The following is a 58544-nucleotide window of genomic DNA, read 5'->3' on the forward strand; positions in this document are numbered from 1 at the left end:
TATGGAGAACCTTTGACGTGCAAATTCCGCACAAATGTAAAAATTTGAGACCGCTCCACACGGAAAGCCAACGTTTGTAATAAATATAAACATCGCTTTGAATCCTAATTTTTTATTTTTTTTTCTTAATAAAAGAAAAACATATCTGATCATTCAAAAAAAATTTTGAGATTATCTTCTTTATCCTTATAAGATAAAAAATTATTTAGGTTTAATATTTAAATATCATGTTTATTTTCGGTTATTTTTAATGTATAAATATTTGAAACCAAGGATTCATACAGTATACTCTAATTAATTTGATTGTTACTGTTGAGTTAAATTTATAAGTATTTTATTTATTTTTTCTTTAACAATAAAATGGTATTATTGTTATAGTTAAGTTAATTAACTCTAATGGAGTAGTTTAGATAACCTACGTTGGATTACTATTTTGGGGAAAAGTCTGCCTTACACAAAAGTGTTTATTAGATTAGTAATATAAATATTATTATAGGAAAATTAATCATTTAATCCTTGAGGTATGATGAAATTATTTAAGTAGTTCATTCATTTTGGATAAATATTCAGCATGTCACTAACGTTTGCATCCGTCATTGTAAGTAATACATCCGTCCAATTTCCTTCTTTTTTTTTTTTTTTGTTAAGTTATACGAAAATGTCGAAAATACCCGTGAGCAATATGAAAGCCAAAGGTCTCTCCCTCTCTGTCACTTTCGCCTGTATCGCCTCCACCATTGTCGCCTCCATATCAACATCCACACCCATGCCATCTTCTCCATTGCCACCTCTGCCTCTAACTCCACCTCCACCTCCACCTCCACTTCTATTCGTACCTCACCATAATCGTGAAATTGTGTATGCTATACGGTAGATTAGGTCACGATGATCATATGCACCCCGAATATGTATTCGTAATGGAAGATGTTGCAGTAGAACTCGTCAGAGTTTGCGCAAGCACAAGGTGGATCGCCCTCTAATGTTGCAATATCGCACATTAGGCTCAGGGCAGGGCAACGTAGCGAAACAACAAAGCGAAGTAGTTATCGGTGTGTGATGGCTATGAATGCATATTCCACAAGTGCACGGGTCGTACAAGTTATATAGTGAAAAAGGTTGTCAAATCCACAGAGATTGGAGAATTGATTACTAATCTTTATGTTTAACAATTATCAGGAATATCATAAATATTTTGGCAGGCAATAAATAAAACTGCAGTAAAATTAAATAACTACAAATTAAAGCAAGTAAATTAAGCTAACAATTCTCAAGGATTTAATTAATCAATATTCAAGATAATCTAGACATGAGATATTTATTAGTTTAACGCGTATTGCGAATGGTCGATTGAATGGTTTATGTCTGTTCTTGAAGGAGGACTAACCTATAATATCCAAGTTTCTCTGCCAAGATTAAATGGACGTGTTGGAATCAAAATGACACATACTTTCGTGGTACTACGTTGATTGAAACTGAATAAGCTGGTATTATTCCTTTGGCCCTCAAAGAAATCTACCCTATCCCTAGGTCCATTTTTCTAGGTTTAACACATGAGATTCGATTAACAAGTCAATCTTCCAATCATACTAATCGGTCTAAGATCATGCAAATATGGAGCCTGATATATCCACATGCATTAAGCTTACACGTATTGAATTAGAAAACTATAGGCAATTATACAAATAAATTAAACCATTCTTGGACACAAACTAATACATAGTTCCCATAACCAGATTTAGAATTTAATCATGCTTGAATACTAATACAATATTCAAAAAAACAAAATACTCCAATAAAAATAAAGAGACAAAGACATGAGATACAAATTATACTTGGATTTCCTTTTTGTTCTTCCTAGACTCCATGTCCTAGATGTTGTAAAACAGCTACTGCCTCTCCTTCTTATTAGTGCAATAAGCTCGATCCCCTTCCTTGACAAATGTCTAAAGCGTTCCCTTGCTTGTGTTAATGATTATCTTCAGCTCCAAATTCTATTCTATTCCTTACCTCAACAAATATGTATCAATGTGAGCTGTCAAAGAGCAATTGTAGGATAGAAATATTCTAGTTACCTAATCTGATTGTAAATTATAGCCTAAATTAATGTAATTTGTTTTCTTTCTATATTAGCTTCCTGCACAGGCTATATATATATAGCTTTCTGCTAATGTTTGTAGATATCAAATTGTGAATACAAATTCTCAAATTCTTCTCTTTATTTTACATGGTATCTGAGCCAATGGCCCTTGTTTCGATATCATCCTCCTCCATGCCTTCTATCACCTCTTCTTCCTCTTTTTCCATTAAGCTTACTCAAAAGAATTACCTCTCATGGAAAACACAATTTACACCCATTCTTAATTTTCAAAAGTTTAATGGTTTCATTGATGGATCTATTCCACCTCCTTCTCAAACTATACCTACTTCTTCTACAGATGCCACTCCTATACCCAATCCTGCATATGAAAAATGGTTTGACAAAGATCAACTTCTTCTCTCATGGCTTCTTGCCTCTCTTTCCGAAGAAGTTTATCCATTAGTTATTGGACTTAAATCTTCTTATGCTGTATGACAGGCCCTAGCTAATGCCTTTGGATCGGTTTCACAAAATCGTCAACTTTAGCTCCATATTTCTCTTCAAGAGCTTAAAAAGGCTGATCTTTCTGTCTCTGCTTATCTTCAAAAGGCGAAGTCCCTTGTTGATGAACTTCAGGCATCAGGACGTCCAATATCCACTGCTGAATTTAATGCCATAATATATAGAAATATTGGGTATGAATATCACTCTATAATTACTTCTCTTAATTTGAGACCTAAACCTGTGTCATTCTATGAACTTCATGGTCACCTTGTTGCCCATGAACTTCTTTTAAATAATTCTCATGAGCCTGTTGCCAATCTTACTCTCAGAACCCAAACACCTCTTCTCCCAACTCCTCATTCTCAACATCAATCTCGTCCAGCTTATCGAGCTAATTATAATCAGGGGAATAACAGAAATCGAAATCAGCAAAATACTTTTGCTTGTCAAATTTGTGGTTATCGTAATCACACAGCTATTACTTGTCGTCGTCGATATCAACGGAACCAAAATACTGGAAATTATAATTATGGAAATGTTAATGCCAGCAATACCACTCCAACAGCTAATGTTGCAGCTGTTCAATCTTCTGCATCTCCTGCACAAGTGACATGGTTCCCTGACACAACAGCCAACTATCATATTGTTCCTGATCCAAATCATTTGACTCAAATCAATGAATACACAGGCCCGGATCAGCTCTTTGTTGGTAATGGACAAGGTTTATCAATTTCCCATACTGGTAATAGTGTTCTTTCTTTTCCTGATATTTGATTTAGCATGAATAAAATTTGATGTGTTCCTGAGATTAAGAAAAATCTCCTTTCTGTTCAAAAACTTGCAACTGACAATTCTGTGTTTTTTGAATTTTGGCCACATTATTTTCTTATAAAGGACCAAACCAGCAAGAAAATTCTGATGAAAGGTCCAAGTGAAGATGGAGTCTACAAGTTTCGTCAACCTCAGTTCTCTAAGCCTTTTGTGTATCTTGCAAATGTTGCACCTTCTCTGGGTGAGTGGCATAGTCGGCTGGGACACCCAAACGTGCAGAAAATTTTTTCTTTAGCAAAGCAAAATAAAATTTCAAGCTCTAGTTCTGTTCTTAGTCCATGTGCTAGTTGTCGTCTTGGAAAATTGAGTCGTGTTCCTCTTGCTTCCAAGGAACACAAAAGTGTTTGTCCTTTTGAAATTGTTTTTTCAGATTTTTGGGGTCCTGCCCCTATTCAGTCTAGCTTAGGTCATCGTTATTTTGTTATTTTTGTTGATGATTTCATTAGATTTACATGGATTTATTTTATGAAAGCAAAAAGTGAAGTGTTTGATATTTTTAAGCAGTTTGAATAGTTAATTTTTCGACAATTTAAAAAGAAAATTCTTGCTTTTCATTCAGATTGGGGTGGAGAGTATCAACGTCTTCATCAGTATTTTAAAAATCATTGTATTCAACATCGAATTGCCTGCCCGTACACTCATGAACAAAATGGTACGACAGAATGAAAAATTCGACATCTTGTTGATACGAGTTTAACATTGCTTGCTCATGCCAGTCTACCTTTGAAATATTGGAATGATGCTTTAGAACAAAGTGCAATGTTAATCAATGTTTTACCCTCTGATGTTCTTAACAAAAATTCTCCATATATTTGGCCTTCCAACCATTTGGCCTTCCAACCATTTGGCTGCTCCGTTTTTCCACTATTAAGACCATATAATTCTCACAAATTTTCTTATCGCACTCATGAATGCATATATTTGGGTCAAAGTCCTTATCATTCTGCATATAGATGTTTAGATGCTAGTACAGGTCGGATTTATTTAGCAAAGCATGTCCGATTTCACTCTAATGTTTTTCCTTATGCTAGCCGTGCTACTCATTCTAATGAAAACAAGGCTGAACAAAATTGGTTAACTGTAACATGTCAAACTTCTCTAGACTTGGCTTTTTCATCAGAATTAGGTAACCTTCAAAACTCAAACTCTGTTTCTTTATCTTCTCCGCTTAATTTAAATACTTCTACCTCACCAAAATCTCTTACAACTATTTCTATGTCGTCTTTATCTTCTCTCACTGAATCTCCAAAATCTAATTCTCCTGGTTTACAACTTCTTGTATCTACACCAGAATCCATAGATCGATTCAAACTCATTCGCGCCCATCATATGGTCCTTCGGCCCCATCCTAAACCAAAAAAAATTTTCCTACATAGCCACTTCCATGCCTAATCAAGAACCCATTTGTTTTACTTATGCTAATAAATATCAGGTTTGGAAAGATGCTATGCAGGAAGAAGTCACTGCCTTACAACAAATCAGACATGGGTATTAGTGCCACGGCCTTCTAATGCCAACATCATTAAAAATAAATGGATTTATGGCATCAAGCATAAGTCTGATGGTTCAGTTGAGCGTTTCAAAGCACTATTAGTGGCCAAGGGATTTACTCAACAGTTCGGTATCGATTATTCAGAAACCTTCTCACCAGTGGTTAAATTTACAACTGTACGAACTGTATTATCTATTGCAGCATCATAAAATTGGGAAACATGTCAACTTGATATATCTAATGCTTTTCTTCATGGATGTTTGGATAAGGAGCTATTTATGGAACAACCAATTGGATTTATCGACAAGCAAAATCCAGATTATGTTTGCAAGCTTCAAAAGTCATTATATGGTCTCAAACAAGTTCCTCGAGCTTGGTTTGAACGGCTCACAGCATTTCTTGAGACTCTTAAATTTTAGCGTTCCCATTCAGATCATTCCCTCTTTATTTATTCTAATGGTACTAAGAAATTATTTGTTCTTGTTTATGTCGATGATATCTTTGTTACAGGAAATCAATCACAACTAATTTAATGGTTTGTGGATAAATTGCAACAAGAATTTCCTGTTCGTGATCTTGGCGATATACATTATTTTTTAGGGATTGAAATCCAACGCCATGTCAAAGGATTACTGCTTTCTCAACATAAATATATTGAGGACATTTTACAAGCTACAAATATGCAAGCATGCAAGGGGTGTCGTACACCAATGGCTCAAACTCCAAGTTTGAGTAAAACCATGGGCACACTTCTCTCTTCGGGTAATGAGTATAGACAAATTGTTGGAGCATTGCAATATGTTACCTTAACTCGTCCGGACATCGCTTTTAGTGTTAACAAACTTGCTCAATTCATGCATTGTGCAACAACAGAGCATTGGCAAGCTTGTAAACTTCTTTTACGTTATTTACGGTAGACATCTAGTCATGGTTTGTTACTACAACGTGACTCTTCCTCTGTTTTACATTGCTACTCTGATAGTGATTGGGCAGGGTGCCCAGATGATCATCGTTCTACAGGTGTTTATCTCATTTATTTGGGAACAAACTTAGTATCATAGTCCTCAAAAACACAACCTACTATAGCAAGATCAAGTATTGAAAGTGAGTACAAAGCTCTAGCAAACACAACGGCTGAAGTCATGTGGCTAACGACACTCCTACAAGAACTTGGGTTTCCCTTAAAATCACCAGCACAACTTTGGTGTGACAATGTAAGTGCTATTTATCTCAGCTCTAATCCGGTGTTCCATGCTCGCACAAAACATGTTGAAATCGATTACCACTTCATCAGAGATCAAGTGAAACGTGGTTTAATTCAAATTCATTTTCTAAAAAGCACTGATCAAGTTGCTGATGTGATGAAAAAACTGTGACATTCTACCGAGTCGAGTCTTTGCATAGTCGAGTCTCTGCATAGAGTCGAGTCGAGTTGAGTCGAGTTGAACCAAACCCGGTTGGGGTAGAATGGGATTATTAGTGGACTTACTTGATTGAGAGAAAAAGAGCAAAGTGTAAGGATTAGGATTTAATGGCATTAAAAGAACAAGCTTGGGTATTAAGTTATAGCCTTTTGACAATTGAGGTATCATTTAGTAAGTTTCCATCATTTATCTTGATTTTGTGATGACTTACCCGTAATCATCATTTTACTTTCCCATTGTTCATCTTTATCTTCATCTTCTTCATCTCCTTCATTTCCTTTACTTCTCCATCCAATTAGGCAACCTCAATTCTCTCCAAGTAAGTAGAATTACTTGCAACTTATTGTTATTCAGTCTCTACTTGAGTGATATTGTAGATAAGTTGTAAGAATTTTGATGTGTATAGGAGAAGGGAGTTCAAAGAGTGTAGAGAAGAGAAGCTAGAACAGAGCTCAAGCTTTTTGGAGTAAAGGTTTGATATCTCTTAATTTTTATTATTGTCTTTGCATGAGAATTTGTGTGGTGTGTTGCTATTGAGACAATATATTGCTTCATGTTGGAGAATGGTAGTGGTGAGAAAACAGGGGAGGTATTGAGTTTATGTTGAAAACAGGGGAGGACTTCATCTTGATTTTGACCCCATTTAATGAGGGAATTAGGAAGTGTCATAAAAGAGTTATTTGTTCCTCTATGTGTTAGCTTTGCATGGGTTTTTGAATCACCCAAATTGGATTTGTATATTGAGAGATATGACCAAAAGAGTGCAGACTGCGCATGCTGGAAACGCGTCGCGACCTGGCACTGCGTAGGCTGGAAGCACGTCGCGCGCTCGCGACTTTGCACTGCGCGCGCGCGACTTCCACTTCAAACTCTTTGACTCTCAATTGGCACATTATGCGCTCGCGACCTTGCAAGATGCGCTCGTGAAGTTGGCCCTTGGCCTGGAAGCGCTCGCGACTTGCATTGCGCGCTCGTGTAGTTGGCATGAAAACTCACTGTCTCTCATTTGGCACACTACGCGCTCGCGACTCTCAAGTACGCGATCGCGACTTGTGCCTGATAACACACTGTCTCTTATTTTCTGCATCTCGCGCTCGCGACTTCCACAGGCGCGCTCGCGACTTGGCTTTTCCTGCATTTTTGGACTTTCTTTTTCTATGTAATTGGGTTCTTTGCTCAACTTGTATGCATCCAATCATTTCAAAACAAAAGACAACATTAGAACATGTATCAAAACAACATCCAAGCATGCAAATGATGTGAAATCATATGAACATTATAATTTATGAAGTGATGAACTATTACTATGATGTTGTGTTATACATTTGACATACCAACATTATGCTCCATTGAGGTTAGGTAGAAACCATGTCGATAAGGCCATGTCGCAACATAGGATAGCAGATCTGCGCCTCATACAGTTTGTTACTCCGGCTACAGGCCGTTGAGTGGATATGATTATATGGGCCATAGCAGCCAAGTATACAGTATTCATCCAGTTTATACAGTTTTTCTTATCACCTCGGTTTCGCTATAACCTTATGGAGCCATACAGATATCTGGACATAACATTGCATAAATCATACAGATAAATGAAAGATATCATGATATGTGTGCTTATATGTGCCTTGTGTGCCTACATGATTCTTTATATACAAGTATGTGCTTTATTGTTTCTTTCCTTGTTGAGATATCCACTGAGCTTTATTTGCTCAGTGAGTTACCTGTTTAACTCGCAGGTTTTGAGACTGGTCCGTAGAGGGTCCGTTTACAACTGCTGCCGTTCATCTGTAGAAGACTCGGTCTTCAGGGTAGAAACTCATTTTGTTATTCTTTTTATGGCATGTACAGGGCACACAGTTGGGCCCAATCCATTTTGTAACTAGTATCATGTCTTGTAAAGATTATAGACAGTATTAATATAACAGCATCAGCATGCTAGTATGTTCACATACAGGATGATGTCAGCATGACAGGACATACAGTCAACCAGTTTGTAGCGTCTCGTCTCGGTTTATTCGGGTTTACGGGTGGACCGAGAAGGGATGTTACAAATTTTGGTATCAGAGCCCTAGGTTCAGTTTCCCTGGGCTTGCATTCATAAGTCAGTATAGTGTACATGCCATGTCTACCCTGATGAACTAAGCAGTTGTTGTTCTTTTAGGAGGATGTCACAAGAAGGTTAGAGCGAGTCACACGCCTCCAGGGCAGTGGAGGGTGAGGCTCCAGTAGCACCAGGTCAGGAGGTGCTGTTAAAGCAACTTGCAGATACTTTTCGACAGATTGCAGGGGTGATGCCGCAAAGCACCAGTTGTAATAGAAAGAGAAAGAAAGCCCCCATTGGAGAAGCTTCGAAAATATGGTGCGAAGGAATTCAGTGCCAGTAAGGATGATAGTCCAGAAATAGCTGAGTATTGGTTAGATGGGACATCGAGAGTTCTGGAACAATTGCAGTGTACACTAGAGGACAAGTTGATTTGTGCCACATCATTGCTAATAGATGAAGCATATACATGGTGGACTACTGTTCAGCAGCGAGTATCAACAGAACAGCGTACTTGGCAATTCTTCTTGGACGAATTCAAGAAGAAGTTCATCACAGAGGCATACCTAGATGCGAGAAGGAAGGACTTCTTATACCTTCGACAGAACAGAATGTCAGTGTCAGAATATGAACGAGAATTTACTAGGCTTAGCCGGTATGGTGAGCGGATAGTGGCTACAGAAGCCGAAAGGTGTAAAAAGTTTCAGGAAGGCCTGAATGATGAGATTCAGATGGGAGTGGTAGCTTCCAGATTCAGAGAGTTCTCAGCTTTGGTAGAGGCAGCTCAGGAGATAGAGCGAATTCAGGCCAGTCAGCGTACCAGACGCCAGCGGACTCAGCAGAGGAGAGACCAAACTCAGAGTGCACCCAGTAGCTATCAGTCAGAAAGTAAGAGATTCAGAGGTGCTAGTAGTTCAGCTGGTTCTAGACCTTCCTTTAGCCAAGGCGCAGCTAGGGGTGCTAATATGCCAGCAGTATCAGTTGTGGCTAGTTCCGCCGGTGGTAGCCGAGGTTCAGGCAGAGGAACTGGTAGAGGCACCAGTAGAGGTGCAGAGTCAGCCGGTTATCCTTTTCCACCTTGTGAGCATTGTGGCAGACGACATGGTGGAGAGTGTTGGTTGGTGACTGGTAAATGTTGGATATGCGGAGCATCAGACCATCAGAAGAAAGACTGTCCTAAGAGGGCAAGAGTTCCTACACAGTTCTTAATAGGCAGAGGTAGAGGTGAGAGCTCCGGAGGGCAAAGACAGCAATCAGAGACTGTTGACAGACCCGATACTAGAGGTCCAGCCAGGGTTTATGCTATGCGAACCAGGGAAGAGGAGGAAGCTCCAGATGTAATAGTTGGTGAGTTTTCTCTATGTGGTCATACAGTTTATGCTTTAATTGATCCTGGATCATCTCATTCATACATTAGTGTACCTAAACCTTGGGTTAAAGGGTTAGAAGTTGCATATGTGAGTCAGGGTATGGTAGTTACTAATCCACTAGGTGATGTAGTAAAAACCCATACAGTAATCGAAGGATGCCCAATTGTTATACATGGAAAAGAGTTTCCAGGAGATCTTATGGAGTTGCCATTTAGAGAATTTGATGTTATTCTGGGTATGGATTGGCTATCCAGACATCAGGCTATAGTTGATTGTGCAAAGAAAAGGGTGACATTATATACTACAGCAGGGGAAGAGATAATAGTAGTCGGGAAGCGGCGAGATTTTCTGGGTAATGTGATATCAGCCATGGCAGCAAAGAGATTAATTCAGAAGGGTTGTGAAGCATACTTGGTATGTGCATTACACGCAGAGCAAGAACAGTCAAAAGTGCAAGACATACCAACAGTGTGTGATTATCCAGATGTATTTCCAGAAGAGTTACCAGGGTTACCGCCAAGGAGGGAAGTGGAGTTTACCATAGATGTCTATCCTGGAGCAGCACCAGTATCAATTGCACCTTACAGAATGGCACCAGCCGAGCTAAAAGAGTTAAAGATTCAGCTATAGGGGTTATTGGATAAAGGCTTTATCAGACCCAGTGTATCACCTTGGGGAGCACCGGTATTATTTGTAAAGAAGAAAGATGGATCATTCAGATTGTGCATTGACTACAGACAACTGAACAAACTGACAATCAAGAATAAGTATCCATTGCCTTGAATCGATGATTTGTTTGATCAACTAAAGGGTGCAGGTATGTTTTCTAAAATCGACCTTAGGTCGGGATACCATCAGTTACGGATAAAGGAAGAAGATATCGCTAAGACTACATTCAGGACCCGATATGGTCACTATGAATTTTTAGTCATGCCATTCGGGCTCACAAATGCACCAGCGGTTTTCATGGATCTCATGAACCGCGTGTTTCATTCATATTTAGATCAGTTTGTGGTGGTGTTCATAGATGACATTTTGGTCTACTCCAGAGACAGGGTTGAACATGATAAACATTTGCGGATTGTACTTCAGACATTGAGGGATAAACAGCTGTATGCCAAGCTCAGTAAGTGTGAGTTTTGGCTGGAAGAAGTTTCGTTCTTAGGACATGTGGTATCATCTGAGGGTATCAGAGTGGATCCTAAAAAGATTGAAGCTATTGTTAATTGGAGACCACCCAGAAATGTTACAGAAGTTCACAGTTTTCTGGGTTTAGCCGATTATTACAGAAGGTTCGTAAAGGGATTCTCTATCATTTCATCACCTTTAACAAAATTATTAAAGAAAGCAGTTGTATTCCAATGGGATGATAGATGTCAGCAGAGTTTTGACACTTTGAAGAAAAAGTTGACTGAAGCACCAGTGTTGACCCAGCCAGTGTCAGGTAAAGACTTTGAGATTTACAGTGATGCCTCTCATATTGGGTTAGGATGTGTACTTATGCAAGACAGGAAGGTGGTAGCTTATGTCTCCAGACAGTTAAAGCCACATGAATTGAATTATCCAACCCATGATTTAGAACTGGCAGCTATTGTTCTAGCATTCAAAGTATGGCGGCATTATCTGTATGGTGAAAAGTGTCACATTTACACAGATCATCAAAGTTTAAAGTATTTACCAACACAGAAAGATTTGAATTCAAGACAACGGAAGTGGATGCAGATTCTAGCTAATTATGATTATGTCATTAATTACCATCCGGGCAAAGCTAATGTGGTAGCTGATGCCCTTAGCCGGAAATCATTGTTTGCTTTGAAAGCAATGAGAATTCGCATGGAGTTGCAACAGCAGGGAGTGATTCTAGCATAGATGCAAATACAGCCATCTTGGGTTCAGGAAGTTGCAGAAGCACAGAAGAAAGATGCACAAACATGTAACATCCCAGGCTCTACCGAGATATTGTCCGCTTTGGGCCCCAGGCCCGCACGGTTTTGTTCCTGGGCCAGGGAACCACCTCCTAGCCCAAAACGCGTCTCGGGAACTCAAGGCCTGCTACTCCTTATGTACAGTACTTCCACCTTGTGCTTAGCCGATGTGGGATTTCGCCTAAGGTGCAGTCCCTGACATACACCCCCCCTTAGGGACTCAGCGTCCTCGCTGAGGTTTGCCCCACCACCAGCCATAGGGACAAGGCTTGGCTCTGATACCAAGTTTGTAACATCCCAGGCTCTACCGAGATATTGTCCGCTTTGGGCCCCAGGCCCGCACGGTTTTGTTCCTGGGCCAGGGAACCACCTCCTAGCCCAAAACGCGTCTCGGGAACTCAAGGCCTGCTACTCCTTATGTACAGTACTTCCACCTTGTGCTTAGCCGATGTGGGATTTTGCCTAAGGTGCAGTCCCTGACAAAACAGCACTATGGGTGAAACAAGTACAGGAAGATCATGGTGGGAAATTCAGATTGGATAACAGTGGAGTCTTATTTTATGAAGACAGAGTTGTTGTACCACAGATAGGAGAGCTTAGACAAAAGATTCTGCATGAAGCTCATAACAGTCCATATACAATGCATCCAGGTAGTACCAAGATGTATCAAGATTTGAAGAAAGGCTATTGGTGGCCGGGCATGAAGAAAGATATCGGAAATGTTGTAACAAGATGTTTAACATGTCAACAAGTAAAAGCAGAACATCAACTGCCATCTAGGTTGCTTCATCCAATAACAGTGCCAACATGGAAGTGGGATCAGATCACGATGGATTTTGTTACTGGATTACCTCAGACGCAGCGGAAGCATGATGCAGTATGGGTGATTGTGGACAGATTAACTAAGTCCGCACACTTTCTACCAGTTAGGATGGACTATTCTCTAGACAAGTTAGCAGAAATTTATGTTAGAGAAATAGTTCGACTACATGGAGTTCCATCATCCATTATATCTGACCGTGATCCAAGGTTTACATCGAAGTTTTGGGGTAAACTGCAGGAAGCATTAGGAACGAAATTGCATTTCAGCACTGCATTTCATCCTCAAACAGATGGCCAATCAGAGAGAGTCATTCAGATCCTGGAAGACATGATGAGAGCATGTGTCATAGAATTTGAAGGCAGTTGGGACAGATATGTACCTCTCATGGAATTTGCCTACAACAACAGCTATCAATCGAGCATTAAAATGGCACCATATGAAGCATTGTATGGTAGACAATGCAGGACACCTGTGTGTTGGACAGAACTTAGTGAGAAGAAGATTTTGGGTCCAGATTTGGTTAGAGAAACGGAAGAGAAAGTGGAGATCATCAGAAAACGGCTGAAAGAAGCAAGTGATCGACAGAAGTCTTATGCTGATTTAAAGAGAAAGGATATTGAGTATTCGGTCGGTGATAAAGTATTTCTGAAAGTTTCACCATGGAAGAAGATCCAAAGGTTTGGACGAAAGGGTAAGCTTAGCCCTAGGTTCATTGGTCCATACGAGATTGTTGAACGTGTCGGACCATTAGCCTATCGCCTAGCATTACCTTCAACCTTAGATCGAATTCATAATGTTTTTCACGTCTCCATGTTAAGGAGATACAGATCAGACCCATCACATGTGTTATCAGCAGAAGAGATTGAAATTCAGCCGGATCTCACTTATGAAGAAGAACCAGTTTAAATCTTAGCCAGAGAAGTTAAAGAATTGCGGAACAAGAAAATAGCATTGGTAAAAGTTCTTTGGAGGAATCATAAGACAGAAGAAGCAACTTGGGAATCTGAAGAAACCATGCGACAACAGTATCCGCAGTTGTTCACAACAGGTAAACTTCGGGACGAAGTTTTTATTTAGGAGGGGAGAATTGTGACATCCTACCGAGTCGAGTCTTTGCATAGTCGAGTATTTGCATAAAGTCGAGTCGAGTTGAGTCGAGTTGAACCAAACCCGGTTGGGGTAGAATGGGATTATTAGTGGACTTACTTGATTGAGAGAAAAAGAGCAAAGTGTAAGGATTAGGATTTAATGGCATTAAAAGAACAAGCTTGGGTATTAAGTTATAGCCTTTTGACAATTGAGGTATCATTTAGTAAGTTTCCATCATTTATCTTGATTTTGTGATGACTTACCCGTAATCATCATTTTACTTTCCCATTGTTCATCTTTATCTTCATCTTCTTCATCTCCTTCATTTCCTTTACTTCTCCATCCAATTAGGCAACCTCAATTCTCTCCAAGTAAGTAGAATTACTTGCAACTTATTGTTATTCAGTCTCTACTTGAGTGATATTGTAGATAAGTTGTAAGAATTTTGATGTGTATAGGAGAAGGGAGTTCAAAGAGTGTAGAGAAGAGAAGCTAGAACAGAGCTCAAGCTTTTTGGAGTAAAGGTTTGATATCTCTTGATTTTTATTATTGTCTTTGCATGAGAATTTGTGTGGTGTGTTGCTATTGAGACAATATATTGCTTCATGTTGGAGAATGGTAGTGGTGAGAAAACAGGGGAGGTATTGAGTTTATGTTGAAAACAGGGGAGGACTTCATCTTGAATGAGGGAATTAGGAAGTGTCATAGAAGCGTTATTTGTTCCTCTATGTGTTAGCTTTGCATGGGTTTTTGAATCACCCAAATTGGATTTGTATATTGAGAGATATGACCAAAAGAGTGCAGACTGCGCAGGCTGGAAACGCGTCGCGACCTGGCACTGCGTAGGCTGGAAGCACGTCGCGCGCTCGCGACTTTGCACTGCGCGCGCGTGACTTCCACTTCAAACTCCTCAATTGGCACATTACGCGCTCGCGACCTTGCAAGATGCGCTCGTGAAGTTGGCCCTTGGCCTGGAAGCGCTCGCGACTTGCATTGCGCGCTCGCGTAGTTGGCATGAAAACTCACTGTCTCTCATTTGGCACACTGCGCGCTCGTGACTCTCAAGTACGCGATCGCGACTTATGCCTGATAACACACTGTCTCTTATTTTCTGCATCTCGCGCTCGCGACTTCCACAGGCGCGCTCGCGACTTGGCTTTTCCTGCATTTTTGGACTTTCTTTTTCTATGTAATTGGGTTCTTTGCTCAACTTGTATGCATCCAATCATTTCAAAACAAAAAGACAACATTAGAACATGTATCAAAACAACATCCAAGCATGCAAATGATGTGAAATCATATGAACATTATAATTTATGAAGTGATGAACTATTACTATGATGTTGTGTTATACATTTGACATACCAACATTATGCTCCATTGAGGTTAGGTAGAAACCATGTCGATAAGGCCATGTCGCGACATAGGATAGCAGATCTGCGCCTCATACAGTTTGTTACTCCGGCTACAGGCCGTTGAGTGGATATGATTATATGGGCCATAGCAGCCAAGTATACAGTATTCATCCAGTTTATACAGTTTTTCTTATCACCTCGGTTTCGCTATAACCTTATGGAGCCATACAGATATCTGGACATAACATTGCATAAATCATACAGATAAATGAAAGATATCATGATATGTGTGCTTATATGTGCCTTGTGTGCCTACATGATTCTTTATATACAAGTATGTGCTTTATTGTTTCTTTCCTTGTTGAGATATCCACTGAGCTTTATTTGCTCAGCGAGTTACCTGTTTAACTCGCAGGTTTTGAGACTGGTCCGTAGAGGGTCCGTTTACAACTGCTGCCGTTCATCTGTAGAAGACTCAGTCTTCAGGGTAGAAACTCATTTTGTTATTCTTTTTGTGGCATGTACAGGGCACACAGTTGGGTCCAATCCATTTTGTAACTAGTATCATGTCTTGTAAAGATTATAGACAGTATTAATATAACAGCATCAGCATGCTAGTATGTTCACATACAGGATGATGTTAGCATGACAGGACATATAGTCAACCAGTTTGTAGCGTCTCGTCTCGGTTTATTCGGGTTTACGGGTGGACCGAGAAGGAATGTTACAAAAACCTTTGGGTTATCCATTATTTGAAGCTCATTGCAACAAGCTGCGTCTTTGGTCTCCTACGACACAGCTTGAGGGGGGGGCTGTTAATGATTATCTTCAGCTCCAAATTCTATTCTATTCCTTAACTCAACAAATCTGTATCAACGTGAGCTGTCAAGGAGCAATTGTAGGATAGAAATATTCTAGTTACCTAATCTGATTGTAAATTATAGCCTAAATTAATGTAATTTGTTTTCTTTCTATATTAGCTTCCTGTACAGGCTATATATATATAGCTTTTTGCTAATGTTTGTAGATATCAAATTGTGAATACAAATTCTTAAATTCTTGTCTTTATTTTACAGCTTGGTCTCCTATTCTTACTCTCTCGGCTTTTGGAGGTGGACGGCTGTCAAGGGAGGAACGAATTGGTAAGGGTGTAACCTTTCTCTTCACTTGTTTATGTTTATATAGGGACCAAAGCATCACTTTAGGGCCGCTTTATTTTTCTACAGCCAAAGTCAATAAAATAATAAAATACTGTGATCAAACTTGAGGACAAAGCATGCTACAATGAACAAAATTGGTGCCACACAAAAACTGATTTCATGCTTCCAAATGACTTACTAAATGATCATTTTCAAAGTCATTTCAGGAGTATAAATTAGAGCTGACGTGGATAATTATTGAATCAAGCCTATTTCTTTTGCTTTTTCACCTAAAACAGTAAAAATCTATCAACTCATGGTAAAAATCAAAAAGGAAGAAATTATCTAGTAACGAGACTCATTTATTAATTATGGTAATCAAAATGTAACTAAAACAATGAAAACTGTATATAAAATTATATGCATTTTGATTGTTATCAGCGTGAACTCGGGATTCCGGTCGTCGTTGTTAGCGCCTATTGTGACGACGAGGACGAACAAACCAGTTCGGACAAAAACCCGACACTGGAATCGGTGTACAAGAATCTAATATTGGGATTCTCAAACCCATTTATTCATGGATTTCTCTCATTTTCAATCTCACTACGATGGTGTTGGATGCTTTTGAGAGTGCAAACGTGAGCGGTGACGTTTGATGAGATAATGATCGTTGCCATGGACGCTGACCACCATCTGTTATTTTAGTGACTTTTGGTCAGCGTGCTCCACATAGATAGTGATCGGCGGCCCAAATAGGAAAAATAAGAGAAGGGTTACACTTTGTCAATTTCATATATTTTCTCTCACTTCTCTCTTACTTTTTTCACTATTTAACGGAAAAAATGAACCAAATAGGAAAAATAAGAGAAGGGTTACTTTGTCAATTTCATATATTTTCTCTCACTTCTCTCTTACTTTTTTCACTATTTAATGGAAAAAATAAGGAAATTGGACGGAGGAACTACTTAGGATGATAGATACACACGTCAGGATGCGTTGAATATTTGTCCAAAATGGATGGACTACTTAAATAATTTCGTCATACCTCAGGGACTAAATAATTAATTTCTCTATTATTATTTTGGATATAATAAGTTTATGATTTTTTTTGGATGTTTATGTTGGCTTAGGTTTGGCCCAAACTAGATTTACTTTTGGCCCAAATGCAAACATAACAATTAACAAGCAAGCTAATCGGAAAATACTTTTCTTAAACAAAAAGCCACTGCGTGCGAGCTTAAAATCGAGGCAACACGACACAAAAACAGAGCAGAGAACAGAGGTATAGAGAGAGAGAGAGAGATGGATCCGAAGCTAACGGAGGTATCGCAGCTATTCGAGAGATTCAAAGCAGCTTCTGTTCGAGAGGATGTTGATACTGCTAGCATTCTGCTTTCTAACCTCAAGGTGATAGGGTTCTATTTAGTTCAATTTCTCTATTTCCTGTTTATAATAGTTGTCGTTTGTGCGTTTGGTTTGGGCTTCTTTTTATATTGTATTGTTGTGATTTATGGATTAATGATGTAGAGAGTAGGAAGTTATAGTTTGAAAGTTGTAGATTTGTTAGATGTTCTGGTGGAGCTAACAGTGATATGGAATTTGTCTTGGTTTGTTTCACCTTTTTGCAGGTCATGTTGACTGGGTTTGGAAGCTTGCCACCTTTGTTTGAAGATACACCTAATGCTATTCATGAATTGACATTCGCAAGTAATTCTTTACTTATATTATGTTCTTCTCTTGTCGAATTAGCTATTTTTAATGTACCTTTTACAGTTTATGCATGGGATATATTAGTATTTGCGGATATATTAGAACTTCTTCCCTGTGGAAGGAGAAGACAAAAGTTCCAAAAGGGAATAAGCAAAATCTGAGTCCAAAGGTGACTTCACGGTGTAATTTTGGGACAATGTTTGCTTTGCTCCTTTCACAATCAGTTGCGATATTGTATGTGTAAATTGCCGGGCATTTGTCCATGAAAGACTTTCTTCTTTAAAACCTTCTCTTGCTATGCTTACTTTGTGTTGTTCTGGTAACAAGATTGCCATGTTGCATTACTTATTTGCTGTTATTGTCTCTTTTGAAAAAATGATGTAATTGGGAAATGACTGTATGTATCTATATGTCTATTTTAGTTTATTTTATTTTTCAAATTGAGATTCAGAAAAGGATTTCTAGAAAAACTAAGGCAGAGGTAAAGTAGATCCCACAAAAACAACTTTACTTATTGAGTTAAAGGTTCGGTCCACCTCCATCTTAGGAGGACTCAATTAGTATATAATTTTGAGTTTAGGTAGTTTACTCAGCCCAAATTGAAGCATAAGGATCCAATTGAGTTTTTTTGTAAAACTCAGGGCCTAAATTAAGTTTTTGCTCCCTCATAATTAACATGAATCTTCCCCTAATTACGGATAAGAAACTTAACTTCTCCTTATTGCAGAGCACTAAGTTTAGTTTAATCTTTGGAAGTAATTACTAGCTAGGAGATTGCGAGCAATTGTCTATAAGTAAAATCTAATATCAAAAGTTAAATCTCAATAAAGGAAGAAAATAAATGCATATTACCAATTAATGATATTACACGCAATTAATTTAATTGAGTTAACTTAATTACCTGGCTAGGCTTTAGCCTCGTGACTAAAATTGAGGCCCTGAAAAATATCACCTTGCATCTGATCAAGGAATGGAGATCATATTTCAGGAGGCTTGTATTGTTGCTGTTTGCTAAATTACAGTTTATGAAATCTGGAGATGCACAGATCGAATTGAAGCTAATTTTAAATGAATAGTTCTTAGGAAGAGGAAGACCACTGAAAGATATTGAGTTTATGCAGATTTAATGTTCAATAGTTTCTAAAGTTTGTGCTAGAAAATATTTGGTTTGTAGTTTGCCAATGTGTGTACTCTTTTTTTAACTGTTTTTTGTCTTTGTTTCTTTGTCACCTGTCTTATTTTTGCATGTTGAAAACTTTCAGGGGACATATATGAGCATGCTGTTCTTCTAAGTGTGAAGATAGAGGATCAGGATGCCTTTGAAAGGGATTTCTTTCAGTTGAAGCCATACTATACAGATGCCAGGTAACATTTCCATGACTTCTGTTAGATTAAGTTATTCACTTAGTCTTACAACAAGGCTTAGAAATATTATCTAATCGCATGTGCTAAAAACACGTGTAGCACAAGCCATATATTTAGTACAGAACATATAGGCTAAAAAATAGATTGAAAAATATAGTGCAAGAAAGTTTTTTGAACTCTAAATGATGGTTTGAGAAACAGAAGCCAGAAGTGGGAATTAATATATTAGTTATGAACAGTATCGTAAAACATTATTGGTAAAGAATTTATTGTCTTCTAATTTGGGGTGAGCCATAATTTCGTGGTATAGCTTCTATATAAATGGATGCCTGATTTTGCTGGTTTTTGAAAGAAGTCTGCATCTGTATTTGTAATTCCTGAAAGAATAGAGGAATTTCCTTTCCTAATATCTGCTGTAATATCTGTAGCTTTGGGCTGCTTCAATGAGTCAAAGAAGCTGACCTTATGCTATTTAAGTTCACCTGGAAATGAAACTATGTACTAGGCGTGTTTTTTTTTTTTGTTAGCATGTTACTTAGCTAATAGATGAACTTAATCTAATACATGGAGAATGCTAAAAAGAAAGCATGAGATGTACATTGCTTATGCCCTTTGAATTTTACAAGCCAAGATATCATTGTTTATTTGTAGATGAGCTAAACTTAAAACCTCCTTTAATGAAATGTCAAGTTGTGGAATTTTAGGTGGTTTTGGACCAACAGCTGTGGCAAGTACATTTCAAATGTTAATTAACTAAAACTTACATTAATGGAGAAACCAAAGCCTTGTCCAAGAAGCTGAGAAGGATGACTAACATGGTGATGATTCAGCCAATTGTCATTCTCCAATTTTCTGGTAGACATAATTGACCCTGCACTACAAATAATTCAAATAGATTAATATGCATCTTATTTAGGGTCCACATCAAGTTATATACCTAAACCAGAAAATCTTTTAACCATCTGTTGTTTGGTTTTCCTTCTCAGGAGAAAATCAAAGTGTTATACTTTATTATTTAGATCTCAACTTTCATCCTCTACTAGCCTGCTCCTATATACTTAACAATTCCAGGTGCCAAGTAAAAAAAATTAATGAACCTGCTAGTTATTGCTTTCCTTGGTTAGAATCCCATAGTTGATGTGTACACTATATGTTGTTAATTTATTATCGGTAAGGTATTGATTTTCATGACTTCTCCTCCTTTCCTTTAATGGAGCAGTAGCCGTCTTCCTCCATCTCCCCAAGAGTACATGATTTTAGGTCTCAACCTCTTGAGACTCCTAGTGCAGAACAGAATTGCTGAATTCCATACAGAACTCGAACTGCTTTCACCTACTGCTTTGGAAAATCCTTGTATCAAGCATGCTGTGGAGTTGGAGCAATCCTTCATGGAGGGGGCTTACAACCGTGTGTTAAGTGCAAAGCAAACTGTGCCGTATAAGACCTATGATTATTTCATGGATCTTTTGGCAAAGACAGTAAGGTAATTTGCTTAGTTTCATTGTTTATTAGCTTAACTAACCATGGATGTTGAAGTTTGAGCAATTGGTCTGTTAGTAATATGTTTATGGGAGGATACAATTATAAAGACGTGATGTGATCTTATTTATACGTAAACATATTTCGAGTGTCAAAAAGCAACTTATCTCCCAACTTCATACTATCTTAGTTAATAATACAAAGAACCATTGGAAAGATAGATCGGTCATTCCATATCTATTGTTGGTTTTAACCAAGTGGGTCATACCATACTCAGTTAATATCCTTTCAGTGCAGCATGTGGTATTGGATTCTACTATGACTATCTATCTCATGCCGTGCCTTTGAGGTAGATATTTGTTTGCCACTGTGTCGTCCATCTGTGTTGCATGAATACTGCATTCTTCTTGCTAAAATGTGTTAAAACTTATATGTGAAGTTCAGTTGACTGTGTACAGTTTTCCCATTGAGAAATGAATATCTGAAATTTTGTATTATAAGGTTGAGATACTTAATCCAGGAAATGTATCTATTTGCAAAATGATATGGTCCTTTTTAGTTCATTAAATTTTTCCCTTGTCCCTGCTTGAGCTTTTACGCCGGAACATCATCCTTTTCTAGCTGGAGAACTGTATCAAGTTGGAAGATGAAGGGTTATAGTCATTGTGAACAACATTGTTGTAGAATGTGGAAACATTTCCTTTTAACTTCTTTGTAGTGCAAATTGTTGAAAGCCTCAATTCCTTCTGTAGGATTATAATAGCATGCGTGTACTTGTTATATCTTGGAATTCTCACTAGTTGATTCTGTTAAATTGCTTTCAGGGATGAAATATCTGGATGCAGTGAAAAGGCATACGACTATCTTTCATTAGATGATGCCCGCCAAATGTTACTCTTCTCTTCTGATGGTGAACTTTTGCAATACATCAAAGAGGTACCAGAAGCTAATATTTTTTGTGCATTCATTTCTTTTCTATATCAAGTTATTGAAATTTATATGATATGTTTCCTTTTTGAGTTGTCCAAAGTTACATGAACTAAGTATTTTGAAGTGCCTTTGGATCTTTATTCAGTTTTTGCACCAAGTCCTAGGTTAGCCTTTCTGATTTTGCAAGGTTTCCAGTAGTTTTGCTGGGGAAGCCTTAACCCAATGCTTAAAAGTATTCTGGGGAAACAAGTTTTAAGGCACACTTTGCCTCACGATCAATTTGATCATGGGCAATTTTTGGCTTCCTTTTTTCTTTATCTGGTTTTTACTTTCTCTAGGAACATAAATGTGACATATTCTATTGTCTAATGCAGGAGCATCCTGAGTGGGAGATTAAGGATGGTCTAGTAATTTTCCAGAAGGCAAAAGAAACTGCTCCATGTAAAGAAATACCATCTCTACAACTCATCAACCAGACTCTGAGTTATGCAAGAGAGTTGGAGCGAATTGTGTAGAGGGTTGCCTGCAATTGTCTGCAGTTGCAAAACTTCTCTAGTTAAAATTGTTCCTCTATGATAAAGTTAGACTTGTTAACTTTTTTGTAACTTAATTTGTTTACTTTGGCAACACAAATTTGATCATTTAGGAGCTTTCCTTCCCCCTCCCCTCCTCTTGCTTGGTTAATACTTGATACTCTAATATCTATACGTTTAAAATCAGAACAAAACATGGATTGCATTCTTTCCTGCTGGGAGAAAGTCGAATTTACCAATATGATGACTTGTTGATTGGAGAATTGGAATGTATAATGTGTAGCCATCACTTGTCTTCTCTTGTTTTGGCATGCTTTGGGGAGCTAAACGTACTATTAGATTCAATTCTTGACTAACGCCCATGTGAATCAGGCACCTCCTACACTAAACATATGACCAGTCAATTGGGCGCTCATGTTCCTACAGAAGAAAAAATAAAAAAGGGGGAAAGCTGGGATGATATTTGACCATCTTTTCATTTGGTGCTGTTGGGTTTGAATAACAATTAGAAGCAGTGAAATAATATAATTAAAATAAATTAATTATACCAATATGAATCCGTTTAAACAATTAAAGCAATAAAATTATTCAGAAGAATATTTCTATTGTAGATTCTTTAAACTTCGATCTACGCGGCTAGATTGTCGCAAATCACAAGCCCGTCTAAATGTCTGGTTTCTAGTAGTATCCACACGAATAGAGGGTTAAGAGGTTAGACCGTATGATGATGCTAGCTATCGTAGGCTCTATGTTTTGTTTTGTAGCTACTCAACTACAATCTTTTTACTGTCTCTTAAACCTTATATATAAAAACCCTAGGTCATAAATAAATAAATTATAATTATTTATTTAAAATTTTTACAAAAATAAATTATAACTAAAATATATATGAGCCTATTTATTTATTTAAACAATTGAAATAAATAAATCATAATATATATAGTAATAAGATTTTCAATTTAATCAATTTTATTTATTTATTCAACTATTTAAATAAATAAATCGTAATTAAAATATTAGGTTTATTTAATCTAAAATTTAGACATAAATCAATTAATTCAATACTTAATAATTTAGGTAAAATTGTAATTAAATATAAATTACAATTTGCCCTCAACATCCCAAAACTAATTTGTAATCAAATCATACTTGATTTGATTTCTCGTTTTCATTTTCTCATATCCATTCTTATATGTGTGACATTCTAGGTTCCAAATATATTGGTAACAAAATATAAATTAATTTGATTAGTTAATATTTGAAGATTAATTACATTGTCTGAAAACATGTTAAGACTACCCAAATATTTGGAAAGTCAAGGTGGTTTGACTTAACCTTTCAGTACGTGATTTATCAGTGTAATTAATATCCCTTCATCATTAATGTTCTGATTTAGTAATTAGACATGAAGTATGTCTGTTTTACTAAATCATGTTAGTTTTCTTAATTTTAGTCATTGATCAGTTGAATGAAATTCCAAATCTAATTTGCTAATTTCCTTATACCTTGTACGAGGATTTCTTAATCAATATTAGTAGAGAACAATCAAAACATTTTTCTTAATTTACCTAGGATGATGAATTTTTTTGTTAATTATACAAGTATCTCCATACAATTCCTACTATGTCCAATTAAATATTGCTTATTATTCATATAATGAATAATGTGTATGAACAATCAAAACATAATCATCCCCATATAAGATAACTTAGTAATTTCAAGTCAAATGATCACTTATACAATCATCACTTGAGTATTCCATATACACAGGTAACTCTCCATAAAGAATTCTCGTGCAGGTCATTTCAGTAGACTTGTTTAAATATAACAAGTCTCTATATATTAGTTCTATATATCACATATATCTTAGCTTATGAAAACAACTACTTCCTTAAGGAAAGAACATAATATGTACAAGTCTCAACAGCTCTAATCATTGTCCAATAATGGGGAGAACATTGACCAGGATTATTTAGAGATATTGCTTTAATGCAAAAACAAAACTCATAATTATAACTACATTATAATTTATTTTGCAAAGTAGTATTTTCTCATGGACTTTATCTTTTACCAAGATTCAAACAATAAAAAATAAAAAATAAATAAATGTATTTTTATAAATAATAAAATAAATAATTATATCCAAAATATAACCAATCAAATTGGCTATAGAGCATGTAACTAACAGGTGCATCATAAAATTCTTAATTTGAATGAGGCTTGTACCTGTATTCTTCACTAATAAGTAAGCAGTGTTAAACTTGGTTGAGATGTACGGGTTGTTTTTTACTTCTTGCATATGAGAGAGCTAAACCGCTCTCCTTAGGCGTAACTGTAAAGCTTTATAGTTAAAGAAAAAGAAATAAAGGGCAATAAAAACGGTAAATATTTTGAAAGCAGATGAGGAGTTGAACTTTCATTCCAAAAGAAAAGCATTGAAATTTCACTATCATCTTTTGTCATAGTCAATAATAATAAAATTAAGAAAAAAGAAAGACTCTTTTCCTCTTATGTAGTGTTAATACATGGTAATTTATATGGAATAACGACTTTACTTCAAACTGGAAATGGGTTTTGGATTGGGATTTTAGTTGCTTAGTAACAAGAAATCAAGACCAGGTTCATTCATGATCTACTTCTTGTCGATTATGAGTTTATTTCTTTTGTAGTAATATCTTTTATTCATTTTTATTATATTTTTCTTGAATATATATTATAGAAGGTGAATTGGTCCTTGATTAGTTGAGCAGTTAAAGAAAAGCAGGTTTAACTATCATGGATAACAAGACTTCATCATCATCATCATCATCTTCTTCTTCTTCTTCAATTTCTGGCTCTCAAGAAAAATATCCGATCACGATGAACTCTTTCATTCAACAGACTACATAGTTTGCTCTTTTCTGGAACACTAAAGGTGAATTTTCTAGCAATCTTGCAAAACAAATGTGAGTTATACTTGAAAAATCTTATAATGGCTTAATAAAGATGGTAGCATTTCTCAGGTTTCCTTATCGTGCCTGCTTTACCAGTATTGAGCTCTATGTGCATAATTTTAATGCAGAGGACATTCAAGATTGAAGTCTCCACAGTTTTCCTCAAGAGGAGGATACTTTTACGTTTGCAAGTAAATCGATCAATAAAAGACCAGGTTTCTGCAAATGAATTTGTTCTTTATATAAAGAAATGTTGTTATAGAAGTTCAATCAAATCTCTGATAGATAATACCTTAGCCTTGTTCTTTTCCTGTTGCAGTAAAAGAAGCTTTGGATAGTTTTAACACTGGAAAATAGTATCATACTAATTATCTTCTTTGAAATTAGATAAAAGAGTTTCCCTTCTCCACAGCGATTTCCATTCTTAGAACTCTTCTTCCTAAGAGATGAATACCTCTAAACAATGGTAGTGGCCTGCCCAGGGTTAGCACATCATCTGAAGTTGTGAGAAATTGTGAAAAATCAGACATAACATAGGGAAGTATATCATTATGAACACTTAAGCTATAACATTGAATTTTATTGAGTCCTCTCATGTATATTTTTCTATATTATGATTATGTTTTTTTTATTTTTGAAAAATCATTTTTCTTTTCTTTTTAACAACTCTGTGCTAATTAGAAAACCATAAAAATATATACAATATGATTTTATAATCTTACAATAAATTCAAGTTGTAAGCATCTCCCACAATATAAAAATAAAACATGAAATTACAATTCACTCCACCCTCATTATTCGCGCCTCTGTGACGATTTGGAAACCATGAAATTGCAGTTTTACCCTTCAGACCAATTTATACACCTACGGCTACTGAAAGAAAATGGAAGGCTAACGAAGAATCGCAATGACAGGCGGAAAACTCGAACCATTTGACTTTTTCTTTTCCATTTTCTTTCTACCAATTCTCCAATCTTCAATTTCCTGGAAAAATGACTCAAAATTACCCCTGCAAAAATTTTACGTGTTTGTTTTAACAACTAACACTACGAAAACAAAACTAGAAACGTAATCTTTCGATTGATCAAATTCAATATTTGTTTTCCCAAGTAAAGAAAAAAAAAAAAAAAATGTCCTGGTTTAGGTCGGTGGTGTATAAAGCAGTAGAAGCGGGAGCGGGAGGAAAATCAAACTTAACACGCAAAGTCCGCAACTATGCCGACACCGTCGTTCAAGCCGGCAATGCCGTGGCGGAGGGCGCCAAGATCATCCAGCACCGTATTGTAATCACACTATGCATCTTTTGATTTTGTTTTATTCAAATTTTGTCTTTTTATTTTTCAATCGTAAAAGCCAAATGGGTAATGGGCAACCAAAACGCGAACCCGAGATCATTCGGGTTAGGCCGGTTGAAATCACATTTTGGTTTTTATTTGTTATGGTTGCTCTAATGGAATCGAGATTTTGTGTTTTTGGACTGATGAAATAGGGGTCTGGGAACTCGAAGAATTTTAGGCTTACTGTCAAAAGATTGGATGAAGTTTCTGTGTCTTGTAGAGGGGATGAAAGAGTTCAATTATTGAGAAGGTGGTTGGTTGAACTTAAAGAGATTGAGAGAATATCTGCAGCTTATCCTGAGAACAATGACAAGCTTCCCGACGAACAAATTATCCCTGAAGACTCCAAGGATTCTCCCAGAAAGGCCACTGTGGTGAGTCACTCTATGTTTCGTGTTCTTTGGTTGTTTTTTTTAGTTCATTGAATGAGCAATACACAATGTAGCTTTCTCGACTTGAGACTTTCAATATAGAGCCTAAGCCCTTGTGGGCTGAAATATTTCCTTGGGAGGCATTGTGCAAGTGATAATTCAATTTCAAGGCAAAGTATTTCTCTATTTGGAATTGGAGCTAAGGCTTTCAATTGGATTGCTCAGGAGTTTTGGAAGTAGTTTAACCATTGTGAATTTAATCATTCATATGAGTAACAAAATGTTTTTGTATGGTTAGGTGAAATTTATCAAGAAAATATATGTTTAAATATGAAACTTTTTTTTTTGTCTCACTCATCCAAGACAAGTGTGAGTTTGACATAAAGAGCAAATAATTTCTTTTCGTTCTATCTGTCCTCTTACTTTACTATTCACAACAGCAAAAAGGTTAATATGACAATGCGCACTAAGTCGGCTTTCAAAGTTAAATGCATGTAAGCTATGAATACATATGAAAAAAATTATATGTGGATTTTTTTTAAAAAAATTCTCATTTTAATTCTCATTTAAATTTGGTCAGGTTTATTATGTTGACTCTGAGCTTGGGACAATGACTTTTCATGATACCTTCCTTCACAGTCAAGCTCTTGAAGGCATAACATTATCTGTGGTAAGTTAAATTGTATGTGAATGAATGGCTTTTGGAAACTTTTATTGTTTACTTACTTTGTCACTTCTTAGTAGGTTAATGAACCGTAGATATGGGTACCGATAATTTCTGATCAGATTAACTGGCATGCATTCTTTTTATTAACATTCATTCACTACAGTGGAGAGGTTTGTAAATTCAGAATTACCACCTTTTAATATGATCAAAGTTTTGCTTTGCTTTTATTACTCATAATGGAGCCCAATTGATGAGACACATTCCAATTTATTTGCAAGAAGAGTTTTGATAGTTACATTACAAAGCCGTATTAGTATACTTACTCTTCACCCCAATTTTATATAAGTTTTGAACTAGATCTTGGAATGAAGTTCATCAACTTGAGAAACTTTTATAATTGTTACTATGGGAGCTTGCTTATGCCATGTTCCCCATAGTTACCTGATTCATAAGGCCCCATGATACAGCAATCCCAATTGTGCATTCCTATTCGTTGTACTTTTATGCTCCTGATCACTTTGGTGCAAGAATTGGATCTCCAAAACTAGAGTTCCCCACAAAAATAATAGGGAAGAAAAAGATGAAAAGAAAAAGAAGAAGATGGAGGAGGAGATCACAAGCTTTTTTTTTTCCCTCTCTTTTGTTGTCTCTTTTATTGCTTTGTCTTCCTCTAACAGCGCAACAAGTAAAAAACTAGGTAGTTTTTGCGTTTGTTTATTTTACAACTGGAACTTCTTAAAGCCTTTTTTTTTATGAACTATGTGGTATCCTAGTGGGCACAAATTTATATCAGTTTAATTGTTGATAAGTCCCTCTACCATCATGCCAGGATTGGTAGGGTTAAAGGCCTCCTATCCCATGTGAGTGGTCCCAAACTCAGGTGTCCCAATTGCTTACTATTGAGAGCCACACCTCACGAGAATTTTCATTCTACGTTTGGATCTCTTAAAGCAATACCATAGCCTTGTTTTTAACTATTTAAATAAAAAAAGACAAAAATCCCATTCGTATAACATAATAATATTCTTCTCAGTACTAAACAAAATATTATTTTTACAGTTAATATTAATATTTATTTTTAATGAGAAGCCTAGCGACTCAGATATGTATAATTCACGTACTAAGTACCAAAATAGCATACCCACAGTGTACCATAATCTAGCTAAGTTGCATACTGTGCACCTGTACCCATACCATGACTAACGTCCTAGGTAACTATGTTGGTCCAATTGAAATTGTTAAATAATGCATTAGTAGCGTAATATAGATAATATATAGCATCATGATCGGAAAACAACTTGTTGCATTTTGTGTGAAGAGAGGAATTCTCATTCATATGTAAAAAAATTTACAAGCCTATTTATACATAGGACTAAGACTATAAGTAAAGAACTCAACTACCCTTTACAATAAAGAATAATTTCCTAATTACAGTACTATACAAGACAACATTTTCCCTCAAGTTGTTGCATAGATATTACACATGTCCAATTTGCATACTAAGTTGTGAAAAATCTTGCTACTTAGCCCTTATTTGAAGATATTTGCCTGTTGATTATCAGAAGTCACATGAGTCAGCTTCAAAACACCTTGGATGATTCTCTTTTATAAAGTGTCTATCAATCTCTATGTGCTTTGTTCTATCATATGCTGAACCGGATTCTAAGCAATGCTAATAGTAGTTTTGTTATCACAGAACAAGGTGGAGCTTTTAGACTGTGAAAGCTTCAATTCTTCCATTATATTCCTAAGCCATAACAATTCACAGACTCCTTGAGCCATGGTTCTATACTTAGCTTTTGCACTTGAATGAGCTACTACATTCTGTTTTTTACTTCTCCAAGTAGCCAAATTTCCTCCAACAAAAGTACAATAGCCTGAAGTTGTTCTTTGGTTATTTGGAGATCCAGCTCAATCTGTATCAGTATAGGCCTCAGTTTTGAGATAGCCATGCTTTGAAAGAGTATGCCTCTTCCAGGAGCTAGCTTTAAATATCTCAAAATACAAAAACTAGGTTCAAGATGAGAGTCACCAAGATCATGCATATACTGGCTAACTAGACTCATAGCATATGTAATGTCTGGTTTAGTATGTGAGAGATAAATCAATCTGCCAACCAACCTTTGATATTGGCCTAGATCAACTAGTTTTCTAACTCCTGCTTGTAATTTGTGATTGACCTCAATTGAAGAGTCAGTTGGCTTACATCCCAACATACATGTTTCTTCCAAAAGATCTAGAACTTATTTCCTTTGAGCAATGAAGATCCCTTTATCAGATCTAACAACCTCTATGCCAATAAAGTGTCTCAAACCCCTTGAATCCTTAATCTCAAACTCTTGGTAATCAGCACCATAAGTTTGTGTGTATCCTTTTACTACCAACCTAGCTTGCATCCTACTAGTTTCTTTGCTACTGAAGAAGTAACAAGGTTTCAAGTCTCATTCTTTGCCAAAACTTTCATCTCCTCCACCATTACTTCCATCCATTTTGGATCCTGATATGCTTCTTGCTAATTCTGTGGAATAGAAACAAAAGAAACATACAAGATAAAGGCTCTATAGGAAGGAGATAAAAAATCATATGATACAAATTGAGATAGAGGATGTTTGGTATAAGATCTCACACCCTTCCTGAGAGCAATGTGAATATCAGTGTCACCAATAACATGATTACCAATGGGTTCAGAATCACCATTATTTACTATAGGGGATACATCAAAAGTAAAGACAGTACAACTTATAGGAAGCTCACCACATTGATTTTCAGGAACTAATTGCAAGGATGACGATTAGGTCATATTCCGCATCCAAATCAGCAAGGAACTCATATATCCGCCCTGTCTAAACCTTCTTTTGGTATCCTATCACATCCTCCGCTCACACTTGGGATGATAGGTCTCATAGTAATCTAGTTGTCACCACAAGTCATTCGATGCAGCATAGTATTAATTAACTGTCAATTCCCCTTGCTTTGAGCAATAAACTTTTGTTGCGAAGCTCATACACCCATGCAACATTCCCATGTTAGGAGAATGTTCTAGTACCAGTTTTCCAGATTTTTGCTATAGTATCCAACAGTAAATACCCATTTGCAATCCTAGGCTCCATAGAGTTGATAAGCCAAGACATAATCAAAGAATTTTCGGAGTTCCATTGATCATAAGTGGCATTTAGAGGTGCCGGTGGGCTTTTCTATCATCCCAGGCTCCTAGCTTTGATGAATAATAAGCATGACCTTGACCAAACAAGGTAATTTATATCATCAAGTTTAATTGGGCTGATTTGTAAGGAAGGGTTGTCATCTGAGGAGACAACTTTAGTGTCGATGGTTTGTGTGTCATCAACCATTGTTTTTTGCCCAGAAAAATAGAAAATCAAGTATGAAATCAAAAAATAAACCTAAAAAAGGTAAAAACAAGGGGAACAACCTTGGATTTGAAGGAATCAGATCGAGATAATAGGCTAGGTAGAGGTGCAACAGAGGGGCAAAGCCGCAGGAGTAGGGAAAAGTCGGAGGTCTGGCCAGAAACGGCGTCACGCACTGGCGCGTAGGAGAAGCGGTAGGAACTTGTGGTGGCGCGTGGACTCACATGCTTCACCGTATGACAATGAAACTCTGGGCACTAGCCGATTGACAGACGTTCTTCCTACTCCAATGGGTGGTGACAATCACCTCCCTCTCTCCGGTTGCCTAGGAGCTTAACCTAACCTAGCTTCTCTCTCTACTGCTTTTCTCTCTGTAATGTGTGTGGGCTGAAAAAAGGTCAGAAAAATGCTCCGGTACCATGTTTAGTTTTGTGTGAAGAGAGGAACTCTCATACATATGTAAAAGAGTTAGCTGATGGTTATTCCCAAGATACCGTCATTGCTTCTTCTCCAAGTTACAAGCTTATTTATACATAGGACTAAAACTATAAGTAAAAAACTAAACTACCCTTTAATAAAGAATAATTTCATAATTACACTACTACACAGGACAACACAACCTATAGAAGATGAGAAAGAATTATAGCTTTTAGAAGTGAATTCTATACAATTTGATTGTAAATTATTTACTTTGTGTCATTGTTTGTTGTATTTTAGGTGCATTCTTTGTCCTTCACAGTGTGAACTGATTTCTTTCTTTATCAATGAAGTTCCTTTTATTATATGTAAAAAAAAAAAAAAAAATTAATAATTGAAGGTCAATTCAATTAAGTATCTCTTTTGTATTATGCAAATAAAGGATACTGATTTTTTTTATACACTTAATTGCAATTAGTATGCGAATTATGGCTACTGTAGTTGGGATTACTTCTGATGAGAATTTTGTGAAGACTGATTTGATCCCTATAGTTTCCATAGAGTTGATGATCTGATAATCCTTGGATTCCCTTGCCTCTGTCATTTTATCGACATCTTTATTCCCAGGAATCTTATTGTTTGTTTGATTATGATATTTAAAAGAACTGGAATTTTTTATTAAATTTCTAAAAGTACAGTTGTTTGTTAGTTGTTCATATTATTAGCCTGATATCTTATTATTGACACAAAATATGATTAGGCTTGCTTGACAATATGCAATGCAAATTGGCAATAACTAGGAGCAGCTAATTTTATTATCATTAATCAAATATTTAGCAAGGCTTTTTATTTGCTGATCCATTGAGTTTAACCGCAGGTTATCTCTTTTGTATTACTCAGATTCTTGAAGCGCCAAATGAAGAAGAAGTTACAATACTTCTGGAGATATTTGGGTGATTTTCTTAGCATTCTTATTATGGTTCTATTTATCACTATAATTTCATTTTTGTCAGTATGATAAAAAGAAAATGTAACTTTAAAAGCCTCATATTGTTGAATTTCATATAAACTTCTTATTGGTTTGGTTATATACAGGCTCTGCCTTACAGGAGAAAAGGAAGTTCATAAAGCAGTTATGAGCAAAATACTCGATTTGGCATCAACTTTCTCTAGTTATGAGGATGAAGTATTGGTATGTCCTTACCATTTGTTAAATCTCACTCAATATGGGTAGTGTATAAGAAGCTCCTACTTAATTATTTTGGCAGTCATTTGCATGTTTTTACTCATGGTTACAGTTACATTTGAATAAAAAATTCTCATTATTTTTCATTGGCAATGCCTTGCACCCTATTTAACTTTTTTCTTTTTCTTCTTGCTTGGAGAGGTGATGCGAACATCGGGAAGCTAACATAAATAAATAAAGTAAAGAAAAAAAGGTCAAGAAATTAAGAATCTTAAAACTATGGTCCATTTATGATATAGTCATATAGGTTTATCTATGGTATAATAATATAACTCTAAATGCTTAAAGAATATTATATGTATATTTCAAATAAATTAGATGTTGCAATAATATTGTACAATTTTATTCTCAGAGTAATTTCTAATTTCCAACTTTCTGGAATTTATGTTCAGAAGTTTTACCCTTTGGATGAGGGAAAATAAGGGGAGGAAAGAGAAAAAAATGGAGGAAATAAGACAGGAGTTTAATTTTCCCTAGTTTGCAAAGAGGAAGGAGATAATATTTTTCTTCCAAAATTTTCTCTTCAAATTAGAGGATAGATAGAAAAATTTATACCATTGTGCTAGTGGAGGGGAAATTATTTTATTTTCCTCCTGTATCCAAACATAAGGAAGGAAAATAACTGTGTTTTCAAAATTTTCCTTATTTTCTTGCCTCCCTCCTTTCTTTTCCCAGATAAAGTGTAGGATTTCCAAATACATAAAGGATGAGATATGATACATTAGGTTACTAGATTGGGCAAGGTTCAGATTTGAGAAATTTTTTTTTTTTTTAATCTTTGAAATGTTTATGGGCTTTAGCTTTCTTCAATAAAGCAAGAAGAAAATACTTTTTGTTGATAAGGAACGATTTTCATTATGTAGTATCTATCATATGGTTGGGGAATATTGTTTTCTTTGGAATGATCCTTTTATTCGTACCGATATTTCTATTTCTTTATATTATTGTATTATTTATGATGACCATTTGCTTGTCATTTCATAGCAGATATTCATCAGTAGATTTTTTATTTTTTGCATGGTTTAAAACTTGAACCGTTAGCTTTCTTATTGAAAAAGGTGTCAATACCATGATCTTGTATCTCAATCTAAACCATAAAAATTTAATATTTTACAATTTAATTATAGAAGAAGGTTGTGTTTATTTAACTTATGGTTCCCTTTGAACTTTTCCCTCTCTTTAGGTAAAGCGAGAAGAATTGCTCCAGTATGCTCAAGCTGCAATTTCAGGATTGAAAATAAATGCTGAAAATGCAAGGTGGTTAACAATGTATATATTTCACAGTTTCATATGTCGGCTTTGAGGAGCCTAAACCTTTTGGTTTTGGTTTATTTCTATTATTATAGCTGGCATTATGAACAGAATTGGCTAGCCCATTCCACATAATGAGCATGCTTGCTCACACAGATAGTGATGGAACACAAGTAACAAATTTTGTCGTTACAAAATAATTTGGATCAAATTAATGCTACCTCAACTTTTAAAACAGTTTTGATATTATCCATTTTTGCAATATTTCATTGGTCTTTGAATTAGTTCTTTAAGAACCTCAGTGTTGGTTGGGGAAATTAGACTTTTAAGAAATTTCATTTATTTATCTCTTGGCTATCAATTCTATCTGAATCACTATCAAGCTATATGGCATATAATCTAAATCACGAATCATCTTTTGACGTTTCTAGTTTATTATACATAGACCTGCTTTGTTTTTTTTAATTGAAAACAACATAATTCTTGTTCAATGTTTGTTTTTTATGTTCTATTCTCTGCCCTCAGAATAGATGCTGAAGCTTGCAATCTGATGGAAAAACTAGATAAAATGAAGCCAGTCCATCAGTCTCCGAATGTAGCTAGAGAAAAATCACCAGAAGAAACAACTGCTGTAACAAAAAAGGTGAGGCTTCTCCAAACATTCATTCGTGCCATTGCCATATAAATGCAATGTGTAACTCTTTAGTTAGATATTTCAGTGATGGCACGAAGAAATATTCAAGATAGTTGTAACAATGTTGAGTTTGACTGGTACATACAGCCGTAACATTTAGCATTTAAATTGTCTTTGATGTTTTTTTATTTCTCTTCCAAGATCTATACTGCTTCTCGATATCACTTCAATGGTCATATTTTATGAATAGGTTAAGATTGTGAAGTAAGAGTTTAGAATCCCTTCTGTATGGAAATGTTTTTCTAAGCTTTTAAATTTGTCTTTGTTTAGTCTCTTTTGGCTTATACTGCTACTTATTATTGTAACTTCCGAATGTGAATGCATGTGATTAATAAGTAGGTAGGTTAAATTAAGATTATACATTTGGTAAATTTGTTGGTAGGTTAATTTTTAAGATATATATATTTTTTAATCCATGTTACCTTTCTCCTTGTTTGCAAAATCTTTTTGTAATGTCCTTTGTATTTTCCACCTATGGTGCATGGGAACTTCTAGCTATGGACGTTTCCGCGTGTCCATCATCCCATGTAAAATGCTGTTTCCCTGTGTAAAATTGTATTTCAAATGTTGTCTCCTGTATCCAATTTTGTGTTTCCACAATTCCACATTGCCATTTCTGTGCTCAATAGTTTTGCATTTCTTTCATTCACATGCATTACTTATTTGAGTCTAGGATATTGGGGTATACTAGCTTATTTTCCTCAACTATTATTCTTGTCTACCAAAAGCTATGGTTGGATGTTTGTTGTTTGTTGAAGTCCCATGTCAATTGTTGCAAGATTCATATATTGGGAAAAATAAAATCACAAAAATGAGGTAGCTTTACCTTGTCAAATGCAATAAATATTTTCTCTTCACATCCCTAGGTTTCATAATGGTTTGTCAATTTAAGAGTTTCTAGAATACATGGGGCGATTTCTAAATCAAATGGAATGATATATTTCTTTGATCAAATTGGGAGTTGATTTCTTTAGTTTTCAAGTAGGCTCTTGAAGAGGCACTTGGACAAATTGAACTGTGTTCAGCTTTGGAGTCACTTTTACTGAAGAAGAAATCTTTGAGAAATGGAGATTCTCCGGATTTGCATGCTGAAAAGGTACAGTGAATTCTTAGCAATATCATTAAATCAATTGATACATTCATTTTTCTTCCATAACTTACTTAATTCTTTATAATCATCAATCAAGGTTTGGACTAACTGGTTGTTAGATTCCTATTTATCTTGTGGCAGAAGGGATTCAGGTATCTCAATGATCAAAGTGTCATATTAAACCTTTTTTGATATGCACTAAACTAAGCATCACCTCAGTATTGTTCCCAAGGAGCATCCCACAATTATATCTCATCAATTTCTGACATTATTTTAAGTTTTGCTCTTTGAAATGATATTTTGCATTTGTGAGTTGAAAATGCTGACGAACTAGTATCTCTGGACTAAGCAATCTTCCATTTTCTAATCACTTTGATGATGATTTTTTGTAATTCTCAAGTTGTGTTTATTACCAAATGTCTAGTTTGCCTGAAAACCTTCCTAATTCAGTCAACTGCTAAACTGCACACATAGTGCTTGAATTTTAGTACCATGTCAACCTTTATTTTATGGGATACGACTCTTTAAGCCTGCTAATTTAAATGGTTGAAGTATGCTTATTATAAATCAAGCACAAGTGGCATTTTCTTGTTTTATATTCTTCCTCGAACTAGTTCATAAATTAACTCAACTCTGTTGCAAAAATGTCTGAAACTCATAATATTGTTCATTGTATCGTAGAAACAAAAGAAACTATAGATTATGTTCATTGCAAAATCATAAATATTTTTGAATTTTTTTTTTTTATTTTTTTTTACTTTTTGGAATATCTTTTAACATTTAAGTAAATAGTAAATGGGTATTTCTGTAGAAGTGCTTTTTAACTATTGCAAGCTCACCAATAGAGAGAGAGTTTTTTCGTAACTCTGCAATTTTCTTTTTTCTTTTGGGTCCTGTTTTGGCTTATTTTATCATAATATGCCACAACTACATGATCTATACCTTATTTTTCTACAGATACATAAATTGAAAATTTTATCAGAGTCTCTTCTCAATTCTACGGCAAAAGCTGAAAGACGTATTCTAGATCACAGGTTCAGAAAAATTGAATGTTTTTATGTGCAGGAAACATGTTTATATGCATGCTTATGACCACTAATTTCTCTCTCTCAAAAGCTCTTTCACATGCATTTGCATGTTTTTCTTTTTGTTCTAGTAATACTTGAAAATTTTAGTTGCTCTATTGCTGCTTACTAAATTATCATAGATTATAGATTAGAACATGATAGTTGGACATTGTCAATTTTGATATGTTATAAGAATCTGAACAACATCAAATTGCAACTATCTCAGATGATCATGTCTTCCCTTGTCACAACTAGTTGCTTCTGTTCTCCTTATATGGTGTGTTCATTGTATGACTTTGAAATATTAACACTATTACCATACAAGTACCTCTTAGCCGATGATATCTCCACAGATCATTCCTCTGATTTAGGAACAGATTACAATTAATTTCCTGTAATTAATCTCTGTAATTCCTTTCCATATTCTGTTTGTATTCTCCCTATTTAAAGGGCCTTATACATCAATACAAATCATCAAGAATTCCAAATCCTCAAACACTTTCATGGTATCAGAGCTTCGGTTCTGAAAATTATCCCTCCCTCTCCTTTCTCTCTCATATTTTTTAGCTGCTGCCGCCGATAGCCATGACACAAACACCCACCTCCATTCACCCTGCCTACTCTGTGACTAACATCCAATCAAAAATAAGAACCCTAGATGGTAGCACAGTTACATACACATCATGGGTGAAATTATTCAAGTTTCATTCTATTGCATACCGTGTTCTTGATCACATTGATGACACGCCACCCCCAGCCTCTACAGATCCATCATACAGTGCTTGGAAAGAAATAGATGCCTTGGTGTCTCAATGGATTTACAGTACCGTGTCTGATGAACTGCTCACCCGCATCCTCGACACTGAAGCTACGGCTAGAAAAACATGGCTGAAACTTGAGAAAATCTTCCTTAGCAACAAGAAAGCAAAAGCGGCAGCTCTTGAAACAAAATTCGTTAATCTCACCCTTGCAGCCTGCAGTTCCGTTGATGATTACTGCAAGAAATTGAAAGACATCGCCGACCAACTGAACGATGTTGACCAACCAGTTACAGAATCCCGATTGGTCTTACAACTGGTTCGTGGCCTTCCTCAAGAATTCGACGCCATAGCTTCTCTTATTAACTCACAAAACGCAGACTGGGACCTTGCACGAACCATGTTGAATGATGAGGTCATTCGCCAGGCTGCACGACAACAAACCACCTCTGTCCTTGTCGCTCCAACCACGCAGACAAACCAAACCCAGCCGGCCACAACTCAACAACCTGAAAACAATCAGCCTCACAACAGTTCTTACCACTCCAATTATAGAGGCTGTGGTCGAGGCAGACGTGGCAGAGGCAGAGGACGCGGCTACAGGGGAAACTCTCCGGGGACTCCTTGGGCTATAACCCATCAGTCCGCCAATCAAACCTACCCAAAATGTGCTTGGTGGAACACTCCACCTTGTCCCTACCCAACACAAACTCCATGGCCACCAAATCATATTCAAAACACACCCAATGCCCATTATGCCGCTTATTCAGAACAGCAGCCATACGGCCCAGCACCACCATATCCCCCTCCACCGCATACTGGATATGATGCTTTAAGTCCTTTCGATCTCAGCCAAGCTTATAACACGATGCAACTCAACTACACAGATCCAAATCTGATCATGGAGACAGGGGCAGAACGTCATGTCACCGACAACCGAGGAATGATCTGTGGAGATATCATCGGCTAAGAGTACCATGTCTTCTAAATAAATCCATTTAGACTTTTCTATTAATCTATGAGTGTTAGTTGTGGTTTTAAAAAACTTTATTTTTGGCATTTAAATGGAAAAATAATGAATATCTTTTATATCATATCTCCTACCAAGAATCACCGATAGTCACATTTTCTAATACGTTCATTTATTATTTTAAAGAAAAAAAACTCTTAGTATATGTTCTCCCACAAATCATAGTTACATGTTCTAATCCACCCATCTAGATGTCTATTGTATTTATTGTGTTGCACCATTTTTCTTTCTTTTTTGTGAATGAGAAGTTGATGTAGAGCTGTCTACCAAAAATATTATAGTTCTACTAAAACCTAAGAACACTTGTAGATGTTGCTTATGTAGAGGAATAGAGTTGAAAATGGAAGTGTGACACTATTCAATCACAAAAATTTTCTGCTGGCGGAATGACTAAAGGAAGAATAGTAGTTGGAAATTGGTCATCCTCTCCCGCATAAGTTTGGGCCACAATGATAGCTTGAGTCTTGCCTATGGGGGAGATATACATTGTCTCATGTATCCTCTTTGAAGTGTTCGACCTGGAATGATGTTTAGGCTTAAGAAAACCTAAGAAATAAATAAGGAATATAGTAGAAATCAGATGTCCTTGCTCCATGCTTTCATAAGTCCTTATAGTCATATCAATGGCTTACTACACTTCTACTGTTTCAAATCATCTAGGTCCACTTTGCATTTTTTTTTTCCTTCTTCTTCCCGAGTAATCCCTCTATCTCTCTTTTCTTCTTTCTCTAATCTCAGCTTTCAGTTCCGTCATCTTTCTTGTCTTTTATTTTTGTTTCTTATTCCTATCTTTTTTTCTTATTCTTTATAACTCTTCACTTTGTCATCTTTCCTACTTCTCTCTCCTTTGCTCACTTCTTTCCTTTTGGGATGCAAAATATTGATTTGTTTTTCATTTTTTTATAACAATTTGAGTACTATTACTAGTCTTTGTTTAGGAGGAATACACCACTTTGTTCTTTTGTATGTAAAACAAAATATTATATGATAGAAAATGTAATGGAAATAATAATCAGGAAAATAACAAACATTCTTAAAACAGAAAAAATTTACATTTTGAAATTTCTTACTTTTCTAGAGTATTAGATCAGTGATTGAGGGTGGCTGACCTATATTTGTACACTATCATTTAGCTATTGCAACTTTTTTCCTCATAGCAGGTCATATTTATAGGAGACTAACTGGAGCATTAGTCATGGTATAAAAGATACCTCAGAGGCTCATAAAGGTCCATTTACAAGTCAAGGCCATAAGGTCCTATATGAGATCCTTACAACGTCATGGCATGCTCAGTTATCTATAAACCTAGTTATATTAGGTTCTTTGACAACTGTTATCATTAACACATCGTTTGTGGATTGGTGGATTTCTTCTATTTGGTGCTGCTGCACATGCAATCATTTTTATGAAGAGACTATGATCCAACTACTCCATACATACGATCTATTAGATTGTGTTCTTAGGCATCACGATGCAATCATTTCACATCTCAACTGGGTATGTATATATTTAGGCTTTCATAGTTTTGGTTTATATATTCATAATAATACCATGAGCGCTTTAGAGGCGCCCTCAATATATTTATTTCGATACTGCTATATAATTACAACCCATCTTTGCTCAATGGATACCAAACATCCATGCTTTAGCACCTTGTACAATGGCTCCTGGTGCAACTGCAAGCACCAGCAATGGCTAGGTTGCTTTCTAGCCGATTCCATTAGGAACCGCAGCTTTTTGGTACATCACATTCATGCATTTATGGTTCATGTGACAGTATTAGTACTTATGAAAGGAGAAGAATGTTCAATATAAAGGAAAAATCATAGGCCAAACCTTGAATAAAGTCTTCACGATAAAATAATTCAATCCTAATAGTAGGAAGTAAATAAAATAATACACTCAATAATAAAATACTCTTGGAACTCAAAGATGAATATATCTCACTAGATGACTTGTATATTTTCTAAAAATACCCACTAATTTGAAGTTAATTCTCACTGTTTATTTACCTCTGATATAAATCCTCTTTTAACACATTTTTTTTAGCTATTAAACATATAGGTTTTCTTCATTCATATATTTAAGATTTCAAAAAGCAAGCTGCTCTTACTTATCTTTAAAATTAGCTAACTAAAAAAGTAATAGTGCTTCAAAATCTCTCTCTTTTTCTAGTTTCCTTCTCTTTGTTTTGTTTTGTTTACTTTCCTTTATTTATTTTACCATTTTAAGATTATTGGTCAAAACATCCATTCTAGAGGAAAACAAACCCTTCAAATCTCCCCTTTCTGATTACATAAATTCATGTGTAACTAGAAAATGGAAATTTGACGGATTGGTTTCTAACTAAATAAATAAGCAAAAGTAAACAAAATAAAACAAAAGGAAGAAAAGAAGGCTAGAGGAGTGGCTTTTCATGCACCAGTATTTTTCAGCTAGTTATATATAATTATATATATGCATACATATATATGCGTATGTGTGTGTGTCTGTATGTGTGTAAGTCCATAAATTAAGCTCTTGGTGAGCACATTTTGCATAGAAAATTAGAAATGAATGATAAGAGATCATTGTTAAGAGTTATAAAACATGAGGGTTTGGAAGGGCTGTGTGATTGATAAAAATAATAGGGAATTAGCTTTAAGCTAGTGAGTCTCCAACTTTGGTGAGATCTTTCCATCGTTGAGTTTATATTTCATTCTTGAATGTATAATTATGCATCTTGCTTGTATTAGGGGACGTCCACTTTATATTTCTAGTATCTTATATTGTGGGTTTTATTCAGAAATTGGCCGATATGTTTGCCTTTGTATTGTAGGGTTTTAACAAATCTTTGCATTATAAATGTGCTATTATTTTACATAATTCTTGTTTTCAGTGGAATTTCAACTGGATTACATCCTGTCTTATGCTTATTAAGAGGAAAGTGGACAATTTTCTAACACACTTCATTTAAAAAAATTAAATAAAACTTTAACAAGACTTTTCTTAGGTTCTTTTATCTTTGAATTAGATCATAAGCAAGTGTTTCATATAAACTTCATATATCTTGCTGCATTATCAAAATTTAGAATATTAGAACTTAGCAGCTCCACTGCTCAAAGGTGCTTTTTCTTTTTTAAAAAAAAGTTATTTGCCTTTTCTGACTTGAGTAATAAGAGAACCTATAACCCTGAATGTGTATTCCACTTTTGACTACCTTGTAGCAATTGGTTGAAATGCCTTCTTCATAGAATCCTTCTTGGCATAGTAATACATGTAAACGGTGTATTAAATTTTTTTAGAATTTCCATTTGAGTGGCCCAACTTCAATTTTTCTCAATTAAGTGTCTGAACTTTGACTTCCTTTGTAATTAATTGTATTTGGAGAATTATGGTGCTCAAATTATTGTTGTGGATTAAATCAAATAAAGAAATAGTAATATTTGCCATGTAATTGCCAACACGATCATATCAATCAGGTTAATGCCCATGTGCCAAGCTCATGCTGATACCTCTTTCTTTGTGTTCAACAAACTTATTTGCTTTTCAACTTTTGAACTTATTACTAGTCTATTACCATTTTTTTTTTAAAATTGTTGGTATAATATTTGAGTTCATTGAGAAGAAACAATATTTTCTCATTGTTGGTAGAGTATACTAAATTGAGGGCTATTTTAGTTAGTCTTAATTATTGATACTAACTTCTAACAAATTATACTGAGTTCAATAGATTTCAATGTCCATTAGCAAAGAAAGAACGTGTTGAGGTGTGTTATGTTCACAAATGTGGATCTAGTTATGAGTCTTTGAATTAGGGGAACAGATTTGAGATAGGGTGTCTTAGAATGAGTTTTCTTCCTTCTACCTATGGTGACACACTCAGAGAGAATCTGCAATCTCCTAGAGCTCATTAAGGGAGAACTCTACAATCTCTGAGTTTTAGGAACTCAAAACCTTTTCTTAAATTCTGCTTACAATTTTTCCTGATACTACAACCTTTTAAACAACTAAATGCAAAACTAAAGCTATCCACTAATAACTAACTATTAAAATAGTAGCTTGCTTAACCACCCCACTAATACCCACTAACAAAGAAAGATAAAAACTGAATAACTAAACAAAAACATCCTAAATACAGCAGTAAAACTACCCTAAGTACAACGGCTCCAGAACATTGTTCATTTGGCCATGGTAGCAAGATATGGTAGATAATTTTAATGCACCATCAGTGACTTCATAAACCTATTCTCTTTTTAGCTTACCTTTCATAAGTTGAAACATGATTTAGCTCATTGGATACCTTATGATACGTGGCTAGATTTCGTTCTCGTAGTCCCATCAAATCATATAGATTTTCAAGATCATCCTTTCCATTAAGTTCTGCTATATCCATACCACTGTCACATGATTAAAACAAAGTCTGAAAATTGTAACACGATTGCAAAACTAAAAGGTCTGGAAATCCAGAGTATTGGCTTAATTAGTAAGTAGAATATCTTCCTACCTTATTGATTAGGGTGTGATTCTTGAAAGTAGACCCATTTATGAATTCTCTAACTCCAACATATGTGCCTATGTGGTTTACCCTTGATTGGACCAAAGAGGTGAACTTAATAGTTAATGTGGCGCATGAAATTGGCCTATAATGTCATATTACTGATAATTAAAGGTTTGGAAATGCAAAACATGCTAATATATACATACATCTATTGTTATTACTCCTTAATTATTGCAAGGAATATTTTTGTTTTGAATCCATTTTGAAATAGGTCTCAGAAAGAAGAAACACTGAACTATCATGCAGTTAAATCCAGCGAAGTTAGCCAGCTCGAGAAGGTGATCTTTCTTTTAGTATTGATGTCTCTTCCAATTTTTTTTAAAATTATATTAATGTTCTCTTCCTATTAAAATACTAGTTAATTTCATACATGCATTGCATGTAACTGACAAAATTTGAATGCATGGTTTTTATATAAATTTTGAACATATGAATATTTTTAAAAATTAATTGTTGCACACATACCACTATAATTAATAGTTTAGCAAACTATTCACAAAAATCATTTCAAGTGATGATCTAATGAGTTTATATAAATACCAACATACAAATCTTTAAAGTACATTTCAATAATTTATTCCATGTATTTCCAAAACCATTTATCTATGTAAGCTTCCCCGACAAGGGCAGATGGAGGTAAGGGGACAAGGGAGAGTCTTGGTGCCAAAAATCTTGAGATTGAACTCAAGTGAGAGTCAAAATAATAAAAAAATATTATGTAATGTAAAAAATAATATGAAAAATTAGTTTAAAATGTTACAATATGATTGTCAATTATTGTGTTTGATTGATTATCATATATATGAATATATGCTAAAATATTAATTTGTAAAATCCAAAATTTATGCGATGATAGAAACTACTATTATATGTAATTTATTTATAAAAATCCATATACTTGGAATTCAGTAATATGAGTTTATTAACTAAATTCAGTAGTGTCAATGTAGCCCCATATTAATAGAATCTGAATATATTAAAAAAAAGGGAATTTACCTGATAAAGAAAACAAAGAAACTAATTAAATTTAAATAAAGGAATAAATAATTAAATACCAAGGTAGATTCTTGTTAATTTTATAGCTAGGAAATGATTGGGAAGGTATGCCATCATCTGATTAATTTGTTGCAAGATACTGAAAAATGTTTCCTGGCTTTTGTAGGATTTGGAAGTGGAAATTGAACAACTTGAGAATGAAAGAGATGAACTTGAAGCTGCATTAAAAAAGGTTTCTTTATAGTCTGAATATTTTATATTTTATCTTCAAAGTAAAAATACATTTTCTGTGAATTATTGAAATGCCTGGTATTGTCTAACTAAATCTATCTTAATTACCTGTCCTTTATGCCTTCTTTGGGAGGATGGAAAATGGGAGGAAAGGAAATGGGTAAAAAATGTAATGTTGATTATATACATTTATTTCTCTTAATAAATTAACAGTCAATATTTAATATAGATATATTATCCACACATTTTTATTTGTCCCACTTTTGATTCTCCCAAACAAAGTCATTAAGTTGTTGCATATTGCAGGTCAATGATTCATTGACTACATGTCGAGCAAGGCTTCGCAATGCTAGGGAAGAACGAGAACAATTTGATGAAGCCAGTGATCAAATTTTAGTACATCTTAAAGCCAGGGTATTGTTTCCTTTATTCGTTCTTGGGTCCTATTATGTATTATAAACATCGCAATCTATTTTTCAAATTCATGCCTATTTTATCATTAGACCATCGATATTTTATTTATACATTTTCCTATTGAAGATTTCCTTGGTTTTCAGGAAGAAGAGCTCTCGAAGTCGATTTCTTTATGTAGAAGAGAAGCAGATGTTGTTAGTACATGGATAAATTTTTTGGAAGAAACTTGGGCAATACACACTACAAGTATTGAGCAAAAGGAGAAGCAGGTCAAGTATGTCCAACTGCTTCCTTTGGTGGATAGATCTCTTTGTAAAAATAAAAATGAGATTGGTTTTTCCATTTTGAATCTCTTTCTAATGTAAAAGTGAGCTGTTTCGAATGATTTCTTCACGAAGTGAGATTATGATGGTTTGGATACGTACATTGATGTATACATAGATGTTCTACTGTAGAAAGTTGAACACATAAAATGTTACAAGAGTTAAAAAAGGGAAGGGTATGTGGTTAAAAATGACATGGAGAGAAGAGTAGTAAAGGCCATATGAAATGGGAAGAAAAGATCTTTAAAGATGACCTCAATTAAATTGAGATGAACCGATGCTTTATTTAGTAAAATAAGTTTAATATATAAATTCATGGACAAATTATTTCTATTAGTTTAGTTTTATCGAATTCCATAAAATTTAGGCCTTAGGAATGAAATTATCATTTTTCAGATATACAAAATGTAATTTTTAAATGAATTGGACAATTTTATGAAATTTATTTATATCGATTAGGCATAAGACCTAATTGAGTTGAGTAGAATGTTGATACATCAATTTTGTTTATTCAAATTCTATCATTTGATATATATCTTCTTTTCTTTCTTAAACATGCATGTTCAAGTGCTGAGTTGGAGAAATATGGAGAATATTTAACAAATTTGGTTGTTCAGCTTTTTACATTTTGCAAGGTATTGATATACTCACCCTTGTTGATTGGTCTCTATGATGTGTATTCTCAAACAGAAATTTGTTATTATATTTCTGCAATTTATCCATGAATTTAGGAACAGTTGGAGCCTTTCCTCATCCGTCTTAGAGGACTTGTGGGGGTATTGCGGTCATTTCAAGGGTATGTGTTGTATTTCTTTTTTATGTTCATTACTAAGTCAAATGAAAGCTAAAAATATTGTTTCTACATCAGGTCAGAGATAGTACCGATTATAAAGGATGATGAGACAAAAGCAATAAATGAAAGGAGAAATCTTGAGAATGAGTTCTTGGATTGGGAAGCCAAGGTATGAATGTGATTTTCATAATTTTCTTGGATAGTTCTGGTCTACTTTTCTGTTTAGTTTCACATGGAATGCACATATGCCTATCTCATTTTTTTGGTGGCTAAACTCTATTGTGAGCATAAAATGTCGATTTATTAAAAACAAGTTACTTTAGAATTTATTACAATTGTATTGTTGAAGTTTATTCGTGCTGTAATTAACTAAGGCTGCCTTAATTCCGATGGCTAATGGGTGAACAAGACCTTTTTATGGAAATCCATTTTTATGCTCACTGATTTTTACATTGATTTTCAATTTGTGATTGCTATAAAAATAATACAAAATTTAATAACCATTGAAATAATTTGATTGACTGTCCACTAATTTTAGCTTATTTACTGGGCTTGTGTTAAGCTAGTGATGTCATGAGTTCAACCTCTAATGGAGCATATTGTTGTTTTATTTGATTAAGGATTTATCAAACTTTTGGTTTCTGTTATTTCAGTTTCTAACTATCTTAAGCATGGTTGAAGGAGTGAAAAGGCATTATTACTATGGAACTAAAGGCATTAGCAGGTATATATCAGTTTTTATTCTTTGACCTTAATTATAACTTAAAAAATTTGTCTTTTCAAAAAATTATGACACCAAAACCTCCTAAAATACATTATTCTACTCTAGATATAAGGGGGGGAAAAAGCTGTATTTCTACCCACTAGATCAAAATTAAAATGGAGCATAACTTTTTATAGCCATCACTTGTTCCAAAATTAAAATGATTGATTTTTGATCAATTTCTTCTTAACTGCCAAAAAATGGTGCTATTTTGATCAAATGGGTCAGTTACAACTGTTTGTATCTTTTTTCTTTTTGTTATTCGGTCTTATTCTATTGATTTCACTTCACATAAACAAATTAATCCCACATTTTTGAAATTTGATGGCTTAAAATACACTTTAGGAAAGACGATGAAAGGATCAAAGATCTAGTTGATGCACTTGAAAAGGTGAGAGAAGAATTTGAGTCCATTGAAAGACCATTTCTGCAAGTTGAACATCCAATACACATATCAAAGTCGCCATTAAGTTCCCCTCACGGTCAATCTCCTAGGTACAAACAGATGAGTCTAGCAAAAAAACACACCAAGAAAACAAAATCATCCTTAGTTAATGGAAATCAGGCACCTGCATTAGTGGAATTGGAACACCTAGAATCTGAATTTGAAGAAGATGACACAGGCTATTTAGATGAGCTTGGAGAATGGGAATTTGATCAACTTGAAAAGGAGGTCAAAGTAATCAACTGACCATCAACTGATGGTTATGACAGGAAAATGTAAAGAAAAATGATATTGTATCGATCATGGTGATTATGATTCGAACGGTTAACGGTTAAAGGTAAACTACTTAAACATCTTATATATAAGAAATAGAGTATGTTGGTTATCTATATTTTCACTTTCTAACAATGTTGTGCTTTGACAAGCCTAGATGAACAAGGGCTTTCCTTTTTGAGTAGGAAACAAGTGTTATTATATACAAATGTATAAATTCGCATCTTTGACAATGTAATGTAGATACCTCTGTACAAATGTATCGTTTCCAATGTCAAAGTATGATTCTTTTGCTTTTGTTTTTCCATGTATTATATTTGATCTGATCCGTTTCCATTTACCAAGGCAGTAGGCCTTTTTTTTTTTTTTTTTTTTTTTTTTTTTTTTTTTTTTTAACTTATTTTCTTTTAATTTTCTAACTTATTTCCTTTTAATTCTTTTACGTCCTTTCCCGTTTGGATAAGGATATGAAATCTAATTGCTTTGCTTTAGGAGTTACTTATATGGGACGAGAAAAAAAACAAGTTGCTGATGTGGAGTTTACTCTCCCTTCGAGGGGTTTGGATTCCTCTAATACCTGTCCTTAAATTTTCCAAATTGATATAAATTCAAGAGATAATTTTTCCTCTAGATAAAAATAGTGATGATCGTATTTTTTTATATAACAAATACAATTTCTGAAATCTCATAATTTAGAAATTAATATTTCAATTTTAAAATTTAGAAAATTTCACAGATTTTATAGTAAAAAGTTAAAGGGTAATTATTATGTAAAATATATGTAAGAATTTTGGTTTTCAAAGTCCCAACATTATAATTTTCTTACACCAATTTTTTGTTTCTCTAATATAAAAATATAAAGTATTATTTCTAGCCTCTTGATTGGAATTTTTGGAATAATTACATATCTCCCAATAGCAATGATAAAATAATAATAAAATAAGCATCAATTACAAAATAACTAGGGAGTATTAATCTAGCCACTTGGAGAATCTAAATTGATGACGCATCTCCTGTTAACAATAACAACAACAATCACCCCAAATCAATTATAAATCATCCCAACATATATAGTATTATCCAACAACACTTATAATAATAGTAAATAAATAAATAAGATGATAAAGAGTGGATAGAGAAGTTATGGGTGATTGGCTAATGACAATTATTACTTAGATGATTTTTTTTTTTTTTTTTTTGTCAATTAAACTTCAGCCAAACAATTGTCCACTCATGTTACTTTAATTGTAATTTTTTGTGTAACTAATAATCAACAATTGCATACTTCGTTCTAAAAAATTATATAATCTTAAGTAGGGATGGAAGCGGGGCGGGTATCCGCGATTAAGCTATCCGTCGTATCCGTTTAAAATTTTATTACTTTTATCCATGCCAAATTTATTTAAAATACTCTTAAATGGATAGAGTATTTATACATTTTAAACTATCTAAATCCAAACTTATTTAAATTATATTTTTTACTAATCAATGAGTAAGATACCCACGAGTACCAATAGCCAAAACTGTTTATTATAGTGGGTAATAGGTGGCGGGTACTCAGAGTCTAATATCCATATCCTACTTGTATCTATTGCGAGTTGTAATTTTACCGTCTATATCTGTCTAAATCCATTTATAACTATCCGTACCTTTATTAAATGGACCAAAGCAGATACCTTAAAATACACATCTCAATTCCATCCCGAAACTTGAGGAGATCTATAATCATGATCTCATGTTTCAAAATTAGGCGTGGAGAATAATTTATAATGCTAACTATGGAATTAATGGTAAAAATCGAAAGTCATATAGAAAATTGGTCAGATGCAATATGCATATAATATTGAGAGTCCTATACTCATTGTTACATAATTAATTTTAAATAAATTTTATAAGATTTAGATTTTAAAAATATGGTTAAGATCTTGTCATTGGAAATTCAACTAATATTATTATTTTTTTGGAAATAATTACTAATGAGTTAGCATGTGAGGAAGGAAGAAATGTTGTGTTGCAAACACTTTATCATTAAGTCAAAGAATTAGATTTTTAATTTAATACAAATGATTGAAAATAAGAAATCTAAGAAATCTAAATATAAAGTGATATTTTAGATTTGTATGTGCAAATGAATATTAAAAAAAGGAAAAAAATATAATTAACTCTTTAAAATATATCTAAATTAATACTATAATGCTTCACTTTTGAGAAATAATTATAATATTCCTAATTTTGACTTTTTTTCATTATTGGGTCATTTCGTCTAAAAAGTTAATATTTTCTCTCTAAATAGATATACTTTTGAACATAATATACTCACTTTTTGAATGGAAAATGCTAATCATTTGGTAGAAGGGTCAATAATGAGTAAAAGTTAAAGATATCGTAACTATTAATTTTTCAAAAGTAAATGATTTTAAATATTAATTTGAACATAATTTAGAGTTCGAGTCATATTTTATTCAAAAAAATTAAATTCAATTGATCCCTTGCAATAGCCATATTTATCTCTACCACTTGCAGTCACATTAATATTCATTATGATTCACAACATACATAAGTGGATGACAAAGTGAATGTGAATTATTAGTTATAGCATAATGTATTAAATGACATTTTTCCCCTCCAAACTAATATGACTTCCCAATTTTGCCACTTCAAATTGCTTAAATGTTACATTATTCATTTGAGAATTGCGTTTACTTTAGCTAGTGCAGTTGATTTAAAATGCGTTTTTGATAGAAAATATAAAGAGAACTTGATTTTTTTTTTTTTTTTTTTTTTTTTTGCAAAAATTCGAAAGGTACAATCATTGGACTTGGGAGGACAGAATGGACAGTAGGAAAGTCTGAAGTGTTACCCAAAAGATAAAAAAGAAAAAAAATGGTTAGGTACCTTACATCTGCTCAGTTTCCAAAAGTGATGCCAGTGATGCTTAGCAATAGCATTGAAAGCTTTTTCCATCTTTTTGCAGTCGCATTTTTCAGCTTTCACGTCTGCTCACTAACCAATCATGCAATTGCGTGACCTTTTTTACACCTCATCCAAAAGCTACGTAAAAAGAAAATAAAAGCTGATAATTGCGGGAAGCCAAAGAATTAGTAGCCATAAGCCAGCACAAAGCTCTGTTGCACTGAGCCACAGCAAGTGGCTGATCACGTGATGCTCATTTCTCAAATATATACATATAACCAGACAAAACCTATAGCCTGCAACACAACGCTGTGTGTCACAGTAAGTAGTATAACTTGCATGGTACTCTTGTTACGATGATTAATTGATATATAGAGCTCTTTCTTTTTCTTTTTTATTTTTTTTAAATCATAAGTTGATTCATATGTCGAATTTCGGTTCGTAAATTTACCTTTAAACTTTATAATTAATTAAATTTGAATGGTTGATTACGTACATACGTCTGCTTAACTCCTCACTCCATTATTTGGAGCTTATGAAATATTTGGAGCTTTCTACCTCCTCAAGTGTGAAATATTTGGAGCTTATGCTTGTTGTTGGTGAAGTCAACACTAACATCCCTGACTTACAATTCCAAAGATTACAATATAACTAATAAGTTAAGCAAAGACCTCACCTCATTTTGACCGAGTCAAACTAGGGCATATATAAATAATATTCAAAGCCATATAGGTAATATAAAATTACTAGTACATAGCCCATAAGTGCAGTCCTTGGAAAATTAATATTAAATAAAATATACCTTAGAGATATGGGCTGCCTTTTGAAAATTTAAAGTTTTGTTGCAGAGGAATCTGTGAAATGTTGGAGATATGAACAAAATAATTCCATTTTTTACAAGACTACAAGTTTAGTCCTATATTAAAAACAAACTATTTACTTTTGTTAACAAATCCATTGTCTAATATATATATTTTTTCCATTACATCACAAATGTGTAAATATACCATGTTTCCACTTAAAAATTTTTGACATACAGAAAAAAGAATCTTAAATAGATGAAAGTGGTTCATCTGTAACTAAACAATATATGTAAAAAACATGTAATGTAGTGACAGTGATCCATTGAGGACTCCAAAGTAGATACAGCACCCTGCAGCAAATAGGATATGATAATCTGAAGATTTGATCCATCTTTATATGTGTATATGAATCCGAAAATATTTTTAGCACAATTTGTATCAGGTCCAATATAAGTAAAAAAAAAAAAAAAACTGAATGTCCTTAAAAATTTTTTAGCAGTTATGTATTATTGATGTTACACTAAGGATACAGATTGTGTCGTACACAACTTATGTCATTTAACAAAGCGCTCTCTCTCTCTGAATATATATAAAGATATTTTGGTTCTAATAGCATCCATCTATATATCATTTTCGTGAAGACTGTTGAATGCTTGAATTATGTTATGTGTAAAAATAAAAATATAAAAATAAATATCTATATATGCATTGAACCTTTCAAGAAAAAGGAAGAGCTAGTTTATATATATACACGTATATATAGGTAGGCAGTGTCAACATCTTGTGTTCTAATCTTATATGCATGAATGTTGAATGTAAGGTATTAATAACTTATAGCAGCCAATCAAAGCATGAATGGATGAAGAAAAAGAGCATAAATCCATGTATGCCTTGCTCCATCTTCCAGCTAAGATATATGTATGTGTGTGTCCGTGCATAGCACCATTTGATATGGATTTCTCGAAGCTCAGGTTATGTTCAGTTCCTCACCACTTGTATTAAGGATAAGACTTGTCTCCGCTCTCGATGTATGGGTGATCCTATTACCAAACCAATAAAAAAAATGTTTTAAAAAAACCATTTTATCATTTTTTTTTTTCTCTCAATATAGCCCGTATCGGCAAGTCTTTCAATTGATCAATTTTAAGTCTATCAAAACAGACTTCTTACTCGTTTGCATTTTGTATTTCTCAATGTTCAAACTGAATCTAATTCCATTCTAATTAAATATCAAATTGAAATTGATTCATAGTTCCACGGATACGAATTTATGTACAGTAGGACATATTAAGCGCTAATTTGATTGATTTTCTCTATTAATTAATTAATTAATACAATCTAAAGTATAAAAATTTTTAATTGCTTAAAAAACTTCTACAAACATCATCTAAATAAGTTACTATCGTTATACTTAAAAATACATTAGTCAAAATTTCTATTTTCAAAATTTAATTATATTATCTCTTAATTTTATTCTTTTTATATTATTTAATCATTATATTAACTTCACTAAAATTTACTTTTTTATATAGTTTTACATGCCACGAGAGGCAGAGCCTGTTAGGTTTTCTCAAATAAATTTTGTCCCCTATGATTTTTATTTTTTAAAATATATATCGATAATCCACTGTTTATTTTTATTTTTGGCCGCTTCAATATTTAAATTTCAGCTATGCCCCCTCACGCCATTTTGTCGATTAGAGAATGAGAATGAGAATGATAGTGACATTTTATTAATTAAAAAAATAAATGAAATTACTAAATAGTATAATGAAAACGAAATCAATAATTATAATTAAATTTAAATTTAAATAAAAATACATGTTTTAAACAATAATTCACTCTTAAAAAATTTGGATGAGGTTGGGCCAAAAATATTGTTCTCCATTTAATCCAATTAGACTCTTAATCCAAATTTTTTTATTGTTACAGTCTCGATTGAACCAAAGTTCAGAAATTATTACACATGAGCGAGTCAAACCCAATTATAAAATATTCAACATTTTTAATATTCATTACCTTAAAGTGGACTTTGGAAAATTTTCAAATTCAAATGGTCAGAAAGGTTCAAATTGAAGTTGAATATAAAAATCTTTTAAGTATAAATTTAAAATCAATTTACCATTAAACGGATTTAGTAGTGTTGTAATGAGATAAGAAATCAATAATTAAGACATAATAAATCTCTCCTTGTATGCATAAGAACCGTTCAATTATTTTTGGCTGGTCAATTTCTAAACCGTAAAATCTAACTATATATATCCAACAGGAAAATTCTAATGGGATGATTCAAAATTACATATCACCATTTATATTTTCCTGTCCCTAATTAGGAATATTCCATATCAATATAAACACGTCAAATGAGATTTTTTAAGTTAGGTCACTTTCTCAGGAAGTAAAAAGAATCAGAAATGTAATAAATAATTAAAAATAAGGAATTTTTTTTTAAAAAAAAGGTACCATCTTAACGGCTTAACCCCACATGCAAACCAATCCCTCGCCACAATCCAAAATCTTTTTTACAATAAAGATAAAAGAAAAAGAAAAAAAGGCAAGCATATGAGCTTTTGATGCCAGAAGGGAAAATCCATAACTTTTCCTGACATTTTATTTATTTGGAACCATTCAACATATATATATATATATATATATATATATTTATATATATATATATATATATATATATATATTAAACTCCAAAGTGAAAAAACGTTAGGGAAAAAAAAAAACTGACATTTTTTTGTGATAAAATTTTACTTTTCTCATTTGGTTCCATCACTTTAAAAGATGCTCTGCTTCACTCTTCATCCTTCATAATCATTTCTTCACAAAGAAAGATCGAGAGAGAGAGAGAGAGGGAGAGAGAGAGAGAGGGAGAGAGAGAAAGTATAGTTTTTACATATAAATGAGATGGGCATAGACCAAAGCCAACCTTCCCCTTCTTCTTCTTCTTCTTCTTCTTCATTTTCATGTTACTATGTAGATAATGAATACATTGACATGGAATTGAGCTCCTCTAAAAATTTGTTTTGCTTCTCACCACAAAGCAAAGAGTTTGAGTTTCAAATGTCTTCCATTAATAATGATAAAGAAGTCATTTCTTCCCCAGCTGATGAACTATTCTACAAAGGCAAACTCCTCCCTCTCTACCTCCCTCCTCGCTTACAAACGGTTCAAAAACTCCTCCATCCCTCCACCACCGCCGCCGCCGCCACCGCCAATAACAATAAATGTGATTCTTTTCATCAAGAAAATGGATATTCTTTTAAAGAAAACTATTCTATTACTCCTTTTATTACTATTCCTACCTCCACCAACACCACCGCCACCCCATTGGAATCTTTCAATATTTCACCTTCAGAATCTAGTAGATTTAGTGGTGAACTAAACCCAGATGAGTATTTTTTTGAATTATCAACTGAACGTAATAGCTTCAATAAGAGTCCAATAAAGAAATCTTGGTCCAGGAAGTTAAAAAAATCTTTACTTGGTCAAAAGCTTAAGGCTTCAAGTGCTTATTTGAAGTCTCTGTTATTTACAAGGTCCGGTTGTGCAGATGAGTCTTCTTGCATTAAAGCATCAAGAAATTCTGATATCTTTGAGACTACAGATTGCTTAAGTAAGCACATAAAAGTAGCCAAGAAAAACTATTCATTTGGCGAAACACTAATGAAAAGAATTGAGAAAGAAATGAGTGCAGATATTTTTCATAGTCAAAGAAGGTCTTTCTCTGGTGTGATTCAACGACATTCGACGAATAAGTCATTGTCTTCTAATTCATCTGTGTCGTCTTCATCGTCATCTTCTTTTTCATTTAGTTCTTCAAGTGGGTTTTGTGATTTACAGTTGCTTAAAAGAACTGGCAGTGTTAATTCAGTGACAGAGAGTTCAATTGAAGGAGCAATTGCTTACTGTAAAAAATCTCAGGAAGCAGTTGTTTTGTTAAAGAAAGATTAGTGCAAATGAAGTTACGGTTTATGTCATTGGCTGTTTAGTAAGAGAAGGTTATTGAGATGGGCATCTCATAATTTGTTATTGAACATTCTAAAGCAAGCTGTGTGATTTTTAGAAAGTTTATTGGTTAATTTCATTGTATATTATCAATGTCAAGATAATTCTTCTGGTTCTTTAATTACTGGAGGTTTTCATCTTTCTTCTATTATTTATTACTTGCACAAATTAACAACTTGAGAGCAATGATTATGTAGTTATTACTTATTTCCAGTAAGATGGATCCAAACTGTACTATTTTTTTAAAACCAGATTGTATTTCTATTAACTACAGAGAGTTTCCCCTCCTTTTTTATTTTTATTCAAAGGGGAAGGAAAAATGAAGGTTGAGATTGAGAAGACTAAAAATTTTTTGATCAATAGCTCTTGGGCTAATGCCTAATGATACAGGAAAATCTAGCTATATTGATTATACATACAAAAAAAATTGAAACACAATAAGAAAATGAGTGTTTATGCAAAAGGACAAGTACCGAGGGACAAGAGAAACAGGTGGGGACAGTCCGCTGCTTTAAGTTGAAAATTTTTATATTTTTTTATTATAAAATGACGAGTTTTTAATTTTTGAAAGTGCTTTATGGCTTCTTAACTCTAGAGTCTGAATTCGTCTATGGATAAAAATCCAGCAAATTGACATCGGATAGTCGAAGCAAATAAAGATACGAATGTCTTTTGAATAATAATAATAATAATAATAATAAGATAAAACAACAATAAAGAGCGACAACAATAGATATTAAACATGCTGAAAGATATTTTTGGCCAAATGCATACTTTCTCATGCACTTTGCAAAAAAAATCTGAGGACCTCTTGGATTTTGCGAATAACTCAACGTGCCCTTAAAATTATTTTTTATATATTTAAAATGTCTTTTGCCACGTTGGATAGTAGGATTGAGAAGCTCGTGAATTGCACTTGTGCCTACATGGCAAAACAGAGAACAGATGGCAAAATAATTTGCCATGTGGGATGCCATGCAAAGGTTGGTTATTGTTTCCCTCCAATGTAATAATTTTTATTTTTTCATTGTTATTTTTTGAAATATTGTGGAGAGACTTTCCATTTTGCTCAATTACCGTTTGAGAGAGAGGGAGAGAGAGAGTACAAAGTGAGATCTGGGGAAGAAGAAGGAAGAATCGCGTCAAGGCTGAAGGGTTTCTCGCATTGGCAAAGCTATGTACTTCTTCACCACCTCAGTTTTTTGTTTCATTAATGGCGTTGGTTTCTAGGTTTGAACAGTGACAATGAAATTAGCGGGGTGTTAAGTAACGGAAAGAAATAGTGTAAAGTTAGGTTTTTTTGAAAATAAGAGGAATGAGTTAGGGTTTTTTGGAGAAAAAAGTCAGTAGCTGAGGAATTGATTCCCTTTTGCTGACATTTTTTGTTTTGATTTGCTTAAACATGAACTTTATTTGCTGAATCCTCCATGTGTTAATATCCCCCCTTTTCCCCATTTTTTTATTCTTAATTTAGAATGGTTGAGAAGAGAGTAAACGTTAGATGGGTCCATGGAGGCACAATGGTTTATGAACCACATGCAAGATATATTGGTGGCATTGAAGTACTAGAGGAGGGAGTGCACATAGATAGGTGCTCATTGATTGATCTAATTCCTCAAGCAGAGGATCTTAGGTACAAAAATATAGACAAATTGTACTACAGGTGGTTGATTGCTAGTGAGACAGTGGTGTTTTCTAGTTTATACAGTGATGAAGATGTCATGTTTGCCCTGACCCTCATAGCTGATGCTGGAACCATAGAGGTTTATGTGGAGCATGGTGTTGACATAGCTGAAGTTGTTGGTTTAATTGAGGGAGTTAATGAGGAGAATAATGCGCAAGAAGAGAGTGGGACAGGGGCTAATGTGCAAGGAGAGAGTGGGATAGGGGCTAATGTTCAAGAAGAGAGTGGAACATGGGCTAATGTGCAACAGAGAAGTGGAATAGGTGTAAATGTCCAATACTCAATTCTTGAGGGGTCAAATGTGCAAGATGCAAATGTGGCAGGGACATTTAGGCAAGGGATAGGAGCTGGTTCACATAATAACAATAGGGGTTTTAGTAACAGTAGCAGTGAAGGAGAGAATGAGGCTGAATATATCTCTACTAAAGTCGAAGAAAGCTCCTCATCTTCAAGTGAGGATTATGAAGTAGAGGGAGAGGGGTCTAATGAGGGCAGTGATGTTAATGAGGAGCTGATTCGTGAAAGACAGAGGGTTAGAAGTTTTAAGAGGAGAACAAGGGCACCAGGTGTTGAGGAGGTTGAAGATGTATCCTTAGGTGAGGCAGGGACTGATTTTGGTTTCACCGGTGAGGATGACCTGAATGATAAGTACAAAGGTGTCACAAGGGGGATGAGCCTTAGATTAACAACTCAGATCCAGATAGCAGGGAAGTTAATGATGATGAATCACTAGATGGTTTTGAAATTATCTCAAAGAGGAAAAAGGGGAGGAACTTGCATTATGATCCTAATACAAGAATCCCTTATTAGGAATTAGATATGATATTTGAGAAAGTTTAAGAGTTTAGGAGGGCTATTAGTAAGTATGTTGTTACTAGGGGGGTTGACTTAATTATTAGGCCAAATGATAAAGATAGGGTAAAGGCTAAGTGTAGAAACAGATGTCCATGGGTCTTGTTTGTTAGTTTGGATGGTGAGAGTAAGAATTTCATAATTAAGACTTACAATCCAAAGCATCAATGTTACAGTACCAATAGAAATGAGTTGTGTAATTCAAATTTTATAGCAAGGACTTTTGAGGATAGGATCATTTCCCAACCTGGAATTAAGATTAGGGAAATTCAGGATCTTTGCAAGGAGAGTTGGGTGTTTATGTTGGTCAAACAGTTTGTAGGAGAGCAAAGATTAAGGTGCTAAGTAAGATAATGGGTGATTATAAGGTTAAGTTTGCAAAGCTACATGACTATGCTAATGAGATCAATAGGACAAACCCTGATAGTATGTGTTTTGCAAGGTGTAAAAGACTTGATGATGGAATGCAAATATTATTCAAGAAGTTCTATGATAGGTGTTATTTTTATAGTATTTTTCATATAGTTCTTAGTAGGAATTTTCGTAATTTTAATCACTTTAACTAATTTTTACTTTGTTTTATTTATATTTTTGTTCAAAGCTTCCTTGAATCATAATCCACTTGATCTTAAAGAAATTTGCAGGGTTTTGGCACAGAAAAGAGCAAATAAAGCAAAACACTCAGGCCCTAGCACGCCCTGCCCGTGCAAATCAGCACGCACGTGCTGAACTTAAGGAAAATCAAGTGGAGACTCAAACTCTAGCACGGCCAGACCGTGCTATTTGGCACGCCCGTGCCTGAAAGAACCTCAGGGCATGCTTGCTTAAGCACGCCCGTGATGCATTTCATCCTAGAGAGACAGAGCCTAGCACGCCCTGGCCATGCTATGGGGCACGCCCGTGCCACAGATTCTTCTCTGGACGAGTTGCGCAGCACGGCCGGTGCCAAGCCATCCATAAAACTCAGGCCCTGGCACGTCCAGACCGTGCAAAATAGAATGCCCGTGCTACGAATTTGATGCTATCTTGAATTAAGAACGCCAGACAGTCTATAACTTACATGGGCCCACCTCAGATATTTTCCTGACGTGCAAATCAAGATCTAATCCTATTTAGGAAGATGAAAAGTCCTAATTGAGAAGAAATTTAAAGCCTAATTAGTTTCATATCTCCAAAAAGAT

The 58544-nt window shown here is 34.6% G+C and overlaps 4 protein-coding genes across 4 annotated transcripts in view; 3 read left to right on the top strand and 1 right to left on the bottom strand.

The window, feature by feature from the left end:
• Window positions 1-31, bottom strand: part of LOC105636236 (protein CANDIDATE G PROTEIN-COUPLED RECEPTOR 7) — a 1761-nt gene extending 1730 nt beyond the window's left edge. The window contains exon 1 of the mRNA XM_089718382.1: window positions 1-31. This exon is cut by the window's left edge and continues 1730 nt beyond it. The gene's annotated coding sequence lies outside the window, so the exon portion shown is untranslated.
• Window positions 32-17288: 17257 nt separating this feature from the next.
• On the top strand, window positions 17289-22198 carry LOC105636237 (26S proteasome non-ATPase regulatory subunit 8 homolog A). The gene is made up of 6 exons (XM_012219459.4): window positions 17289-17480; window positions 17702-17780; window positions 19046-19148; window positions 20368-20631; window positions 21452-21563; window positions 21932-22198. The coding sequence occupies exons 1-6, from the start codon at window positions 17376-17378 to the stop codon at window positions 22070-22072; spliced, it is 804 nt and encodes a 267-aa protein (XP_012074849.1). The 5' UTR covers window positions 17289-17375; the 3' UTR covers window positions 22073-22198.
• A 3569-nt stretch (window positions 22199-25767) lies between these two features.
• On the top strand, window positions 25768-47408 carry LOC105636363 (centrosomal protein of 135 kDa-like protein). Its single transcript, XM_012219622.4, has 18 exons — window positions 25768-26306; window positions 26513-26734; window positions 27312-27401; window positions 32084-32136; window positions 32279-32375; window positions 33613-33686; window positions 34206-34323; window positions 35360-35470; window positions 36422-36498; window positions 43071-43137; window positions 44022-44087; window positions 44393-44500; window positions 44644-44774; window positions 45392-45458; window positions 45555-45619; window positions 45692-45785; window positions 46270-46340; window positions 46725-47408. Exons 1-18 carry the CDS (start codon window positions 26154-26156, stop codon window positions 47068-47070), a joined length of 2010 nt encoding a protein of 669 aa, XP_012075012.1. The 5' UTR covers window positions 25768-26153; the 3' UTR covers window positions 47071-47408.
• Window positions 47409-53621: 6213 nt separating this feature from the next.
• Window positions 53622-54948, top strand: LOC105636364 (putative membrane-associated kinase regulator 4). The gene has a single exon (XM_012219623.4). The coding sequence runs from the start codon at window positions 53727-53729 to the stop codon at window positions 54771-54773; it is 1047 nt and encodes a 348-aa protein (XP_012075013.1). The 5' UTR covers window positions 53622-53726; the 3' UTR covers window positions 54774-54948.
• Window positions 54949-58544: the final 3596 nt, after the last annotated feature.

This window comes from Jatropha curcas, chromosome 2, assembly GCF_041381405.1.
Source record: "Jatropha curcas cultivar XTBG-Jc1 chromosome 2, XTBG_Jcur_1.0, whole genome shotgun sequence".
Taxonomy (NCBI): Eukaryota; Viridiplantae; Streptophyta; class Magnoliopsida; order Malpighiales; family Euphorbiaceae; genus Jatropha; species Jatropha curcas.

Bases quoted from the DNA above. Each gene is read 5' to 3' on its own strand.
- LOC105636237 (XM_012219459.4), top strand. From the start codon at position 17,376: ATGGATCCGAAGCTAACGGAGGTATCGCAGCTATTCGAGAGATTCAAA. The intron at 17,481-17,701 runs GTGATAGGGTTC...ACCTTTTTGCAG, and splicing joins TTCTGCTTTCTAACCTCAAG to GTCATGTTGACTGGGTTTGG. The intron at 21,564-21,931 runs GTACCAGAAGCT...TGTCTAATGCAG, and splicing joins TTTTGCAATACATCAAAGAG to GAGCATCCTGAGTGGGAGAT.
- LOC105636363 (XM_012219622.4), top strand. From the start codon at position 26,154: ATGTCCTGGTTTAGGTCGGTGGTGTATAAAGCAGTAGAAGCGGGAGCG. The intron at 26,735-27,311 runs GTGAGTCACTCT...AAATTTGGTCAG, and splicing joins CTCCCAGAAAGGCCACTGTG to GTTTATTATGTTGACTCTGA. The intron at 35,471-36,421 runs GTACAGTGAATT...ATTTTTCTACAG, and splicing joins CGGATTTGCATGCTGAAAAG to ATACATAAATTGAAAATTTT.
- LOC105636364 (XM_012219623.4), top strand. From the start codon at position 53,727: ATGGGCATAGACCAAAGCCAACCTTCCCCTTCTTCTTCTTCTTCTTCT.